The sequence below is a fragment of the Pholis gunnellus genome (assembly GCF_910591455.1).
Source record: "Pholis gunnellus genome assembly, chromosome: 13".
NCBI classification, from domain to species: Eukaryota; Metazoa; Chordata; class Actinopteri; order Perciformes; family Pholidae; genus Pholis; species Pholis gunnellus.
This window is the reverse complement of record NC_136540.1, coordinates 24,897,555-24,965,228: the sequence shown is the minus strand read 5'-3', so window position 1 is coordinate 24,965,228 and position 67,674 is coordinate 24,897,555. Positions and strand designations below refer to the sequence as shown.

General features: G+C 42.8%; 3 protein-coding genes across 3 annotated transcripts; all 3 read right to left on the bottom strand.

Annotated features, from left to right (window-relative positions):
• Window positions 1–1,947: 1,947 nt before the first annotated feature.
• LOC306705552 (serine/threonine-protein kinase PLK1-like) lies at window positions 1,948–7,991 on the bottom strand (the record flags this gene model as incomplete). The annotated part of the gene is given in 16 exon segments (XM_079172331.1): window positions 1,948–2,008; window positions 2,607–2,693; window positions 3,307–3,446; window positions 3,596–3,965; window positions 4,127–4,193; window positions 4,368–4,563; window positions 4,657–4,740; window positions 5,542–5,582; window positions 5,701–5,798; window positions 5,931–5,973; window positions 6,083–6,308; window positions 6,403–6,496; window positions 6,602–6,746; window positions 7,054–7,222; window positions 7,628–7,684; window positions 7,686–7,991. Coding segments are annotated over 16 exon segments (2,184 nt in total).
• A 4,679-nt stretch (window positions 7,992–12,670) lies between these two features.
• On the bottom strand, window positions 12,671–38,512 carry LOC306705265 (sentrin-specific protease 6-like; the record flags this gene model as incomplete). The annotated part of the gene is made up of 20 exons (XM_079171971.1): window positions 12,671–12,685; window positions 21,297–21,446; window positions 21,803–21,953; window positions 22,424–22,492; window positions 22,589–22,677; window positions 23,147–23,240; window positions 23,739–23,831; window positions 23,918–24,040; window positions 24,132–24,248; window positions 24,506–24,615; window positions 24,800–24,993; window positions 25,079–25,267; window positions 26,011–26,044; window positions 26,670–26,810; window positions 27,719–27,855; window positions 28,048–28,225; window positions 28,322–28,805; window positions 29,990–30,128; window positions 33,527–33,634; window positions 38,461–38,512. The coding sequence occupies 20 exons, from the start codon at window positions 38,510–38,512 to the stop codon at window positions 12,671–12,673; spliced, it is 2,667 nt and encodes an 888-aa protein (XP_079028097.1).
• Window positions 38,513–39,299: 787 nt separating this feature from the next.
• On the bottom strand, window positions 39,300–46,465 carry LOC306705264 (bone morphogenetic protein receptor type-1B-like; the record flags this gene model as incomplete). The annotated part of the gene is made up of 5 exons (XM_079171970.1): window positions 39,300–39,425; window positions 39,518–39,648; window positions 39,794–39,969; window positions 40,104–40,392; window positions 46,324–46,465. 5 exons carry the CDS (start codon window positions 46,463–46,465, stop codon window positions 39,300–39,302), a joined length of 864 nt encoding a protein of 287 aa, XP_079028096.1.
• Window positions 46,466–67,674: the final 21,209 nt, after the last annotated feature.

Here is a 67,674-nt window from a genome sequence, read left to right as displayed (position 1 = left end):
CTGAAAGTTTGCGCTGTTCTACCTATATTTAGTAGGGCTGTTTTTTCAAACGATAGTGTATCGATATGTCCGTGACTACTATAAAACTACTATAAGACTACTATAAAACTACCTGTTTTAAACGGATTTCAAATCGCTACATGTCGCTACCTGTTTCCTTCTAAGCTAAGGCCAGTGACCTCCTGGCCTGTCGCATGAACTGACCAACATCACAACAAGCAAGCGGCCGTATACAGTATACTACAGTGTAGAGTATACTGTAGACTGTAGTATACTCTACAGTGTAGAGTATACTGTAGAGCAGGGGTGTCAAACACCCGGCCCGGTGTTTTAAAAAAAATGTAAAAGTCGGACTTGATACAATTTACAAATATCCTCTGCTCTCTGTATCGCGCACGGCGGAGCTCCTCCCTGATCTGCGCGCGCACACCTCCACCAGCGTATGTGGCAGCAGCAGCAGCCCTATTTGTAGTTACTGAGAAAACAGCCATTTGTGTTCAATTTGCTTTGGGGAAAAAATGATGAGTCAGTCTTAGCTTCATTAGTAAACAGCTGTGGGCCTTACTAACATACTCGTCTTCTTCTTGCGTCCAGCATTCAAGAAGCAGTTTGCATTGAACATCTCCATCAAATGGCAGTCCGCTACGAACACCTTTCGTGCAGATGCACCAGACGCGGTAGATTTGAAGCTCCTGCCAAGACCGTCAGGCTCCCGGGGACCGAAAGACCGCCAAAAAAACACTTGTTTCAAAACTCCGGATCCACCATTGTCCGCGTCACCTGAGCACATGTTCTGCAGTTTCTGCAAGCACAACGGGGAGTCGGAGGTGGTGTGCAGATCCCACTGGCTGAAGAACCAGGCCGGAGATGTCTTGTGTCCCTATCTGCGGCAGTATGTGTGTCCTCTGTGCAGGGCCACGGGGGCCCAAGCTCACACCAAGCGCTTCTGTCCGAAGGTTGACAGCGCGTACAGCTCCGTGTACGCGAAGTGCAGACGCTGAACTAACAGGTGACAGGTAGCACTAAGACACAGAAGGCTGAATCCTTCTTTCCCGAGTGTGGCTTTGTTTATAGCCGTGTGTGTGTGTGTGTGTGTGTGTGTGTGGTTTGGTTTTCATTTGCATGCTTTGGCACATTTGCTGTGTAGCTGATTGGAGTTATTTTTCAGCTGGTGTTTTTGTCGGCCGAGCCTTCTCTAACCGCGTCCCTTTAGATTTTGTAGAGTACTTTCAACAACGACTGCCAGATATTTGTTTGGGAGGAGAGAGGGGGGAAAAAAAGAAAAGTTTCAAAAGAAAATGTACGTTTGTTTTACATATTTTTAAAACGTGGCCACCTGATGTCCAGTTTCATATCTCCTGTCCATGCATTGAAGGATTATACTATCAAACCTTTCTAAGACGTACATTCATCAGTAATAACTTTACTACAGCATATAGGCTAAACATCATGTGACCATGTCAGCATTTTACATTTTTTAAATGAGTGACTTGTTCTTGTTCTGAGGTGTAGAGCAAATACCTGTTCCTAAAGCATGTTATTTTATTTTGAATATTGTACGTGTGGCTTTTCTAAAATGCCATTTCATCTCGAATCACTTTGTGGGGAAAAAAAAAAGTGTGACAAATTCTGTGTGAAATGATTGTATATCTGAAGTTATATTCCCCACATCTGTGTGTGTGTGTGTGTGTGTACTTTTATCACATTACAGATACTTCTAGAAAAATACTCTGATTACTGATTTAATGAACAACAACCAGCTTTATTTGAGAACAAGAAAAACTAAACCAATAAACTGCACATTCCAGCGGTCAATAAAACAAGAACAACGACAACAGATGAATAGTAATTTGTTCAATGGCACGCGTGCCTTCATTACCCACAAACCACTGGGGAAACGGTAAGATCAGGATGGCAGGGACTTGATCCTCAACGTTTGCAGCCCCTTCAACTTTTACTGCTGCGGCGCAGGTTCTCCAGCTCTCTGTGAGTGGCCATGACCTTACGACTAGAAGAAGACGAATGCTGATTAGCAGTTTAAATAACCTCATTCAATAACTTTCTCCTCTCTATGAGGTTTGCATTTGACTAGTCAGATGGATTAAGGCGGGTTGAAGATGTTATGTAGGGGATGAGTGACAGAAAAACGTAAGACCATTGTTCATGTTCTTATTGCTACTAGAGTCAGATTGTCTGACTTTGTATTTTTCCTCAAAGATTTGAATTTTTTGTTTCTCGATTGTGGTGGAGTTATATTTTGTCTATTCAACAGCATCATTTTGATTTGTTGCCCAGAGTTTTCCATCAGTTTACCATCCACCCACATCAAAGCCTTTCTTCGGGGCTTGATGGTGGGCCTTGGATAAGGTGCCAAGCAGTCTACAGCTGTCAGAGCTGACTTCACACTCCAGCCAATTAGAGCGCAGAGGTGGGTGTGAAGAGGATGAAACTGACCAATGGTATTACGAGTCAAAAGTTCAACTGGGAAGAGAGAGAGTGACTGAACACAGAGGGAGTTTAGAGAACAGGGGTTAAGTGGCCAAAAAGGAGGAGACAAAAAGCTCAAAATGATGTTGGATAGAAAAGAATAAGCAGCGTTTACTTACTTTAGAGAGGAGAGTTCTCTGATGAGTCCACAGATCAGGTCTGTAGCATCTTCATGATCGTCCTCCCTCTCCATCACCACCTCCTCACTGAATAGAGAGAAAGTAAAAAGTTGGATAGATGAACAATAAGTGATGTATGAGCTTGTAACAAATCCTAAATTAGTTTTTTTTTTTTAAATTAGCAAGAGAACTAAAATGTGTAGATATGACAGGAAAAAAAATATTGATGTCTTCTTGAAGATAAGGCAAGGAATAAACAAAATTAAAGCTGCGAGCAGCGTTGAACTGGGCCACACATGTCGGGGCCGGTTGATGTGACCGTTGCACACTGTGCAGAGCTCGAGGCCCTGGAGATGACATATTGAAAATGTTGTATCACTTCCTGTGTCCACTATGTGGCGTTAGAGAACACGCACTAAACATGCAACAATTTTATATTGTTAAGTTAAGTTTAATATGTCAAAGTACTGTGCCTCCAAATGGCAAACAAGCCCTAAAATGGCACATTAAATAAAAAAATGGCTGACTTCCGGTTGGGTTTACACTATGCATCCAAGACATTCTTTTAATGTCTGGAGACGTTACATAAGCTTACTAAAGTTCATACATCTGTGTGAAATATAAAGATGGAGGCTCCAACTTTGAACATTTTGAGGGAGCGCTATCGTGTGGGATTCAACCCCCTTTCCTACTTCCTTACGTCAGAATGATGGTGTTCAGCTGCGAGTTTGACACGTAATCCAAGTAGCCAGATCCAAATGGCTCAGGAGTGTTCTTGGTCTGAGGGGGCTCAGCGTTCACAGTAGAAGGACCAGCACCAGGTTCACCATCAGAATCACACTGTGCTCAACAAAAATAAATCAACCGTTTCTGTAGAGTTAGACGGTAAAAAGTAATTTAAGTATGTATCAATTTGGTGTTTGTTTTTGGAAAAGACTGTCAGTGTGTCAGCAATTTAGAAAGCAACTATCTGGCTACTCTCTGCTCACCTGCAGAGGAGCAGCCTCGCTTGCATCCCGCTTCTCAGTCTCCTCACTCTGAGTTGTATTAGAGGGAAAAGTGATGGCAGGACTTTGGTCGACTGCTGCCGACCCATCTTCCCCGTCTTTAATTTGCTCCTGAGGTTTTTCAGCTACAGTCTCAGCTGTGCCTCCCTCGTGTTCCTGCTGCACCTGATTTCCCAAAAGCTCCTCCTCTTCCTCCTCTGCAGGTAGGTCTGACTTTGTGTCACCGGTTTGCTCTGGACCAGGCTCTATGTCTGCCTCAACCTCACAACTAGTTCCCTTTGAGCCGCTTGGATCAGACACAACACTGGTTCCATCTGCGGCAGTGGCAGCAATGTGGACTTCAGCTTCTGCCCTGTGTGTTAAAAACAATGTCATCAAACAAGGGGGAAGTAACACATTTCATTTAATCCTGTTAGTGTAATCAAGTATCTTTTATTTGTGTTTTCACTTATTAATCTAAATAATTCAAGATATTTCACATTACATTTGGATTCCTCACTACATTATTCTGACCTGTCTTCCCCTCCAGAGTGACTGGACTGAAGTTTCATCTCTGCTTTTTCCTGCTCTGTGACATTGCCTACTGGGACGGATAGTGAGGATGGTAAAGACGATACTATCTCTTCCTGAGCCACAGGGTCAGCTGCGTTATTACAAATCTGCTTTCCAACTCTCTCAGGTCCGTTCTGCCCGTTTTCACTCTTTTTCGTGTGTAAAAAGTGACTCCGCTCCCTCTCCGTCAGACCACACATACCCATCCTTCGCTTCTTTTTGGTCGGTAACCCCGCTGCAGCCTCCTGTGCGGTTTCCTTGAGATCAGTCATGTACACTTTGCTGGGTTCTTCTTGACTAACTTCTTGGTTTTTCTCAAAATTACATTCAGGGTTCTCCTCTGCACCCAGTTGATCCTCCAGAGCAGCATCAGCCTCTTCAGAGATCTGCAAGCAGACCTGGAGTTGATCAGTGCATGTTTGGGATGGTGATGCGTTATAATCCTCTGCCGTCATTTCCTCCTTATCCTTTCCACTATTATTAGCATGTACTTTGAAGCCCTTCAGCTGAGAAACATTGCTAGGATTGGTGACTTTAGTCTCTTCTTGCTCGTCAAATGCTTTAACAGTAGATTCCTGCAGAGGGGAGTGGTGGCATTGTAACAGTGTGGCATCCACTGTTGCATGATTTCCTTCAGTGTCCTGAAATAATAAAAATAATAAAATGACGTATCTACAATTTGGCCCGATAAGGCGATAAAATGTGATTTAATTGTGTTTCAATCACTTAAATGACCTGATGATGAGTAGCCTGGATATCATCGATCTCTGAGTTTTCATCACTTGGACATTCCCTCTTCCTTGACCTGAGTGAGCGAGGCTGAGGTGGAGCTACGCTGGCTTAACACATAAGGATCAACTGAAATGAGCCTATCAATGATAGTGAAGCAATTGTACATCAAATGTAATTTTTCTTACAAATACCAAATATAGTTTCTGTTCAACAGTAGCACATTAAAGTTAGCCCATGTAGTGGGATTATAGCAACTGCTTTACCACTGCTGTTGTTGGTCTTTGCTTTTGCTTTGGCCATCTCCTTTCCCTAAATAACAAAAATAAGTGAAACACATCAAGACACAACATAGTAGGAGATATACAGCCCATACTTAACATGACTAATTCCCATTGTTACGGTTGTATCTGGTGAGTTTATAACCAAATCTAAGTCATGTAAGTAAATATAGTAAATGCAGCTAGCTAACATCAACATAGTTACACGAGTTAACGAGAGGAAAGTTGAAGATGTGACTTGTGTAATGTTACTGAGTGTGCTTGCTGGGTTTAAAAAACAACCCATTAAGATTAAGTTCATTCTCAGTGGAAAGATAGTGACAAAATGTCACGTTATATTTTTCCCACGGTCATACAACCACCCACCTGAACCATATGGTCTTGCCTTGTAACGTCCTCCGCCTCTTCTGCAGACACAAAAACAGAACGTCTTGGTACGCAAGTCGATCCAAACCTCTAACATGTGCAACAGTTAAACAAAACCTAAAAAGGATTTCTTGACTAAACTGGAGCGTCCACGCTCACCTTGGCAGATGACCTCCTTCTCGGACGGCTTGGCGGCGTTGATGCTGTTGAGCTGCAGCAGCAAGTCTCTCAGGTGGCACTCTGCTGGCTCAGGCTCCCTATGACACAACGGTTATATTACATAAAAACATGACTCGTAACATCATAAAAGACAAAGTCATTCTGCTTCGTCACATGTGTTGTTTTTTTAAAGTTAAATTGTGAGCACTTCTATCTCAAACATCTCTCACCTTTGCAGCGGGTCGTCCTTCACGTCCACCTTCTCCGTCCCGGCTGTAGGAAAAGAGACAGAAACAAAAAAAACAGTTCAGAATTATTTGTTCCGACTACAAAGCTTCTCCGGCGCGCCGCGGTCGGCCGCGTCCTTCCAGCGAGCGTTTACCTTTGTTGTTAATGGCCGTCAGGGGGCGCCTCTGGTTGATCTCTGTGGCCGTGGAGGGGGCGATGGAGAAGCGCGGGGGCACGGTGAGGCACGTGGTGGGCAGGCGTGTGGGGATGTGGCCCGATGTGAAGTACTCGTCCGCTTGCAGCTCGGCGATGGTCGGCCTCTGGGTGGGATCCGCATGCAGCATCCGCTTGATGAGAGAGGTCGCCAGAGGGTTGATGTGCTGCAGGAGGGGGGGGGTTGGAAATTCAGGTTATGAAATAAAAAAAAAGAAGATATATTTAAGGCATATTGTGCGACACATTAGTCCTGCTTACCCAGGGGATGGTGTAGTTGTTCTTCTTGATGCGATTGTAGGTCTCCTTTAGACAGGAGGTCTCAAACGGGGGCTTACCCACCAACAGCGTGTACCTGAGAGGAGGCATGCAGAGCAGACTGAGTCAAGTGGAAGAGGTGTTTTTTTTTTTGCATACATAGCAACAAAAGCAGCTTTAAAACTTGTGTGTTCAGACTCACAATATGCACCCCAGCGACCAGATGTCCACTTCATAGCTGTGGCCTTTCTTACAAAGCACCTCGGGTGCGATGTAGTTCAGCGTTCCACACAGGGTCTTCTTCCTCTCACCGTCAAACTCGATCTTGGTGGCCACACCAAAGTCCCCTAAAGAAAGACGAGACAGTCAAGCTTTCGTAAAGCAGCAGACTTAAAAAAAAAAGAAAAGAGAACTTCAACGTTTTAAATGCCCCTGTCGAAAGCTTATCTGTGGGTAGTTTATCTTACAACCGGGACAGAAATACGAAAACTTCCTGATGCGAGGCCCGTGACCCGTGCCATAAAAGTGGACCAACAGGTTTGTTTGAATCTAGATAAATGTTACTGCTGTGCATTTACATCCTGTCTCAGGTATGACAAGAGGGAAACAAATTATAACAACAATCATCATCTGCAATCCTACAGCACAACTCACCTATCTTGACCTCCATTTCATCATTGAGGAAGATGTTGCCCAGCTTCAGGTCCCTGTGGATCACTCGGTTGCTGTGCAGGTACTGGACACCGTGGAGCAGCTGAATCATGTAGTAGCGGGCCTCGGGCTCGGTCACGGCCTTACGACGCTTGTGCAGCTCCAACAGGGACTGAAAAGAAAAGAAAAAAAAAAATTAGTAGATTCATAAATAAAAATAAATAAATTGAAGCAGTTAAAACAATGCCTGTAACTCATATTCTTGCTGTGAGACTTGGGCCACTGTGGCAATAACGCAGCTTTGAGAGGCTGTAATGGGAAATGGTTTGATTATCAGCGGATTTAATACAATGCAAATATTTGGGAGGTGGTCATCAAATAGGAAAGTAAATCAGCTACAAGTATTTTTTCCAGGTTTGATGTCATTTTAAGCGACCACGTTCAAAATCCCGTTGGCTTTTCGTGTTACGTAAGCGCTCTCCGCTGGGAGAGGCCGCCGTGATAACCGTCGCGCCCCGATAGGTTAGATCACAGGGGGGGGGGGAGAGAGAGCATGCATGACCCAATGTACACTCACCCTTCTCCTGCAGATTTCCAGCACGACGAAGACAAAGTCGTCGTCTTCGAAAAATCTATTGGAAACCGACGACATTGGCGTGGTCGAGGCTCTTGTGGATGGCGATCTCAGAAGTCATCTTCTCCCGCTGGTGCTGCTTCAGGATCAGGGACTTGGGCACGATTTTCCCGGCGAAAACCTGCTTCGTCTCCGCGTCCGTGATTTCGTAGCACTTGGCGAAGCCACCTTTTCCGAGGAACCTTCCCCTCGCGTATCGCCTCATGGTGCGTGGGTCAACCAGGACTTCTGGGATTTCTTTCAGAGGAGCCAATTTCGGGTCGACATGTGCCGACGGATTCGCCGGCTTCGCGACAGCTGCACTCATTTTGGATCAAAAGTGCTCTTCGACGTTTATAAATAAACTTTTTTTTTAAAAACTCTAAAGCAGTCGACGTATCGATAATTTCCTACAAGCTTAACCCGACGTTGGTTTAGCCCTGGAAGCTAGCCTGTATACACTTGCGAATTCAAATCAAAACTATCGTTAACCACCTTTGAACGCGAACGTCATTCAAACCTTTCGATTAGACTATAACAACTAAATGTGCGCGCGATCGTTAAGTTTAAAAAACCGTGACACAGACATGCAACTAGTCGCCGGACTCTCCCTACGGTGCATGCAGCGTTACTCCGTTGTGCCCTTTGACAACAGCCGCTGGTACAAAATTTTAAATGCTGCCTCGGTCGTTACGGTGCTCTCTGATTGGTCCGCTCGATTTGAATTCCAAGCCGCGCCGCAAAAAATCCATTGTCATGATTTCTGCAAATGCTGTTGTATGTGTGTGTGGGAGAGGGATGAAAGATGAGTATCTGGAGATGCAACACACAGAGATACATCAATAATGTTAATAAACCTTGTGATAATCAAACAATTGGGGCTTTCACATGTGCTCACACTAATACAAGAATACTCCTGACTCTCACGTCCTTTCAGTCAGCCTGTGTTTGTTAGATGTGTGTACATAACGTCTGTAAGAGAACACACATGGCAGGTGTCTTGAAGAGGAAAAAGCTAATATGGCACTCGAGTGGAGGAAGGGTGACAGGCAGAGGAGGAAGACAGGAAATGAACGAGGTGGAAGATGAAAAGAGAAGATGTGCTTATTTCCTCTCTCATTTATGCATGCGAGAGGAAAGTCCTGAGTCAGCCAGGGTTATAAGACTCTTAAAGGGGAAAATCGCCTAAATTAAGAATTCCAATATGTTATTATCAAGGCCCTTCACACTATCATGGCCATTTTATACCCAAATGGGCTTCATTCTATTGTAGTGTTCCGAAACAGAGAGTGTATTCTTATACTCAGAACATTCCGCTGGGTGCCCCTCAGTGTCATCTTTGGGGCTGCTAACACAACGTCCTCTATTCTATTGTTGTCAATGTAGACGCATGCTCAAAAGCCAGAGCGACACCGCAGCACAACACATCCTCTTGGGACCATGAATGTTTGTGTCCATTTGTTTGTGTAAAGATATGTGGTAGATTTAGAAATATTTTACTGGATAAGTCGAAACTTTTAGCTTCTGGTGGCACAAGATGAAAAGTTAGAGGATCATTGAAGTCAGAGGGCTTCATCCTCTGGGCACCAAGAATGTCCGTTGAAAATATCACGACAGTCCATCGAATAGTTTTAGAAGTTTTTCGAACGTAACTGAAATGGTGGGGGCGGCTGACCGGCCAACATTGTCTGCCCTTGAGCATTAAAGATCACGTCTTTATGTGGACTTCATCCATGGCTGGAGTTTTCTCAGAGTGTGAGTGGTTGAAAGCTCTGGAGGAAAGCTAGTAAGTGGACCTAGAGTTAAGTTAAAAGAAAACAACAATTTCAAATGTCAAGTATGAACTTTTGTGACCAAAACAGTTAATAATAATATATACTTTTACGTGGCACAAATTTATAACATGCAGCAAATACGTTGGCCTTAAATGTGTGGTTTCTCTGTTTTTGAGTCAGCAGTATTCTAGTGTATCATTTCTGAACAGGCTTAACCTGAGTGTTGGGTAATGTCCTAATGAGTCTGCTGCTGCCATCTAGTGTAGATGATTGGAAGATGATTTTGACTTGTGCTTTCTATGGCCGAAAGTATGTGGACACCTCTGCTTTTCATGGTTCAGAATGGTTCCAGTTAAAAAATGTTATTGTCAACATGGTAAAGCCAGGAAATGAATGAATTTTTCTATTAGTCTGTTGTGAGAACTTGACTGTCCTGACCTCAACCCCATCCAACACTTTTGGGATGAAATTGGACGCTGACTGTGGGCCAAACTGTATCACACGACATCCTTTGGAGTGAACTCCTTGTGCTTTAATGGAACCAAATTGCTGCAACAAGGTTCCGAAATCTTAGAAATGTTAAGAATTATAGCAGAAAATGAATGCCCATAGTTTTGGAATGAGATGATGAACAATAACATTTGGGTGTAAAGTTAAGCTGTCCCCGTAATTTTGAGCTTTTCTTTTGTAAATGTATAAGTTTATAACTACTCCTGACAGTATTGTTGAGCATTCACCGACAGAGAAACACAAGTGGTTTCTTTGCAAAAATGCAGGAAGTGCTGCTATTTATGCCAAAAGACTTAAAACTGCTTCAGACAGTGAACAGGTCCATATTGAAGGATGCCTGACGGCTGCATCCAGTGAAAGTGCTGTTGCAACCAGCGGCTCAGGTGAGTTTGTCGGCAGGTTTGTTCTTTTCTTATTTATTTTTTTATTTATTTGAATTGTTCCTGTCTTATTTGCTCTCTTACATGAAACGGGAAGTACTGACCTTCTTCAAGGGTAGAGATAAGAGACAGAACAAACTCATGCAGGCACCCAAATGCACTGCACACATTGAGAAATTATCACAGTGTATCTGTTTACCCACCGATAGCCACGTCCAGCCGAGCCAGTGCGAGTCAGAATGAGACAGGGAGGGAGAGTTGTGTCCCGTATCTTGTGATAATAATGGCACGCACCGGGAAGAAAAACAACGAGGGAGGTTATCTAAGACCCTCAAACAAATGTGACTTGCTATCCCCATCTGCTGTGCTATCAATCTGTTTGACTTTAGCACGCCCCTAAGTGCTTCTCAAGAAATCCATGTTGGTGTGGTCCACTCAGGCGGTAATCATCAGGCTGAGGAAATTATCTCTGAGTGGTTAAAAAGTCAGAGCAAAGCTGCAACATGTACAGTGTTTTTATTAACAGGATGTGTGCAGAACACCTGTGTGTGTGTGTGTGTGTGTGGAAATGAGCCAAAGTTATGGCCACCAGGTATAATCTATGGCGTTTTAGGTTAACTATACAATACAACGCAGAGCTGAAAAGGACTTGCACTAATGTATAATATTAATAGGGACATTGAACGTCGTCAGAGGAGCTTGTCTTTGTTGAAGTCGATTTAAAGGAGCTGAAAAACAGCATGTTTCATCAATATTTTAGCTTTTATTGTTTTCACTCAGTTAGTTTTGGAATCTTACCTGTTAACACATTTTTACAGGATCATACTTATATTCTTTATTAGCCTATTTATATTTGTTTCCTATATATTTATGTTCTTATGTCTTAATCTGCTAAATTACTTTGCCGATTAAGGTTAAACGTGTTCTTTAAACTGCACAATAGTACATACAGTAGAATGGTTAGCTGCACCTAGAATAGATTAAAACACTGTTTACACAGTAATGTATCAGCATTATCGCTCCCAGTGGAGGCCGTGTGAGGGGGGTTTCAAATGAAGGCTGAAATTAGATAACGATAATTATCTGAGCGGGCCTTGAATACCGCAAGACATCCCCCCTCCTGTTTGCCAGGAGGCCCCGTGCACTCTGACCAACTGTCTGTCTATTCACAGCGGCCTCGTTACGACATTTATCCGGCTAACATATAGCCGACGCTCGGCCTGAAAGTGATGGAAACGCGGGTCCTGCCAAGGCTCGAGCACAGCTGCGGACACTGATGGGATTTGACTTCCAGGTCTCAGCTTCCGTCTCTGTTGCTGACTTTCCCACCCTGTACATCAAGGAGCTATTTATAGCCCAGCTGTGACTGGACATCCCATGAGACACACGGAGAGCTCCGTCCAACAAACGCTCCCTCGGCATATGCGAGACGGAGTGAGGAGCTCTGTCTTTCTACAGTGGAGGCGGAAGCAAGTTCACAAACAAGAGGGGGGGACAAAAGTGAAACCTGCAGCGCTAAGGCTTTCAAATACAGACGTTTGATCGAATCTGCTACAACCACACTGCACACGTATCGCAGTACAACAACAAACAACTCCCATCATTTCATGGATTTCAACATAGCAGTGTGTAATGTGTTATTCTACGTTTACAGGAAATTATCTTTAATAATTAAATTGTGCTGAAGCACTCGGGAACTCTGATAAACACTGATATATGTCCCCCCCCCCTTCTGTCTTTGGCAAAATATTACCAAATAAGAAACTGTTCCATAAATACAGTCTTCAGTCCTTATTATTCACAGCAAATAATAACTCATACTGAGAGAATGTTGTTTCGGATTTACAAAAGTCACACAATAACACAAACTAACTAACCAAAGGAGGCAGCGGTAGACCAGCAACTCCTGTGTTTTGCAAGATAAAATGACTGTTTTTGTCAATGGAGTCTCGTAGCATATATAACATCAAGTAAAGCAGTGAAAACATAAATAACTGTAGCTGCTGTGCTCATCCTCAGTAGTACATTACTTTGCTCCTGTGCTGTTTCTCCCAACTGGGGGCATCTACTGTAAGTAATAAACCGATTATGGATAAGTACGTCATACGTCCCCACTTCAAACTATCTGAACTATCCCTTTAAAAGTCCTTTTGCTTGTTAGTAAGACACCATGAGATTAAACAGAAGCGTTACGGTAAATAAACCAGCCTTCGGTGGCAGGCAATCATGGAATTAAATGACAAAACTAAACTTGTGAAAATCCAGCCAGTTAGTACTACACTCAGCACAACAATTTATGAGCGTACTTAAACATTAAATCTTGTTATTTCATTATAGAACCATCACTGAACCGGGAGCTGAGAGGAAATACGGAGTCAAGTTCAAGTGGTCGAATACCATCGAAACAAAAACGGAGCGAGGCCACAGCGACGCGTAGCAAGCGCTGAGATTATTTTCTCAAATAATTCAAAAATATTGTCTTCTTTTCAACCTACATTGTGTCACCGGGGGACCAACCATTGTTGTGTGGATGCTTTTATTCTAAGCTCTAAGTATTAGTAATTAGCTACACATTGTCATGTTAATTAACTGTGGTTATACTTTCCCACGGCCTACTTCTTTTTAAAAGAATCATGTCAAAGATGTGCCTGGTTGTGCAGTTGGTACACTATATATATATATATATATATATATATATATATATATATATCTTTTTCAATTTCTGTTCACTAAAGTGTGCATGCACCAGAAAACTCCTTTTGTTCTGAGAGGTAAGATGAGAGCATAGACAATGGCTTCAGGTCCCTGTCTGGAAGGGCTGTTGTCTGAAGGTAAAGCAGTGAACATACTCTCAATATAGCGCACACTTTAACCGATTATAGGTTGTCGATGGCCAAACGTTTTGCCACAGCGGTGCGTTGCTTTGCTCCTATTTGTTCCTCTGTACTGTAGGTAATACAGCGAACATGGATAACTACCTCCTACAAACCCCTCTTCAAAAAAAATGTGAACTATCCCTTTAACGTGTCCCGTTAGATTTCCTCTCACATGTTGATGTGATTAAGCTCACATTATGTACAGACAGCTGAGGAATCAGATGATGGATATACATGCGAGCCCTAAAGCAAAAACACAGACGGTGGTCATGAGGACTGTTGTGGAATATTTCTATGTAGATGCGGGATAAGAGTTGATTAAATAGACAGAGTCTGATAAATGCTCAAAGTAGTGTCAATTTAATGCTTGCAAGCAGGAGAGTGGACACACAGACACGTATCTCAGTGAACTGTGCAAACCACTGTCAAAGAAATACAAGGCACATCATGTTTTATGCATACAAAAGGTCACGCCTCCAGTTACCTCGTGAAAAGAGGGGAGTATAGGGTCTCTGGACATGGGTTGATTTGTTTCTGCTCCTTATCTGTTATCTCCAGGTGCGATCAACTGGGGGTCAGTTCATGCAGAAACAGGAAACAATGGTTCCCTGTTTCTCCTTTTAGTGTTCATGTAAACATCAACACTGGAAAACAGGACCTAGGTTTTATGACCTGATTCACCTCTGTAGGAATGCAGTGTTTATCTGCATCTCGTACCTTCCCCTCAGTAGAACACCCATCTTCCAAAACATCCCAATATACTAGAATATATTTTACCATTACAGGTATTGATAAGAGCTCAAATCATCCATTGTGCATACCTCTAATCTCTTGATATTCTGTGATTGAATGTGGATAAATGAGACAAACGGTCAGGAATAAAAGGCTCACACTAGTTATGGATTTGGAACCAAGATATCTACAAAGCTGAACATCTTACAGCTGAAAAATAAACCTTTTAATGTTTCCTGGTGGCGAAACGGTCGTGCACTGCATTCAAAGTAAAAGAATAACTAAAGCGCATCTCTTGCTTTGTATGACTTAGTTTTCTTGCAATTATGAGGTACTATTTACAAGTTCTAATGTATTCTATGCTATAATAACCGCCTTTTTTTTTTTTTAACTTATGAATGCAATGTGCAACCGTACTACTACAGACTTGAAAGTTGATACTAAGGGTGGGCGGATACCGATACAAAGTCTTGTTTTGAGTAACAATACTAGCGTCAAAGGTTCATTCCAAAAGATCCATCATTTCACATGAACACCTTCCTCTGTGCTGCGATATTTGCACCTCTGCTGCTGTTGTGTGCAGCGATAACTTCAGTTTGTATTCAAAAGTCCTTCGTTCAAACGTGCATGTGATTAAGTCACCAACGGAGAATAGTAAAATGAAATGCCTTGCGTGTTGCACAATTATTTTGCGGTAGTAGCTCATTAATAATGCACATACCTAATAAATCATGACATTTCTCTTACATGTTAGCACATTAGCTGCTTTTAACAATAAGAAGTGTCTGATCTAAAGCAGATATTGGGTGATCTTCCACCTCTAGTTGATACTGGCATATTTGTCAGGCTGCAGATTTTCATTTTATGCCTAAAATAGGTTTGACATATGTCGACATGGCTGTAAAATCCAGTCAGAGGTTCTTGGAAACAGAAGTATGCTTAATGTGATTAAAGTAGTGAGGAAACATACTGTCCATTGGTGTAAAATGAGCAAAAACTGTACATTGGTTTGGTGAATCTGAGGCTTCGGTCTCGTTGATTCAACAGAGATCGTGCAGCTTTAATAATTTGCCCCAAACCAAAAGCATCTCAAAAGCAGCATGCTGCCCCCTCAGCTCGCGCTGATTTACAGAGAATGTGTCGTCCGCTTTGTTTTCACTCGATCTAACGGGGACTAAGTCCTGACCATGAAAGTGCCGCTGTGAGGATACACTTCTGTTGAATTGCTGTCTCTCTCACACACACACACACGCACACACACTCCCTCCGAGTCACTGGTCAACTCAGCCGGTGTGTTGGGTCAGATCCACTGGTGAGTGCTGTGTGGCGTCATCATCATGGTAACTAACATTTTCAACAAGAACTTGCCGACTAAAAAGTTGTCTTATTTGTTTCGTTCTTGCCTTTGTAAATATGATTTTATTTATTGTCTTTTTAATATCCTCAGCATTTGTTGTGTTGCCATGTTTTCATGCCTAAGCCATTAAGATTTTTAATTAAACAGTATTTTCTTTAACATCTGATGTGTGTGTGGTTTGTCCGTAATCACTGCAGGCTGTTTTAGGTCTCAGAGGAATAAAATAAATCAGTTTGTCTGCCAAATGATCTAAATGTCTTGGACACCAACGCCAACTTCAGGTCAACATGTTGATTTGGCCAATTCTTTTGGTTTATGACAAAATTGCTGTTAAACTAACGACATTTCAGCCTCAGCTGTACTTTGTTAGTGCTAATTAGCAAACGTTAGCATGCTAACACCGTCAATTTAAAGCGGTGCACGTGGAAAACAGCATTCCTGCCAAACTCCAGCAAATCAGTTTAGCTTAAAGCACCGCCGTCTGTGCCTCAGAGAGCTAGTTATGAGGCTGTGAAATATAGAGGCTGTCAAAACACAGTAGAGGTAAAGCAGGTTGGCCACTAATTGCAGGGTTGGCGGTTCGATCCCCATGCATAGGCGTGTTAGCCTAAATGTAGAGCGCTTAAAAAGTGAATAAAATAAAAGCAAGAAGCAGTTTCATCACTTTGGCTTGTTAGTGTTTGAAAGTTCTCCGCTTTACACTAAATTAATGGTGACCAGCTGATTGGTTTTGCAGCTCTGAGGCGCTTGAATTGGTTGCAGATGTGAGCTGTGAGCTGTTTTCTGTCCCTCCAGACTCCAGCTGGAAATCCGAGCTACTGTTGGGAGTCATGTCCAGCTCGCGCTGACAGCGGTTTGGAGGCGGCGCTCCTTCCCGTCTCCTCCCCGTGGGGACTGTGCAGCGCTGACGCGGAGCACACTGAACTCACTACTGTTGTGGTTCATTTTGAAAAGTACTCTTTTCATTCCTCTGGAAAAACAACGATACACAACAGAGTCTCTCTTTAAATGAAACCTTTTTATTTTTCATTATTTTCTTGCAAAAAATATAAAAAAAACAAAAAAAAACTGCAAGCATCAAAGAATCACATGTGAAAACACACACAGAGCAAACTGAAGAAACAAAACAAACTCAGTGTATGATGCATTCTCAAAAAACAGGCACAGCAGATCTCTAACCTTTGACCTTTTCACCATCAGTTACAGCCCAAGTCCACCACTAGCAGGTCTGCACACTACCACGTATTTACAAACAGTACAAGTGCTTGACAGCAGTTTGCAAAAGAAGGCTGCCAGTGTGTCTGATTGACAGTTTTTATAGATAATTATGATTATCCTGCGTTTCAAGTGACTCTGGGGGGAAACACCTCAGTGTTTGTCATGTTTTGGAGAAATACTGGTGCCAATTAAAAAAATGAAAATGAAGCAAACACACTGGCTAACCTTCTCTCAGTGTGACTGTGAACCATCAGTGAAGAGCTGCCTCAGAGGAGCAGCTGTTTGGTCTCTGACGTCATGTCCCGTCCTAAAAACTCACCTGGACGCCATGAACACGGATCAACATGAACATGACCCAGACGCTTACATGAAACGAAAATCTGAGTGCCAAAATATCTTAAATAACAAAATATATATAATATATACACTTTCATAAAAAAAAAAGAAAAAAAAAAAAAGTTGACGATGCACACGAGACACCATCGTACAGACACGCTGAACAACAGCCAAGAGCTGAACACAGTTTGAGGAAATAGTACAAAACAAATGAACGTCAGCGAACATTCATTCAAAAGAAAATACACATCTGTACATACATACCTGTGTGTGTGTGTGTGTGTAATGTGTGTAAATCTACTGAATACTGCCGAGAACAAAAGCATGATGATGGGGGGGGATGTCCGGACTGTGAGGTGGTGTTACCCTGCAGGTCTCAGATCAGTGGGAGCGTCACACACACGCACACACACACACACAGTGACTGCTGGCTTCACTTGTGCTGCCTCCTGCTGCACAACATCACCGCTGAACCGTCAGGGACTTCACTGGAGGGACAGAGGACATCAGTGTTACACACACACACACACACACACACACACACACACACACACACACACACACACATACTACTCATGACAAATGAGCTGTGATCGGCAGTTACAGGGAAATTCCTGTTTATTAAAAGGTAACATAATCCACCTACCAGCACCTCTACAGCTCGTGTTACGTTGTGTAACACGTTTTATCTGTCGAGGTGCTCGTCGGTATATTTTGTTTCTTTTTCTGACAGAGTCGGGCTAGCTGTTACCAGTCTTTGTGCTAAGCCAAGTTAGTTGGCTTTAGCTTCATATTTAACGGACAGACAAGGCCTCTCAGGGCTTTGTAAGCAATCAATAATATCTTAAAATAAATTCTAACAGCAACAGGTAGCCAGTGTAAAGAAGCCGGGATCGGTAAAATGTGGTTATGTTTCCTATTAAGAGTCAAAATCCGAGGGGTCTTTTGGGGTCTGAGAGGCTTTTTTTTAGATCTAGCGGATTAGGACATGTGTGTTGAATTTCAAGTCAATCGGACAAACTGGCCGAGGGGCGTCGCCGGCCCGCCTTCTAGGGGGCGCTAGAGAGCCATTTTCTTACACACAACTATGCAACCTATATAATATGAAAATTTTCACCAGACCGGACAAGTCTGCAAAATTTGGTGAGTTTTCATGCATGGCAAGTCCCCCCCAAATAGTCCCCAAGTGTAAAAATAATAATCAGAAAAATAATTAAAGCAGCGAGCAGCGATGAACGGGCCCTCGCCTCGCTGGCGCGTCGGGCCTGGTGGCGGGACTCCTGCCTGCGCGTCGGAGAACGTCCGCGACCGAGGGACGGCGCGTCCGTGAGCGAGACGTCGTCGATCCCGCGTGGACCGCCCGATGCTGGAAATGATGCTTTGCAAATAGTACTATGCTAAGGAAAAATGACACCGAAATCAAAATGGCCGACTTTGGTAGGTTTTAGAGCATGGTGCCAAGAGACTTATTTTTAAGTCTCCACAGGATACGTGTGCCTACCGAGTTTCGTACATGTAGCTCAAACGTAGCGCCGGGGCTGCTCTTTTGAAATATTGTAGGGGGCGCTACAGAGGCAATTTAAAATGGACAAGGCCAAAAATCATACCACATATTTCTTCCGATGCCTTTGACACATGTGCAAAGTGCCATGAATTTGTGAGCATCCTAACCTACTATGCTATGGAAAAATGACACCAAAATCAAAATGGCCGACTTCTGGTAGGTTTTACAGCATGGTGCCAAGAGACTTATGTTTAAGTCTCCATAGGATACGTGTGCCTACCGAGTTTCGTATGTGCAGCTCAAACGTAGCGCCGGGGCTGCTCTTTTGAAATATTGTAGGGGGCGCTACAGAGGCAATTTAAAACGGACAAGGCCAAAAATCATACCAAATATTTCTTCCGATGCCTGTGACACATGTGCAAATTGCCATGAATTTTTGAGCATCCTAACCTACTGAACCATATTTCCTTCAGCCAGTAGGTGGCGCTATGGGTTTTTTGAATTTTTTCAAATCAGGTATGTTCAGGCTTGAAGTGGCATCATGCACAAGAAGTAGGTTTGTGCAAATTAAATAATGTACCTTGGAGTTATAACAACTTCAATTTTGCATGGCGAACGATGCGTCGCCACGGCAACAGCGTTCAACGAAAACTCACAATACTTATGGCAAATCTTCATCAATGTCTTAAGGCCATCGTAGCACAATTTGAGACTAATCGGGTCACGTGGCTAGGAGGAATAAATGAAAGTCTAAACCGCCTTCAGCCAGTAGGTGGCGCTATGAGTTATTTAATTTTTTTCAATTTAAGTATGTTCAGGCTTGAAGTGGCATCATGCACAAGAAGTTTTGTGTGGATTGGATTATGTACCTTGGAGCTAAAACAACTTGATTTTTCAGAAAAATGATGCAAAATGGCCGCCACGCCACGTCAAGGTTCTTCGACGAAAGCGCTAGCTTTTAATAATTTTGAATCACAAAGGTCTTAAGAGCACCCTGAACAAATATGAAGTCGATCGCATAAATGCTCTAGGAGGAGTTCGTTAAAATACGAAGGCTGCAAAAAGGCCCGCATGGACCGCCTGACGCAGGAAATGATGCTTTGCAAATAGTCCACCGCTTCCTGTATCCGCTGTGAGGCACTACAGAAGACGCGCAAACATGCAACATGTAGCTCTATATCAAGTGTAAACCACATCGTGTAAAACTGCTGTTTGTCAAGTCCAGCTGAGTTACATCAGCTTTTATGATGGGGAATCACATAAAGTAGCCACCCGCTACGGCTAAGTCATTCTGTGAAACATAAAGCTTTTGATAACTTTTAATCACAAATGTCTTGACATTGTACTGACAAAATTTGAAGTGGATCTGACAAATTCCCTAGGAGGAGTTTGTTAAAGTATAGCGACTAGAAATAGACCAAATGGAAAAATGCCTACCAAGTTTCAAACATGTAGGTGAATTGTAGCGCTAGGGCTGCTCTTTTGAAATATTGTAGTGGGCGCTATGGAGGCAATTTAAAACGACCAAGCCAAAAAAACCCATATAAAATATGTCTTCTCATGACCTATAAGACTTGTACAAAGTTCCATGACTTTTTGAGCATCCCAAGCCACTGAACCATCAGCCTACTTTTTGATGGCTAATGATGCATTGCCATGGCAACAGCGTTCCTCAAAAGGTCACAATATTCATGATGATGCATCATAAATGTGTCAAAGCTGTCCTTACCACATTTGAAATTGATCAGGTCAACTGGCTAGGAGGAATAAATGTAAGTATAAAATGCGACGTTTCCTTTTGCCAGTAGGTGGCGCAATGACAATGCAAATATTTTAGCATGGAAATGTGCTCAGGCTTGAACTAGCATCATGCACAAGAAGTTTTGTGCGGATTGGATAATGTAACTTGGAGTTATAACAACTTCCTTTTTCATGCCGAATGAGGCTAAATGGCCGCCACACCACGTCAAGGTTCTTCCATGAAAACTCACGATTTTGATAACTTTTCATCCCAAAGGTCTGACGAGCATCCTGACCAAAATTGAAGTTGATCGCATAAATTCTGTAGGAGGAGTTCGTTAAAGTACAAAGGCTGAAAAATGCAAAAAGTGACAAAAAAGCACAAAATAACAGGTTTACTGTAGTGCCCCCTAGTGGTTGAATGCAATGAAAATGTGGTGATTGTAGGACAAATGGTTGAGAAGTTATGTGCATTGATATATAAGCCACGCCCCTAAAAAATGTATTGGTCCATATCTTGTAAACGCAGAGATAAAGAAAAGATTTTGATAACTTTTGATGATGTAGATTCAATAACGATTCACAGCAAATTTGGTATCAATTGGACCCAGCTTGTAGGAGGAGTTCGCAAAAATGTGTTTTTCACAAAATTCAAAATAGCAGAAAATCTAAGTAGGCGGAGCTTAAGGGTCTGGAGGCTTTTTTGTAGATCTAGCGGAGCTGGACATGTGTGTCGAATTTCAAGTAAATCGGACATATTGGCTGAGGGGCGTCGCCGGTCCAACTTCTAGGAGGCGCTAGAGAGCCATTTTTATACACACAAATACGCAACCTATATCAGACGGCTATATTCACCAGGCCTGCAACATTTGGTGAGTTTTCGAGTAAGTCCCACAAATATGCAAGTCCCACAAATATGCACCCGATGTACTATGTGTATTCGAATTTCAATAGGGCCTTCGGGGCCCTAAATAAAAATAAATGTGGTTAATAAAGATGTGAAATATAATCTGTGCTCGCATTCCTCCGTGCTCTTTATTTTTATCTCGAGGCTCATCCTGGTAAAATAGTCCCTAAACAAAATCTCAATCCTTTAAACTCCGACTCTCTCTTTACAGCGACACAGAGCAACAGATCGTCCATCCATGGAAACATAACTTAACTTCATGACGGAGGCAGAAAGAAAATAACGGTAAATTACAAACCTGGACCTGCCCCGCCCCCTTTTTGTCCACTTCCTGCTGCTCTTTGATCTTCAGGATCAGCTCCTTGATCTCCTCGCGCTTCGTCTTTATCCGCTGACCCGGAAACCACTCGGACAAGTTCACCGGAAGATGGAAGCTGGGGATCGGATTCTGTACGAAAGAAAATATTTTATTTAGTTATAAACGTTAAAAGATGAGACCGATATCAATAATAAATATATCTACATATAAGTGTGTGTCAAAGCTGGATAGATGTTCTTCCTCTGATCTTTAGAGCTCCATTAAAAACGCTCAACGATGAGGAAGAGAAGATAATAGTTTGTAAAATCTCAGAAACAATCTTTTATATCATGTTTTATATCTGGTACATAAATATTATTTCATGTTGAGCAACATTCTGAATGTATAATATTCTTTGGCTCACAAATATATTTGAAAAACCAGAAACTGGAGGAGCAGAATAAAGTCCCGCTGTGATTAAAATGTGTTGGAGTCGCTCGTCTCACCTCGAAGAAGCTCTCCACGTACTGCAGGACGTAGACGCCACAGTCGCTGAAGTTGTCCTGCTGAGGCACTCGGGGACTCGAACCCTTCATCGCGTCTTCACCGAAGCTCCTCTGGCTCTCTTTACGCACCTCCCACTCCACCTCCAGGTACCTAAAACGAGCGCACACTCGGGTCACCACCGGGGACAAACACTCGACAACAACCAACAGGAAGCGTCAGAAAACAGTCTCAGTGACGCTGGAGAGATATTAGTGTTAAAACCATTATTATTGTTCTGTGTACGATGTTCTGCTGTTGGCTACAGCTTTTAGCTTTCATTTGTTCACGAGTGAGAACATTAGAAATACACAGAATGATGTATTATGAGCCGTTGATCTACAGAGAACTTATCACTGGATCACTTTGATACCGGAGAGAAGTTAAAAAACATGAAGATTCTCAGATAAGTTCTGCAGTTTTAAAGTTTCTTTTTATGGATTTATGGACGTTTGTTCTGGATGGACATCAGACATAATGAAGAGAACTGTATGGTGTGTGTGCGCTCATAGTTCTGTGATTGAGGACTTTGAGAAGAAGAACTGCCTCCACGACATTAAATCATTCAAATAAAATCCGCTCACTCTCTGAGAGTTTTCACCACCGTCGACCTGGCCGGATCTCGCAGGGAATCCATGATGAGGATACAAGGCCTGAAGAAGAGAAACAAGGGTCAACAAACGTCTCTCTCTCTCTCTCTGAGCGGTGCTGCCACCTGCTGGTGAGAAGCCAGAAGTGCACCAACTTACTGTTTGCAGAGGTTCAGTCTGGCGGCCAGAGCGGAGGCGTCCGATCCGGGCGCGTCTTCAGCCAGCGTCCCGTCCTCACTGCACTCGTCCTGGAGACACATAGACGGGAACTCATAAAGAACTACAGTCCCCAAAAAGACTACATTCAGAGGAAGACAAACAGGAAGTGAGGACGGGCTGGACGGCTCCCAGGAGGACCCGTCCCCCGGCGTCCCCGAGGCGTCCACGGACGGTCAGACCGAGGGAGAACCCTCCGCAGACGGAGGACCGGAGGCTTCCAGGACCACGACGGGGACCGGCAACAGCCAGGCCGATCCAGAGCAGCAATACACAAGTGAGTCTCCGTCTGGACCAGAACATCATTACTTTTAACATTAAAACGTATTTTATTCACTCAAAGTTATCGTACGTCTGAGGATCCACGACGGTTAATACAGAAAATGAACCCGTCGCATTAAAACATGTTTCCTTCAGGTGAGCTGCAGAGAATCAGCGTTTGCTACAGTTCAACTAAAGACGACGACACCTTCTCAGACGACCAGAGCTCCTGTCAGGTACCTGTGACGGGGGGGCGCCGTGGTGGAGTGGGTTCTGATCGTAGACCGGACCCCTGAGGCCCGGGAAGCAGATGACGGCGAGGTACCAGTGAGCTCTGACAAAACGAGACATTCAGTTAACACTGGTTTAATATACAATCATCATATTTAACACATGTTTAACCAGGAAAGAGCCAGAGGACTCCATCTATGGTGCCTTGGTTACATATCATTCATACTATCATTTTATAATCACAAAATAAAATAAATATATATGTGCATTTAATATTTTTCAAAAAGAGAGATATATATATATATATATATATATATATATATATATATATATATATATAAAAATATATAAAATATTCTCTATTTTATTTTTTACTAATCAAAAATATTTCTTTTTTATTTAAATAATTCTAAAAATTCTAATTAATTTTTTATTGATATAAAATAAAAATGAGAAAATATTTCTTTTGTTAAAAAAAGAAAAAAAATGGAAGATAAAAGAAATAAATATAAAAAGATGAATTAATTAAATAAAAAAAAGAATATAAAATGAAATAAATACACTTCAAAGTGAAGAAGCTGAAGTTGTAGAGAAGACTCACGACATATTGATGGGAACAAAGATGAAGTCCTTCTGGAAGAGGTCGACGTGACGAGTCCACGCCTTCACCCGGTTGTGTTTCCTCTTCTGGATTCTGGAACAAATGAAAAAGCATAAGTTTAGAGTCCGAGCCTCCGGCAGCAGAACGGTGACGGCGTGTGAACGTCTCTGCAGCCTCACGGCAGGGTGGCGGTGTCGGGCGCGTTCCTCCGCTCCCTCTGGTTCAGCCTCTTGTAGAAGAACGAGCTGAACACGTGGATTCTTTGTGCGTCGTCCTTTTTCAACTTCTCCAGAACTAAATATCTAAACGCAGACAAACAAGAGGAGGACGAGTCAAACACAGATCTGGTATTTTGTTCTGTGGAACGTCGTCGTTTTAAATCCAAACACTCACTTTAAATAAAAGTCTATGATGACGTTGTTGAGGAACTCTCCGTCGTTAAGGCAGTGGAGGTCTTCGTTAGTGACCGACATTCCTCCTTTGGCCGGAGGAGGAGGATACACCATCAGTCTGGAAGAGAAACACACCGTCACACCGCTGGAGTCCACCGGAGGAGGCTGAGCATCGACGCACCGACGGATCGGGACCCACAGAGGACGACTGGGACCGCTTCATTCACAACATTAGAATCAACATTCATTGTGTTTTAAAAAAACAACATTTCCATCTGCTTTGCACACAAAGTGAGGCAGCAGCTGAGTCACCGGGGAACAAAACCACACATTCAACCTCAGCACGGCAGGAAGGAAGAAGAGCGAGCTGCTCACTTGACGATGGGTCCGTCGTCGTCTTCAAAGTACCCTCCGGTGTGCTGGCGGGTCGCCATGTGTGTGCGTGCGTGCACGGTGACCGGGCTGGCTGGGGGGGCCTGCGTCGCCTTCGTACCCGGGGATCCAAAACAAATTCAGTGATTTTGGGCTGAATTTACTCATTTATTAAGCAGAATAATTCACTTTTTCAGCTTTTAAAATACGAGCTTCTTGTGTTTTATAACATTAGAAACTGAACATGTTGGTGAACAAAGACACGACGATGAAATGGTTCGATTGAGAGCGTCTCACCTTCTCCTCCTTCTGCTTCAAGGCCTTGTTGAAGTTCACCAGGCGGATGTTGGCCTCGTCGAAGGGCAGCTTTGCGGGGAAGTTGCTGAGGTTGTTGGTCCGGGCGATCTCTCCCAGGATGTCCTCCAGGATGGCCTGCTCCTTCATCACCAGGCCGTTCTTGAAGATCAGGACGATGAACTTCTCGTCCGACTCTGACGGCACGGAGAGGCACATTGTTTGATTGTACTGTATCGTGTGTGTAGTTTGGTAGTGTAGTTTGTGTAGTGCGGTACTCACGGTCCCCGGTACAGTCGTACCAGTGAGGTTCCTTCTCCTCCGACATGTCGAGCTGCGTGCGGAGCCGGACGCACTCGGCCGGAGTCGTCTGGAAGAACAAGACCGGAAGCCTCTGGACGGTGCACCACTCGCAGCCGATCAGCTCCGACGCCCGGAGACAGATGTTCTCCACGGTGTTTCGCTCCGAGCCTGACGACAAAGACAACAAACACGATGAAAAGATTTTAAAAACACGAGGAGGAGAAGATCCAGCTCTGTGACTTCACCGCAGTATGGTTTGTATGATTGTCCCTCTGCAGATGAACGCAGTCACACAGACGAGTGAAGCTCTAGAATACCTACGAGTGGTCATGTGACTCAGAAAATGTGATTATTTATCTTTCAATGACTAAAACGATAGAAAAATAATGTTGGCTGACGTTTTTTAAAGGGCTAGTTCAGATGCTTAGTAGTGTGTTTGCATGAGGTTCTTCTCTATAGTCAGTGTTCTACTCCAGGAGATGTTTGGAGAACATATGCTCTACATAGTTGAGATGTTAAATCATGTTCTAGTGACGGCAGTCTGGAGTCTTTGTAGAGATCATATGTTCTCCTGTCTGGTTCTATAAACTCATCTCCTGCAGTAGAACACTGACTGGAGAAGAACCTCACACTAACACTCCTAAACATCACTGCTGTCCCTTTAACTCCCACATGAAGTTAAAATAACTCCAGAACGAGTCGTTGGTTCAGATGTTTCAGCGTATTTTAAAAAAGGCACGAAGCTTCCACATGTGTGGACTAATCTGTGCTGACCGGCAGTAAAGTGCAGCGCTGCGTCTTCCTGAAACATCGGAGCGCGGCGCCGTCACACTCCGCTGACCGTCCGATGCAACAGCTCTGTGTACACAGTGTTGTATTTACTGAACTCATTACTGCTGCTTCAGGCCTACCTTCAGTTTCCAGCTGGATCTGCTCGATAGAAAACTGGAAGAGAAAGAACGAGAAATGTCACAGTGGAGTCACTCGGCTGGAGTTTGAAGATATTCTTCTTCTGCTTGTTATGGCATCATAACGTCACATGATTATGTCCCTTTATAGAACAGTTTAAATCCAGGGGTTCAACACACATTACACAAGCCTGTGTCTGTATCTTTAGCCTCCCTCTTTACCGTGTTCTCTTGTTGTCGCTGATGTTCGCCGTTCATAAAAACTTTAATTAGTTTCACATTAAAAGCTCTAAATGTTCTGGGAACATAATCTCTTCACTTCCCCGCGAGGCTTTAATTGTGAAACTTCAGGAGGAAGTGCTGAGTGGTGATTATTAGAGACGTTTAAGGATTTCTGACCAAATTCCTATTTTGTTTTATTTTTTTTTTGTCGTCAGTTCTTCAGTGAAAACGTTAATATATTCTGAAGCTCCAAATCAGCTTTTATTTATTATATTTTAAAACCTGGTAGTGAAATATAGAATACATGCAGCTGTGTTTGTATAACTGGAACTTTTCTGCACACCCTGTGAGGTTTTAAAAGTGACCGAATGTTTGGTTACGTGTTGACTCAACGCGCTGAAACATCCGGCGGCCATTTTTTTAAAAACCAGAGTACTTACGACGACGGGCTTCGTCACAATCCTGCGGAGAGTTCCCACTCTGAAGCTCCGACACTCCAGAATGATGCTGTCGCACTTGTTGGACGTGAACTTGGGTTTCTTTGGCCTCGGAGAAAACTGCTCGGGGGGTTGATTCCCAAACTGAAAAGAGTAAATACAAAAAGAAGAGAAAGTGGTCTTTAGGGACCAGGAATACAGCCGCAGTCGACTAAACATTTCAGGACGTTAAAAAGAACATTTTACAGCTCGAGCTTAAAATAATCTGCCGTCTCGCCGAAGCTTTACAAATAAAAAGCTGCAACAAAGACGGTGCGTTTCCTGAAGCACAACTCAAGGTTCTCACAGTCCTCCAGACACAATAAACAGACGTAGACGGAGGTAACGAATGTAACTACGGTTCTATGAATCCTGGATGACCGCCAGAGGCAGTGTTTAACACTGGATATCTTCTGTCTCGCGCATGCGCAGGTCGAATATTTATATCAACAAAGTCACCTGTGACCTCGGATGACCCCCCCGGCGTCTATAAGTTCCGGTGTCATTCCGAGCTCAGTCCTACGGAATCTTCTCGCGAGTTCACGGGATTCCGAGTGACCAAGAACTCTGGCGGTCATCCAGGATTCATAGAACCGTAGTTACATTCGTAACTTTCGTTCTATTTCATCCTTACTGACCGCCAGAGGCAGTGTTTAACACTGGATGACTTATATCAACAGAGTCACGAGGAATCACCATAACTACCTCGTATAGCTCCGGCAGAGAAAAATTGGCCAAAGAACCCTCCCCAGTGGGTGAGGGGTGGCAACCTTGAGTCTGTAGTGTTTGGTGAATGTGCTCGGTGATGCCCATGAGGCCGCAGCACATAGATCCTCCACAGGCACACCTCTCAGTGTTGCCCCTGACGTGGAGACACCTTTGGTAGGGTGGCCCTTCACCCCGGATGGCAGAGCACGGTCGCTCGCCTTGTATGTATAGGCAATGGCCTCCACTATCTAGTGGGATAGGCGCCGTTTGTCCTTCAGAAGGAGCACAGCCCTTCTTAGGCTCACCATAACTGACAAAGAGCTGCTCCGACCGCCGTATGCAGGCGGTGGCTTCCACATAAGCTCTGAGGGCCCGCACTGGGCACAGCAGCCTTGACCTCTCCCCTCCTGACGGGAGGGCCAAACTGCGTGAGCTGGATAGGCTGGTTGATATGTGAGCGTGTCAACACCCTTAGGAGAAAACGCTGCATTAGGCCACAAAGTGACACCCAAGCCATCTGAGTTCCACCTCAGACATGATTCTTTCACCAGAGAAAAAACACTTTGACCGATAGCCATCTCTGCTCCACCTGTGCCAGGGGTTCAAAAGGAGACAAGCATAGGGTATTTAGTACCAAGGATAGGTCCCATGCAGGGGCCTTCGGGGGACGCAATTGCAGAGCCCTTTAGGAAGAGGAACGCCAGTCTGTGGCTCTCTCCTGTGTCATTGTCGACCTTAGTATGCTGCCCCGAGATAGCGGCCACGTATACCTCCAAGGGTTTAGGGGGAGACCGGCCCTTATCTAGAAGGGACTGTAGAAACTCAGTACAGCAGGCACGGGGCACTGTACTGGGACATTGTTCTGAGCCGCACACCAGTCAGAAAACAGCTTCCACCTGTTTTCGTACTGCAGATGGGTAGATCGCGCCCTGGCATTCAGAATAGTCAGTCTGACTGGTTCTATGCAGCCACTCAGCATCTGGTCGGGCCAGACCCATAGTTGAAGGCGGCAGGGATTGGGATACCAAGTCCGGCCTTCTAGTTGCGACAGGAGGTCCCTCCTGTCGGGGAAGAACTCTGAGAAGCATTGCAAGATCAGAGGGTATGGTGGAAAGGCATAAAGAAGATCCTCTGGCCACGTGTGAGCCAGGGCATCTTGATCCAGAAGGACTGGTCCTCTCCGTCAGGGAGAACCAGTGGGGGCAGTGGGTCGACATCACGTCTGGATGCAGCCGCCACTCTCTCGGTGGAGGCTTGTGACGGAACAGGAAAACCACAACCTGGTTCCGTTCTCCTGGTGGGTACATTGCCCGAAGGCTGGTCAGGCGAGGGGCCGCCCAAGTCAGAAGGGCACGGTGATCACCGTAGCAACTTCTGCAGATCTGGTGCCCCCTTGATGGTTTATGTGAAAACACAGCAGAGGTACATGCTTTCCCTTCAAATATGGGAGGAAGTGTTTGAGCACTTAGCTCTAGAACATTGACTTGACCCTGAGGTCTTTGAGCAGACAACTGCCCCCAAGCAGTCCTGTTCTGTCACACTGCACCTTGAGAGGCAGGTATCTGTTGTGACAATCTCCCGGCGGAATGGAACCGAGCCCATGGGGCCACCGTTTGCCAGATATGCACTCTCCCTCCATGGGGACAGAGTGAGTAGGCACTGTTTTGATACTACTATTGCCCTGTCTGTGCCACTTGGCATCCAAGTGAAGGCTGTTCAGCCATCAGCAAACCCAAGGGAACGACAGTCGATACAGCTGTCAGTTTACCCAATAGGCGGACTAAAGGATGTAGGGCAACCGTCTGTCCTCCGGAAGAGGTTGTGGGGGATCTTGTCCATAGACTTGGGCAACAGATAGGCCCTCATAGGGCCACACTAATAAAGGTTATGCTCTGAAGAGGGCTCAGGTAGCTCCTCTCCATGTTCACCTTGAAGCCTGACCGGGCCACGTGAGAGAAGGCGAGCAGTGTCCTGAGGTGCCTGAAGCCGGGATGGCGCCCAGGTCAGCCAGTCTAAGTACAGCAGTACTTTCACGCCCTATGATTGCAGGGGAAAAGGACAGCAGTAACACACCTTCTGAACACCCGTGGGAAGAAGGGAGAGTCCGAATGGAAGCACCCTGGACTGAAAGTGGCGGCCTCAAAAGGCGAAACGAAGAAGCTGCCTGTGGCGATGCACCATGGGAACATGGGAATAAGCGTCGACAGACGTGAACCACTCTCCCTTGGGAATCTGCTGCTGGGAGAAAAAACCCACAGCCGGCCCGGAGACATAGTCTCCTGGCCCCCCTGCCTCTGGAGGTAATGGGGGCGACTGTTAGTCCCCAAGTTCGGAGATTGCCCGGCGGGGACTTAGCTAGGGTTGTATTGGTAGCTGGCCGGCCTCTCAGCGGGACGCTGAGGCCTGTGGCGGCTACTGGGGTAAGCTGGAGGCTGACAAAACGGCCCTGGGGAACCAAGTGGGACCCCTAGGTCTGCGGGGTGCAGGCATGTCCCTGTGAAGACAAGAGAACTGCTGCCTGGTCTGGCTAGCAGTTCGCTGAAGCGCCTGTATAGCAGCTGACCCGAACAGCTCACCAGGTTCGAACCAGGCGGAGAGTCTGGACCAGGGTGGACATCATACGTCCAAGTTCCCTCGACATGAGCGCAAACGCCTGCAATGAAGCCTCACTTAGGCTGGAGGCGAAAGCGTCGAAAGTAGCCTGCTGCAGAGAAGCTGCGAGGGCAAGCATGAGGTGGGAGAGGGAGTTGCCGATACAGTCCACAGTGCTGCTGTGTCATAAGCCCTGGATAGCAGGTCATCCTTGACCCAATGTTGGGATCGAGGGCACCTGGCATCGGGCCTCAGATTCTCCTCAGGGGAAAACTATGAGGGACGCAATAGTCAGCTAAATGGCTGGCAACATGCAAGGCCAAATTTGCCAGCTCCTGCATGGCCGTCAGGTTCGGCCATCTGATGTAAGGCAGGAGAGAGCCCTGGTGTCTCTCCAGCATGCATGCAACTCCCTTAGATATTCCTCGGAGGGAGGAACAGAAAAGGTGGTGAGGGCGGGAAGGTGCCTGAAGAAGGCACTCGCAGGCGGAAGTTCCGGCTGCTGTGTATTCCACTGCAGGCGTGCCAGTGCCATGCAAAATGATCAGGGTAGGTTGAGCTGGATTCAGCTGTCCTGACAGGGGGAGGTAAACCTCAAGCATCAGGTGTTCCATTTCGGCCAGCCTAGCAGACCTTACTGCTCAAGGCATGATGCCGCAGGTGCTGCCTGGGTTCTCCGAGAGGCCTCAGATACTCGAGGCTAGGGCAAGAGGTCATGGCCGTCCTCAAGCTGAAGAGGAGCTATACAGGTCCTACAGCCGGGAGAGTTTAACATGGCCGCGATTTTGGGGGAACCCATGTCCCACTAGTTGATGCGGAATTCCAAGTCAGTCTGAGCGGGAGCGCTCTGCTGAATGTTGAGAGAACAGGCAGGGGGCAGTGAGAGGGGAGTGATCTCTTCGGACACTCTCTTCACTTGGACAGTCGCTGCAGATATTGGTGACCCACCAGTTAGCTTGAGCGAGAGCACTCTGCCACTGTGGAACAGACCAAAAAACAGTCCTTACAGTGAGAGGGGAGTGAGGACGCTCTTCACTAGGACATTCGCTGCAGATATTGGTGTCGCACCAGTTAGCTTGAGCGAGAGCACTCTGCCACTGTGGAAACAGGCCAAAAAAAAAACAGTCCTTACAGTGAGAGGGGAGCGAGGACACTCTCTTCACTAGGATATTTGCTGCAGATATTGGTGACCCACCAGTTAGCCTGAGCGAGAGCACTCTGCTACTGTGGAAACAGACCAAAAAACAGTCCTTACAGTGAGAGGGGAGTGAGGACACTCTTCACTAGGACATTGGCTGCAGATATTGGTGTCGCAACAGTTAGCTTGAGCGAGAGCACTCTGCCACTGTGGAAACAGGCCCAAAAAAAAACACAACAGTCCTTACAGTGAGAGGAGAGCGAGGACACTCTTCACTAGGATATTTGCTGCAGATATAGGTGACCCACCAGTTAGCTTGAGCGAGAGCACTCTGCCACTGTGGATACAGGCCAAAAAAACAGTCCTTAAGTGAGAGGGGAGCGAGGGCACTCTCTTCACTAGGACAGTCGCTATAACTAGTGGTGTCCCACCAGTTAGGCTGAGCGAGGACACTCAGCTAACTGCGATAGCTGTAATGTTACAAAATCAATGGACACAATCCCAGTATTAGCTTAGTGTTCTGTTCAAGAAATGTCAATGTGTATTCAATTGTATTGAGACTGCTGTGTTAGACTGCACTACACTAATTGTGGTGAAATGGCGACGCCTAGTGGCGAAACAGAGATAATGTTTTTGAATGACGTCACTGTATAAGTCGATGAGGTTTAGTTTCTACATGTTTCAAACGGAGTGCGGTACGGCTGTTCTGAATATCGGATCCTCGGAGGAATACGTCCGTAAGTTTTCCTTCGGTTATTGTAGGTAGATATCGTCATTAACAGTTGTGTGAATATGTAGGCAATTACTTAACAGTTGTCAAGATATTATGTTGTGTCAACTTAGCTATTATTTCTTTGTGTAAATTAAGCTAGCTCTAACTGCATGTGCGCAGGCTAACGTGTGTATAAAATGTGGATATTTGGCACATTAGTAATTATACTTTTGTTTGTATTCCATAGTTTTACGATAAAAGAATTGGACTTCAATAAATCTTGAGAAGATAAACCAGTTTGATTCTTTGCCGTTCGCTATCTGTCTATGGCCATTGTAGACACAACTGCTAGGACAGAATACTTAGTCTAGTTAGTGTCCCACCAGTTAGCTTGAGTGAGGACACTGCCAACTGCGACAGCCGTAATGCGTAAAAAGCATCAATGGACACAACCTCAGTGTTGATTTAGCATAACTAGCATCTCACCAAGTTAGCCTGAGCGAGGACACTCTGCTAACTGTGACAGCCGTAAGGTTACAAAGTCAGTGTACACAATGCTAATGCCGATCTAGTAGAACTAGCATCTCATCAAGTTAGCCTGAGCGGAAACACTCTGCTAACTGCGACAGCCGTAAGGTTACAAAGTCAGTGTACACAATGCTAATGCCGATCTAGTATAACTAGCATCTCACTAAGTTAGCCTGAGCGAGGACACTCTGCTAACTGTGACAGCCGTAAGGTTACAAAGTCAATGACACAGTGTCAATGTCGATCTAATGGAACTAGTCTCTCACCCAGTTTGCCTGAGCGGAAACACTCTGCTAACTGTGATAGCCATAATGTTACAAAATCAGTGTACACAATGCTAATGCCGATCTAGTAGAACTAGCATCTCATCAAGTTAGCCTGAGCGGAACCACTCGCTAACTGTGATAGCCGTAATGTTACAAAATCAGTGTACACAATGCTAATGCCGATCTAGTCGAACTAGCATCACATCAAGTTAGCCTGAGTGAGGACACTGCTAACTGTGATAGCCGTATCTGTGAAGGGCGGAATGACGGCGTAATTGTACGCTCTCGTCGGTATGCCACTCGATTAGCTAGAGCGGAAGCGCTCTGCCAACCGTGGAAAAACGGACAACTGTTATAGAAAACAATGTTAATCGATCTCACCGATTGCTGTCTTCACGACTTCGGTGGCCCTTATCAGACTGGTGATGACCGATGATAGGGGCGTCCACCAGTCCGGGGCTCAATGGTCCGAACGGCGACAAACGCCACTCCCTCCTAAGAGGGACAGCTTGTCGCAGCCTTTGGAGGGCGAAAGATCCGCAACTCCGACCGGTGGTCACAAGGCTACAGCGACAAGCTCCAATATGTCTTGATCGTAGACACATCTTTGTTTAAGCTTATGCTACCATGGTAGCCAACCTGCGTAGCGAGAAGATGAAAAAGGACTGAGCTCGGAATGACACCGGAACTTATAGACGCCGGGGGGTCATCCGAGGTCACAGGTGACTTTGTTGATATAAATATTCGACCTGCGCATGCGCGAGACAGAAGATATCCAGTGTTAAACACTGCCTCTGGCGGTCAGTAAGGATGAAATAGAACGTTACTATAAAGTACAGTTAAGATCAAGGCTACAGAGAGAACAATGAGCAGATGCCTCCAGAGAGCGCCGGCGAGGAGTGAGCGGAGTCGGCGGGTCGAGGGGAGACGCTGTCCAGCCTTTTGACGCTTCCTGTGCTGGCGTCGTCATCGCTGGACAGGACGACTGGGGAGGAAACATCACGCGTTGGGAGAATGAGTGTATGCTTGAACATCTTTGACATTTTCTTATAGAAAAAAAGATCCTTTAGGTCATTATAGTGAGAAACTATATAAATAATGACAAAATACTGAAAAAGAATGACTCTGTATGCAAATAGTTATAATAATAATGAAAAAAAACTTTCCTTGTTCATTATTTTGAGAATGTTTCTCATTGTGTTGCGATTCTTAGTCCTTATTTTAAGAAACTACGTCATTATGTAGAGATACTAAGTCATTATTATGAGATACTAAGTCATTATTATGAGATACTAACTCATTATTATGAGATACTAACTCATTATGTAGAGATACTGAAGTGCATGTAAAGTTAGCTCAAATGACATTTTGATATTCATAATTTCCCCATATTTGCCATTTTATTAAAACTAATTCTTAAGAGGTTATGTCAATATGTCACTGGATTCTTGTTTATGAAGACCATCACTATGCCCATGTATATTTTCAAGAGATATTACTGTACAGTTTTTGAGAAAAGTACATGTAAAAACACTGCTGGCCTTCTGGCCGACTGCATATGCAAACCGCAGAGAAGCAACAAATTGTAAAACAAAAGAAAAACGTTAAACCTTTTATCTTAGTCTTAGTCTTGCCTAGTTATTTATTATATTACATGGATACGCAAAGAACAAAAGAGGCATTCATTATACTCTCATAAAGCATTCAAATTATTTTTTTGTTGGGGATTGAAAATTAAAATTAAAAGAAGTCATATCCGGACCTTTACAGAACCCTGCACTTTAAGGGTCAGAGCAGACTCTATCTGCTGAGAATATTTTGAGGTCTTTTTGGAGTGCAGGGAGCTCTCCTGAGGACCTTCTTTGACTCAGTGGTGGCATCAGCCATCTTTTATGAAGTGGTCTGCTGGGGCAGCAGCATCTCGACAGCTGACAGGAACAGACTAAACAAACTTATCAAGAAGGCCAGCAGTGTGCTGGGGTGTCCACTGGATACAGTGGAGGTGGTGGGAGACAGGAGGATGATGGCTGAGCTATCATCCCTGATGGACAACACCTCCACCCCATGAGGGATTTTGCACTTTTTACTTAGTTGATACTCTTACTGTTTATTACAATGCCTTTGATCACCATCTCACTAAGGAAGTAGGTAGAGGGAGGTAGAGCTACATATGTCCAAAATGACACAAAAGAACAAGGCTTACTAATGTCAATGTCTAGATTTTCAATATAGACAATTGAAACATTAGACATGCAATAAAATTACATTACATTTTAAAGGACATAGTCGGAGTGATCATGAGCAAGAATCCAGTGAAATATTGACATAACCTCTTAAGGATTAGTTTTAATAAAATGGCAAATATAGGAAAATTATTCATATCAAAATGTCATTTGAGCTAACTTTACATGTACTTTTCTCAAAAACTGTACAGTAATATCTCTTGAAAATATACATGGGTACAGTGAGAGTCTTCATAAACAAGAATCTTGACAAATTATTGATGAATTTTGATCTATTTCTGGGCTTTTTGGGCTATCCAAGCACCCGTACCGTAACACCACGTATAGACGAGCATTTCATTTCAAACGCCGGCTGACGTGACCGAAGTTACGCAGATGACGGACCACTTGACCGCAGTGGGAACGGCGGGGTTTCTGTGCTCTCTCTTTAGGTAGCCAAAAACAGGTAGCTGCCGAAAAAACAGCGCACAGTCCCGGGAAGCACGCCGAATTGTCGGCCTGAAAGTCCTCTCAACACCCATCCAAGTTTACCCAGGATTGGACACTCATAGCCCCGGGAAAACGTAGTTGACTACAGCCAAAGATGCCCTTTTACGCAGTGGTTTTCTCCCCGGAGAAAAGACGCACAGACGCGCGAATCACGCCGAATTCATCCCCTGGAAGCCCTCTCAACACCCATCCAAGTTACTCCAGGATTGGACACCCACAGCCCCGGCAAAACCTAGTTTAAATAGAGCAAGTTTAACTTTTTACAGCGCCCAGATCTCCACCAAGACAGAACGCACAGACACGGGAACCCCCCCGGTTAGTCAGTAACAAGCCCATCTACACTCCCACACAACTTCCCCCAGGATTGGGCACTGAAATCCCGGTGAATTTAAAATTCGGGCTTTAATTCAACACTTGGAAAAATATGCCATTTCATTCGGAAACAAGCCAGCCGCGCCGAATGCTCGGCCGGGGTTCCCTCTCAACACCAGGCATATTTATACCGGGATCGGACACTCACAGCTCCGGCAAAACATAGTTGACGCGAGCGAAAATAGCTCTTTTACGCAGTCCTTTTCTCCCCGAAGAAAGAACGCACAGACGGGGCACGGGCGCCGAATGGTCGGCCTCGACGCCCTCTCGACACCCAGCAAGGTCACTCCAACGTGGGCAACTCACAGCTAAGGCACCACCTAGTTGACGCGAGCGAAAAAAGCTCGTTTTATGCCGACAGTTTCTCCCCGAAAAAAGATCGCACAGACCGCAGCACACACTGGCCTGGCCAGAAAAAGAGGCTAAAATGAGGCTAAAATGAAGAAAATACACCCCAACACCAGCACAAACCTCCCCAGCAAATACCTTTTTTACACTTTATTTTTTTTATAAACACAATAAAAACGGTCAATTTCGACGTATCTCACACTTAAACCACTCACATAAGTTAGTTAATGGATAATAAGCATAAATATACATGACTTTAGGGGAGAGAAAGAGCTTTGTACTTACTGTTGAAGAGATCACTTGAGAAATGACATGTGAAGTTAATGAAAACAGGTAAGTCGACTCCTACCCTACTGTGATTGGCTGATCCGTTCAGTGAAGATCCTTATAAGTCAAAAAGTGCCATTCCGACTACATTTGATAGGGCTCCCATAGATTTTATGGTGTGAATATCAAGTGGATGCTCCTTATACTTTTCCCAGAATGGCGTTTTTCTAGCCCATTGTCTTCTCGAATAATGTCTTACCCCAGACCAGAATCTAGGCCAAACTTGATATTCACACCATTTATTCTATGGGCAAAGGTTGAATTAATGTGAAATTTTCAGCTTCCTAGCCCATGGCCTTCTATTTTATTCAAGGTCAAATCGACAAAAACTTCGTTAACGAAACGGCTCAGCCAATCAAAAGAGGGTTTGAGCGGCCTTAAATACTTCCGCTCAGTTTACATGTGTCATTTCACGACTGATCGCTTCCAAGGTAAGAGCTAAACTCCCCTAAAGTCATGTATAATTAAAGCTGCGAGCAGCGATGAACGGGCCCTCGCCTCCTCCGCCGCGTCGGGGTGCCGGCGGGTTCGGGCCAGGGGGGGCAAGAACTTCCGCGACCATCGGACGGCGCGTCCGCGAGTGAGACGTTTTTAGTCCTGCTGGAAATGATGCTTTGCAAATAGTCCAATGCTTCCTGTATCCGCCGCCTGGTGCTACGGAACACGTGCAAACATGCGTTATGTTGCTCTATGTCAAATGTAAACCATATTTTGTAAAAGTCATGTAAATCGGATGGTGTTTGTCAGAAAACGCAGAGTATCTTTCGCCAGCAGGTGGCGCTGTGAGTTCTAGTGAAAATTAGCTTGTAAACATCCTCAGGCCATGAGTGTTATCAAGCATGTGAAGTTTGGGACCGTTTGGAACAAGTCCAGTTGAGTTATATTAGTTCTTTGCATGGGGAATCACGTAAAGTAGCCGCCCGCTACGGCTAAGCTGTTCCGTCAAAAGCAAAGCTTTTGATAATTTTTAATCACAATGGTCTTGAGATTGTACTGACAAAATTTGAAGTGGATCTGACAAAGTCCCTAGGAGGAGTTTGTTAAAGTATAGTGACTAGAAATAGGCTGAAATCGATCAAAAAATGACATAAAAATCAAAATGTCCGACTTCCGGTACAGTTTAGAGCATGTTCCCATGAGCCTTATTTTTAAGTCTCTGTGTGATACATGTTCTGACCAAGTTTCATACATGTACGTCAAGCGTAGCCCCGGGGCTGCTCTTTTGAACTGGCTAGGAGGAGTAAATAAAAGTATAAAATATTATATTTGCTTTTGCCAGTAGGTGGCGCTATGAGTTATTTAATTTCTTTCAATTGATCTATATTTAGGCTTGAAGTGGCATCATGCATAAGAAGTTTTGTAAGGATTGGACATGTAGAGTTAGATGATATTTCCTGCGCCGACCTGCAGCGTAACAGGATCATTTTTGCTAGAAGCCATACCATAAGAAGTCACCACTACAGTTATTGTGCAACAGTTTCTGATTGGTTTGGCCGTCCTGTAATTGCTGTGGTCACCTACGGGTGTAATCGTTCTGCTTCAATCACTTCATTACTGTAAAGCCCCCTCCCCTGGTAAAGGGGCCTCAATCCAGATTTTATTTGGACATATAAACTTTATTTTCACAAAGAGTCTCAAGCAGTTTGAGTTTTACATGGAAAATAAGCTTTTTCAACTTTCATATCCAGTCAAAAATACAGATGAACCTTATCTTCAGTCTCGTCAAACATTACCACCGTAAAAACACTTTTAAAGCCTCAAAAGTAGACTTTTTTTCTGTCACATAATGTCATTGTAAAAGAAGTCAATTTAAGAGTGACAAAAGTGTGTTCATAAAGGCAGTAGTGGGTTGACAGTGTTTTAATAAGTAAGTAAGCCGGTCAGTCCAGACTTGAAAAAAAGGCATCACAATTGCATTGCATCCCCCCCCCCCCCCTTCAGAGCTGTCCTCCTCCTTCTCTGAACTCTCACCTAGACAAGTTACACTGTGCACCTTGGCCAAGCCATAACAGAGGGTTTCCAGATCACCCACAGTCTCCTTCCCCACTCGTCTTCTCCTGATTTCGCCTCTGGCCACACCTCATAGTGGCCAGCGGCTGCTCTACCCCTGCATTAGAAATCTTGCCCTACTTGTTTATCTGCGTCCCCCCCACTTCTATCTTCACTCTCTCTCTATCTTCACCTGGGCACCAAGGCTTTTTTTGCTAGACTCCCCGTCTCTTCCTACTGATCTGATAGACGCACCCTGTTCCTTATGCATATACTATTGTGATGTTGTTGTGTTACAGATAGAATTTTGCATGACCTGCGTGTCAGAAATTGTTACAAAGTTGAGGCGGCCAAAACGAGCACAAATTCCTGGCCTCGTGATGTGAATATACATGACTACATTTGAAATTATGGATGTGATTTTACACAAATATATTTAAAGCACACATACATTTTTCTCCTACAGCAGTGATATAGTATTTCACTCACTGATCATTAGCTTGTTTGTATATTTTTGCAGCTACAGTGCCAAGTTAAACTCAATCTTTTTTTCCTGGGCTTTTGGAGAATGTGAACAGGAACAAGTTAGTTTGAAATGACAATGTCTCATTCTCTGACAGGGCCACACTGGGCCAGATTGTTTTCTTGACTAATGTTAGTTCTAGTTATTTAACTTGAAATATATTTTTTCAAGGGGGACTTGGATTGTAGAGTTCTGGGCATCTGGACTCAAAGTGTGTGATCCTGCGATCTTCAAGTGGTGATCTTGCTTCCTCTCCAACCCCCTGTTCCCAGGAAAAAGGATTGTGTGGCCTAGACCAGAGCCAGTGTGGTTGCTAGTGCCCTTTCTATGTGTGTAAATACACACCTGGCAGTGCCTACTCACAGCTTGATGTCCTGCGATTCTAACATATTGACAAGTTCCTCTTTGACCTGTAGGGCTGTAAGGCGGTTGGCCGGGTTGTGTCTCCAGCATTCTGTCATCAGCTTCCCCGTCCAACTCAAACACTGAGGAGTTACAGATTTATGTTAGGAAAGTCATTCCTTTTTGAATTTGTGTATGTATGTGTGTATATTTAGCCTATTTTTATGTATTTTACCTCATCACTGGTCCATCGATTAGGAAAGGATGGTCGTAGTCTCTTGATGCAGACCACCTCTGTCATTTCTTCATATGAAGGGTCTGTAGGAACTAACTCATGGTACGGCAACTGGTGCTCTTCAAGAATCCCTACAGCAAATAAAAAGGAAACACTGTTCATTTGTCAAAAGTCTATAGCCATCAAAAAAGTACATGCTTGTGTCAGCCTGGCTTTTAGAAGGTGTTAGTGTAAAAAAAGAAAAAGAAAAAACAGATACATTAAAAGTGTATCTACCTCCTGAAACACAACAGCGAGCGATCTCCCAGAGAATGAGCCCAAAGCTGTACATGTCGGCCATTACGTACGACTGTAAATTACTTCTGTTCAGAGTCTCGTCCAGAACCTCTGGAGGCATGTAGCGCTTTGTACCGACTCTAGTGTTGGGAGGGATGTCTACCTCATTGGTGTCACTGCGAAGATCAAAGTAAGAATTTTAAAATGAAAGATGAATACATAATTCTCAAGTTCAAAATACTTAAAATCAAGTAGAGGAACGTTTCATCAAATCATGTTTTGTAACCAAAAATGTGACTGATTCAATCACCTGCTCAACTTGAATGCCAGTCCTAGGTCAGCTATACAGCAGGTCCCATTTCTTTTCACCAGTATGTTCTTACTTTTCAGATCCCTGTGAGCAATGGCAGGTTTGCTCTCGGTTCCAGAGATCCTGTAGTGGAGGTGACAAAGGCCTGACACAGATGAGTAGGCCAGTAGCAGCATGGCTTTGTTGTCTAGAGTGGTTGATTTGAGGTAGTCATATAAAGAGCCATTTTCATGGTACTCCGTGATTAGGTAGAGTTGGGTCAAGGAGCCCGCTCCTTTCCTATCAGCACCTCAAAAACCTGTGAATGGAGGCAGAGTACACAAGAGTTAAACTGGCAGGGAGTTATCTTTCTTTATTTCTTTGTTTATTATCCCCATTACTTATAACCAAGGCAGTAACTATTCTGTCTGGGGTCTGTACAAAAATATCACAAATATGTAATTGTAATTGAAAGGAAAAAAGGAAAAAGAAACAACAAAAGAAAAACAAGCGACCAAAAAAACAATAAATCAACAACAATAAAACTGCTAATGAAAATGATAACAAATCAAGAACCCACACCTTTAAAACATTCAATACTCAAAAATGCTCAAAACCACCATTTAAAAAAACAGTGCATACAGTTGTCCAATCATAAATAAACCAAAACGGTTCCTATATATTATGTAGGACTGGTGTTCTTTGCAATCAGGTGTTTCCTTAAACTCTTTTTTAAAAACAGGGTCTTACTTGTTAAATGTGTAATGTTTGATGGAAAACCATTCCATATTTTCATTCCTCTAAACATAACAGTACATTGACTTGCATTAATTTATGAGAAAGGAAGTGAAGAATAACCTCCATGCTGAGCTTGCACAAATAAACACTTTTTACAAAAACATTCATATTTCTTAGTTATACAAAAAATTAAAATGCTGCCTGTAACTCAAATAACATTGGTAGGCTGTTAATTCTCAGAAACTTAACAATTTCAAAAATATATTGTTAGCAAAATAGCATTTTATTATGTCCATGACTCCGTGTCCTAACTGGTTTTGAGCTGAACTTTTGTTTCTATTTATACCGTCAAAAACGTAAATATGAGAGAACCAAAGTCTCTGACCAGGGTCACATTAAATGAACAGCAATAAATACACCTGTGCTGATGAGAGTGTGTTAGCAACAATAGCGGACTACATGCAGTTTAATATGCATTCATCCATGTACACAGCAAGAACCAACTTTTCATATTCATTGTTTAATGCAGTTCGTAATATAGTTTCATCAAAGTCATCTTTCTGTGAGCAGAGTTGTTGCTTTGTGACATTTATTTGTCCACGGGTTTGTGCCGTTGCTTGAGTGAACGCAGAGCATAGACTGTATGAGGAGACGTGTTCACCATTTCTACCAGTAGATGGCAGTATAGGTGCATTTAAACCAGAGATGTACCCGTGTCTTTGTTAATTGATACAGATGGATTTCATGTTGATGGTTCATTTGTTATACACATCATGTATTTACTTGTTATATTGTCAGTTTAGAACCAAACATACCGACATGGAAGACTGAGCATGTGTGGATCATGAGGCAATAAATAGACATTTGAAAAAAGAAAGAAAAATGATTTCCGCTCGTTAGTTTTCAAACAAAAAAGAAAATAGCTGTGTTTTTCTGTTTGAAATAAAAAAGCATGATCTTTTTGTCATATAGTTTTTCTGAATGAACGATAAAAGTAACGACCTCTCTGCCGTCAGCACGGTTGCTGTTGAATTATTCACATTACTTTTCATTTTCTCTGAATGTAAGTGATGTGTGACTCGTGTCGTGCGGTGCATTCAGTGCACGTGATGCAAACAGCTGCTGTTTCTTCTTTAACACTCAAATATTCATTTTCATATCCTGATGCAATATCTAGTGGATTTTGTAGGAAAACACTTGTCTGGATTTTTGGAAGCTGTGAATCAATTGAGGTTCTTACTAAACTGCATGTAGTCCGCTATTGTTGCTAACACACTCTCATCAGCACAGGTGTATTTATTGCTGTTCATTTAATGTGACCCTGGTCAGAGACTTTGGTTCTCTCATATTTACGTTTTTGACGGTATAAATAGAAACAAAAGTTCAGCTCAAAACCAGTTAGGACACGGAGTCATGGACATAATAAAATGCTATTTTGCTAACAATATATTTTTGAAATTGTTAAGTTTCTGAGAATTAACAGCCTACCAATGTCATTTGAGTTACAGGCAGCATTTTAATTTTTTGTATAACTAAGAAATATGAATGTTTTTGTAAAAAGTGTTTATTTGTGCAAGCTCAGCATGAGTAACTCACGCACCGACTTTGCTTTCATGCCATCATTTGCAACACCACCTTTATTGAGCACAGTGTACTGGAATAGATCCTGCAATTAGCCCCCCAATGTACTATGATGTACTGTAATATGAATCCAGAATAGTTTTAACTGTACTGAATGATTCACACCCTACTTTCCTACTAAAACAATGTACCCAGATAAATACCAAAACATGTTAGAGAACTAGAATCATCACTCTGAGTTAAATGCGTTTGTTTCACGTTAACAGAAAGAACGTCCCCTTCAAGATCACTCGTGCATCTAACGGTGATGCTTGGGTGGAGGTCAATGGGAAAATGTACTCTCCCAGCCAGGCTGGAGCCTTCGTCCTGATGAAGATGAAGGAGACTGCAGGTAGGACTGAAAGTGAATCGATATTTACATCATCCATATGTGACCGTTGGTTTTGTTCATTATCTGGTATTTGTGTTGCAGAGAACTATCTGGGAACCAAAGTGAAGAATGCTGTGGTCACTGTACCAGCTTACTTTAACGACTCTCAGAGACAGGTACACACACACTGCATGCCGCTCTCGCACCACAGTTTGATGGGCACATGTGTATCCATTGAGTAGAATCTGTGATTGACACTTCCTATGAAACTATTTACATGAGCACTACAAGAGTCAGACGAGGTGTTATGTTTCAGAAAGAAGTGTGTGTGTGTGTGTGTGTGTGTGTGTGTGTGTGTGTGTGTGTGTGTGTGTGTGTGTGTCCGTGTGTGTGTGTGTGTGTCCGTGTGTGTGTGTGTGTGTCCGTGTCCCCGTGTGTGTCCGTCCCCTCCACCATCAGATGGATTATAAGACACTCTAGTTGAGCACTCTGTACTGTTATTGGGTTTCTGATGTGCCTTATTACCAAGGAAATATCAAGTATTCCTTCCAAATAAAATAGGAGTATAACTGACATTTCCATTCAAATCATTGAGCAGGATGGTCAGAGCAGCAGCTATTTTCACACGCAGCAGCGTTTTACTCTCGTTGAGTACTTCGTACAGTGTGGAATAATGCAATGCAACCTTTCTACATCAACTTTTCAAACGTGAACCATGTCCCACTTCTGTCTCAACCCAACGCCACTTCACTTAGCTACATTATGTCATGTATGTTTTGAAAAGAAAAAAGTTTTGCTGAGCAGCAACAGCAGTGTGTGGTTTCTTTAGGCTACCAAAGATGCTGGTCAGATCTCTGGTCTGAACGTCCTGCGTGTCATCCCAACGACTCAGCCGTCACTTTGTTTATTTTGTCAACAACAGCAAACACAATTATTTGAAAAAGATGTCTAGCATAATGAAAACACGCATGAAACGAAAAAAACACAAAATATCTAACTAAATAGCCTCGAACCAGTAGCTGTGTTTGAATTGGCATCAAAAGTGGATGTGTAGTGTGGGGTGTGTAGTTGGGGTGACAGGTGGCACCTTGCATAGTAGTCCCTGCCATCTGTGCATGAATGGGTGTGAGTGGGTGAATGACATGTAGTGTAAAAGTGCTTTGAGTGGTTGGAAGACTAGAAAAGTACTATACAAGTAAAATACCAAAATCATTTACCAAAGCAGGCACGGTAAAGCAGTCTGCATCGATCGAATGAATATGAACTTCTCCGACAGTATATGCGATCCACAGCTAAGTAATACTGTATGAAAAAGTTCAGTTTCTTAAAGAAGTTCCGCACAAGAGTTCCGCGTCATTGAGCACAGCCGTACACCTCGTTTACCTTCATTAAGTCACAGTCAGATGAAACCAGGCTGCTACAAAACACCTTCACAGACATCGGGTGGGTATTTTAGAACTCAGTATTTTGACAGTTGAGGTGGGACACGTGTCTGAATATCAGAGCTCTATACAGCAAGTGCATCATGGCCTCTTTTCCTGAAAAAAAGATCACATAGCCTACAGTCATGTGCTCTCTAGTCAACTCTAGTCAATCAGAATTCAGAGTGCAGTTAATTGGTCATTATTTCATTAGTGATAAATGTAATCACAGTTGATTAAATAATGATAATAATCATGTTAGGAACAAACAGTTCCGTTGCTTCAAATCCCCATTAATCTCCCCACGCAGATTTCCAGGCATGGCTGCAACCGTGAGAAGAAGCGTGTTTGTGTGTGTGTGTGTGTGTGTGTGTGTGTGGCTGCGATCTAAGTGGATCACTGCTAACAGTTTACACAACCCAAACACACACATAGGCACATTTCTACAGAAATGCATGTGTAGGCCTCTCAGTAAGTACAACATTTTCCTCTCCAAGCCTTTCAGGAGGTTAATGTTGGCAAACGGTCAAATTCATTGGTTCCACTAATCTCATGCAGCATTTCTGTTTGGAAAAAAGACATCAGGGAAATAGTCAGAACGCAGCATGAACTCTGCAGGGGGTTTGGTTGTTTTGTTTCATTTTAACCTCGTTAAACATTCATAAGCCTGCTGTGAAAATGTCAGTGAAGACTTTCTCTTGAAGCCCAACATCGAAGGAAAATATAACACGTTTCCTGATCACCTACACCATTTAGAATTTAAAAACAATCAATTTTTTTCACAATACATCGATTATCTTACTAAAGTGGAGGGAGTCTATGTCTGCATGTCTGTCTTTTGATTTTCCCGACAACCGTTCATCCGATTGACTTCACTCTTGGCGGGTGTATTGCTGAGGACACAAGGAAGCGCAGTGTGTTGTGCGAGGTATTTGGATCTATTGGACCCCTATTATTATCGGTTACACCGCCAAACAGCATACAGGTTACCCGTACTGAGAAACAAAGTTGATGTGAAAGTGTAGAAAACTGCAGTTCCTCAAATGGCCACCTGAGGCTGGCTCCAAAAGCGAGTCAATATCCATTGACATCCATGTTAAAATGCCCAAAACTGATACAGATTCTTTTAGGAGTCTAACATACGTCCACAGTAGAACACCGACTGTGAGAAGAACATCATACAAACACTAATAACTTCTTAGGAAACATGGTGAATTAAAACGAGGCAGATAGATCGATGCATTCTAATCTAATAAGAACTTAGAATAGTTGTGTTTTCGATACCTTCGTCGTTTATATCTACATAAGGAGCGGGTCCTCTTTACAGAGTTCGCCATGTTGCACCGCCATGTTTCTACAGTAGCCCAGAACGGACAAAAACAAGAGGGCCTTTCACGTTTTTGCATTACCCGAAGGCCACCGTAGTTCTTTGGCACATAAGAGCAGAGCGGAGGCCACTAAATCCTCCGCACTGCTCCTTTAAAACGTGTCTCTTACACATCTGGGACTAATTTGAAGCTATAGACACAATTTGTCTTGCATGCTCCAAAAGTTAATTAAGAACAATTCTGGCTTCGATCCTTACAATCTCTGTGCACTCTCAAACATTTAAATGCTTTGTGTGTTCGTAAGTAGCTACTAACTAGCTCAGCTAAGCATTGTTTCCCCATGATGCTGGAGCTCATTTTACCTAAGTCATTCATCACGACCAGGCGTGCCAAATTTAGAGCACTGTTGGGCTGAGTATTTTTGACTGCATGAATAGCAAGGAAATGTGCATGCTGCTAAATCACATATAATGTGGCAATCTGAGCCGAAAGATGTCCAGAATGCGTCTTACAGGAGTCTCAAAACCTAAGTCTTCAGTCACAAATCTTTGCCGTGTCTGGCAGCTATATGGACCACAGTATTTCCCGGGTGTTTCCCTTTTCTTTGTCTTAAAAAAATGATACATCTCAAACACCAAAACATGGACTGTTCGACCAAAATTCATGTCAGGCAACTTTTCCCAGACTAATTTATTTAGAAATAATATGCATGATAACAGGACTTGAACTACAAAGTTGATTACGGTTTGAATCTGCCTTGTGCTCACTATTGTAATGAAAAAAGAGATCATTGTGCACTTTACCTGTGAGGTTCATTTCAGCCAGCTTCAGAGGCAGGTCGCCAGGGTTTACGCCTGCCGGTGAGCCCAGGATGTCAGGCAGGGCATTTCTCCTCCCCGAGCGGCCCGAGGAGGCAAAGTCCAACACTGGCTCTACTTCCGTCATCTCAGGACCCCTCTATGATAAAAAGAGGGACAGAGTACACCGTTACGTTTTTGCCTACACATGAAAACAGAACAGTACTATTTGTTTAGCTTAACATTTGTGCAATGATTTATTTAAATCTAAAGGAAAACAGGAACTGTAATGTGTTCCATTTCCTGTTGATTTTTGTTTTGTAGTGATGTGTGTTATTAAACATTGAATATAGTAGGAGGGAATTTGATAGCAGCCTGTAGTGGCTCGAAGTGTTTTAATCCAGCAAAATCAAATGTCACATAAGTAAACAGTAGATTTAAGAACATTTAAAACTCTTTGTGTTGTCTCCTGCTATTACACTAAATGTGTTTGGTCTACTGTATGTTTGTCAAACCGGAGGCTGTTGCACAGTGTATCTACATTGTAAATGTACAGTTTTTACCCCTCATTGCAGACTGTTTTGATCCTGGTGACAGCGAACAGGGATTGGATCCATTTCTTAAGGCGTCCATATGGTAGCAGAGCACGTATTTTAAACGTCAATATCGCAGACGATCATGCTCATTTAATCGTGGCAGCCAAAATCGTGATCGCGATTAAAATTCGATTAATTGTGCAGACTGAAAAAAAATCATAATGCGTCTCTGGTATTGTTCAGGGGGCCGGACCAAATGTGGAGGCAGGCCGCATCCGGCCCGCGGGCCGTAGTTTGGGGACCACTGATCTTAATAGTAGTATATGATATCAGTAATTATGTTAGGAAACATAATTACTCATATCAGCCCTCAGACATGATTCTTCGTTCCCCAAAGGTCACTGATACAAATCCCCAGGGTCTGGGTTGGAAAATTGAAAGAATAACGCTCTCAAAGATAAGGGGCAAAGTGCCTTTGAGCACAGAAGCCTCTGTTGATGCAGTTGTTACTGGAGGACCTGCGCAGTGGTCAACAAAAAACACATCATCGCGTTCGGCAGAGTCTTATCTTTCTCACGGTATCCATATTTTATTGATTAGTCTCATGGTTTTGGTATAAAGGGCATATGTTCGACAGGTAGTTTTGTTGAAAATCGCTGTTCACTCTAATCTCTCACACAGGTGCTGCAATCACCAACCAGTGCACCCAAGCACACAGGTGTTCTATGAGCTCGTTAGTGATGTTTATAAACATACAGAGGCACTGAGACACACACGCACACATGACTTGGAGATATGCGTGATGCTGCTCAGCCAATCAAATATGGGTATGAGGTGTTTCCCTGTCTGTTCTCCATGAACAGGCTGCTGGCACACAGGTGTTTCTAATTAGGGATGTTTATAAACACCAGGTACGTCCTCACCATGGCAACCAGTTACACACACGCACGCACGCTCTCTCTCTACACACACACATGACTTGGAGATATTCAGTCAAAGGCATTTTTAGACCTCCTGTCTGTCTGTCTGCCTCTCTGTCTCACTCACTCTGTCAGTACATATAACTGTCTGTCTGCCTGTCTCACTCACTCAGTCCATCTAACGGTCTGAGTCTGTCTGTCTGTCGGTCTGTCTCACTCACTCAGTACATAAAACTCTGTCTGCCTGTCTCACTTACTCAGTCAGTACATATATCTGTCTGTCTGCCTGTCTCACTCACTCACTCAGTACATATAACTGTCTGTCTGCCTGCCTGTCTCTCTCTCACACTCACTCAGTCATCTAACTGTCTGTCTGGCTGTCTGTCTCTCTCTCACACTCACTCAGTCCATCTAACTGTCTGTCTGCCTGTCTGTTCTCCATGAACAGGCTGCTGGCACACAGGTGTTCGTGATTAAGGTAATCAGCAATGTTGATAAACACACAGACTCACAGACACACGCGCACATACACTTCTCTCTCTATCTGTCTCTCATTCAGTCATTCAGGTCTTGGATACTTTTAGAGGACCCCCCACACACACACTTATTCTAATGCTACTAATACTTCTACTACTTATAATACTTCTACTAGAACTACAACTTCTACTACTACTAAAACAAATATCGCTACTGCTGACATTTTTTAAGCCACAGAAACCATTCAAATATTAAAATGTTCAGCTCTTTCAGGAGAGGAGTGATATGACTTTTCATATTTGTAAGCTTTAAACTTTGAATTATTCAGCTTTTTGCAATCTTTTTTTAATTGGATATCTGGAGAAAATCTTCAAATCCTCTTAAACTTTCAAAGCCTTCTTCTTTCTCATACTTTCAGCTACAGACACCATAGTTAAACATTTCAACTAGAAGGGTTTTCAGCAGTGCAGTTTAAATGCTTTCAGGCTACAACATTTTTCAGACAGGTAGTCTCCCATTTCTGTATTTTCAGCCATTTGTAATCTTTAAACTTTTTGAATTATTAAGCTTTTTGCAATTTTTTTTTAATTGGATATCTATTTTCAGCAATGTTTTTGCAATTAATTTCAGCTTTTAGCATTCCAACGCATTTTCAGCAGGAAATGCATTTTCTAGTTGTTGGAATGCTTTTAAGCATTCCAAGTATTGTTATCCTGTTCTTTATTCAGTGTGGCTTTGTGGCACAAAGGCAGTAGAACTGCCTGTGCCAAAGCACACTGACTGTAATCCTGCGGGCTTATTATTGTTGGAATGCTGTCAAGCATTCCAACTATTGTTATCCTGTTTTTCTCTTTATTCAGTGTGGCTTTGTGGCGCAAAGGCAGTAGAACTGCCTGTGCCAAAGCACACTGACTGTAATCCTGCGGGCTTATTATTCTTATTCTCCATCTGCCACCCCGAATTTCGGCGTGTATCTAGTCACACAGCGTTGCCAACAGCGGCGTGAAAAGTATATCCGAACGTGCGGCCCGATCGGGAATGGTGTGCTATGTCCTGTATAAGAGATTCGCCCAGCGGTTTTCCCGAAAATCCCGAAAAACGGAGCAAAATTGGCCCATAGACTTGAATGGGGTTTCGGCGTGAAGAGAGCAAAAAAAACACTGAACTTTGGACCCATATTGACAAGCCATACTTTAACATAGAAAAATGATTTAAAGTTTAAAACGTAGACAAAACGCTGGAGGTTATTGAGCCAAATGGACATTTTGATAGCTAGCACAGTTTTCATGAAGTCGCAGATTAAGTTTCAGGAACATTTTGGCTCCATTTCAGATTTTATAATGGGTGTGTATTGCGCAGCTCGTTAAGGGCTAGAGTGAGGGCATAATTGTTAGAGTGGAGCAGAGCAGGAAAATATTTTGTGATTTCTGCAAACAAATTGCTCAGAGTGCCACAATTTGCACACCTCATGCATTATTTTTTGCAAAAAGTTAGCTAATGGTGTGCTGGTCTAGAGAAATGACTGTGGAATCCAGCACATTTACACATTTTGCACTACAGACCTTAATTGACAGGAAAACCAGCTTTCTGCTCCATTAGACTCCATGTTAAATCTGACCACTCATTTCTCAAAGAAAGCAGACGGTACCACTTTTGTACATTGCTCTGGAGCTCACATTTTTAACACCACAAACATAAAAAACACATCAGCCGCGTTCGGCAGAGTCTTATCTTTCTCACGGTATCCATATTTTGGCACTCAGACTCCTACTTTTTGTTAAAAAGTTTTGTTCAAAATCACTGTTTACTGTAACGTTTATTAATAAGTCTGCCTCTAACACCAGGTGCGTCCTCACCATGGCGACCAGTTACACACGCACGCACGCTCTCTCTCTGTCTCTCTACACACACTGTCTGTCTCTCTCTGTCTGTCTTTCTCTCTCTCTGTCTGCCTGCCTGCCTGTCTCACTCACTCACTCTGTCTCTCTCTATCTTTCTGTCTCCCCCCCCCCCCCCCCCCCCCCCTCCCATTTCAAAATAAAAGCCCCACAGAGTGAATCCTAACTGGAATACTTGTGATGAAGCCTGTCATTTAATAACCTTTGTGTTTGTGTCAAACATTATGAATATGTCTCCTCTCCCCCTCTCTCACCCACCCAGTCCCATCCTTTCAAAATAAAAGCCCCATAGATTAACTGTATCTTAACATGAAGCTCAGAATGAGGTTCGTACAGAAATGATGGGAGCGTTAGCTCCCATCATTTCCAAAGGCTTCTCAAACAAATGTATTTATCTCAAATAGAGAAATGATGGGAGCGTAAGCTCCCATCATTTCCAAAGGCATTACTAGTAGGCATCACGTAATGTGAGGAGAGGCGTTTCCCTGCTTTTTCTCCATGAACAGGCTGCAGGTGCACAGGTGATTCTGATTGAGCTAATTAGTGAAGAGGCTCATAGACTCACATACACAAACTGTGAGTCTCCGTTCACTAATTAGCTCAATCAGAATCACCTGTGCGCCTGCAGCCTGTTCATGGAGAAAAAGCAGGGAAACACCTCTCAAACAAATCCTCAAACCCCCATAACCGTAGCTCCTATTGCTCCGATATGAACACATGAGAGGAATGATGAGTTGAAGAGCAGATCATGTGAAAAACTTTACTGGAGCAACGGAGCCTCTCCCAGCTGTTAGCAGACTGTTTTGCTAGCAGGCGAGTGAGCTGTACCCAGCATGCAGTTCGGCGGTGTAATTTTATAAATGTAAAATTATTAGTGTTACAAATTGTTTGTGTTACAGACTGTTGTGTCGTTGTGATTTGCTCTGTTAAAGAGCGTTAGTTGTGGGTTGTTCATTGTTATAAAGTAATGACCATGACTAGGGGTCCCTCTCAATACACATAAGAAAACTAGCTCCAATGCTGACACCATTAACGGTGGACAATATATTTAACTGCCTGTTGAAGACAGACAGCACTTGATCCGGCTTGGTGTGTGAAAAACTCACATGTACAGGAAATTGAAACAGTTATACAAGATTAATTTCAAGAGAATGGATTTTAAATGCAGAAAAGAGAGAAGCGATAACTCAATCGAACCGTAACATCGGCCTGTGTAGCTATATATTGCGACGTCTTCCGGCAGTAGAAGCCACACTGTCAAAATTTCTTGCGAAATTTTCTAGTTCAGTGTGGCTTTGTGGCACAAAGGCAGTAGAACTGCCTGTGCCAAAGCACACTGACTGTAATCCTGCGGGCTTATTCAGTGTGGCTTTGTGGCACAAAGGCAGTAGAACTGCCTGTGCCAAAGCACACTGACTGTAATCCTGCGGGCTTATTCAGTGTGGCTTTGTGGCACAAAGGCAGTAGAACTGCCTGTGCCAAAGCACACTGACTGTAATCCTGCGGGCTTATTCAGTGTGGCTTTGTGGCACAAAGGCAGTAGAACTGCCTGTGCCAAAGCACACTGACTGTAATCCTGCGGGCTTATTTTTCTTATTCTCCATCTGCCACCCCGAATTTCGGCGTGTATCTAGTCACACAGCGTTGCCAACAGCGGCGTGAAAAGTATATCCGAACGTGCGGCCCGATCGGGAATGGTGTGCTAAGACTTTTATAAGAGATTCGCCCAGCGGTTTTCCCGAAAATCCCGAAAAACGGAGCAAAATTGGCCCATAGACTTGAATGGGGTTTCGGCGTGAAGAGAGCAAAAAAAACACTGAACTTTGGACCCATATTGACAAGCCATACTTTAAGATAGAAAAATGATTTAAAGTTTAAAACGTAGACAAAACGCTGGAGGTTATTGAGCCAAATGGACATTTTGATAGCTAGCACAGTTTTCATGAAGTCGCAGATGAAGTTTCAGGAACATTTTGGCTCCATTTCAGATTTTATAATGGGTGTGTATTGCGCAGCTCGTTAAGGGCTAGAGTGAGGGCATAATTGTTAGAGTGGAGCAGAGCAAGAAAATATTTTGTGATTTCTGAAAACAAATTGCTCAGAGTGCCACAATTTGCACACCTCATGCATTATTTTTTGCAAAAAGTTAGCTAATGGTGTGCTGGTCTAGAGAAATGACTGTGGAATCCAGCACATTTACACATTTTGCACTACAGACCTTAATTGACAGGAAAACCAGCTTTCTGCTCCATAGAGACCAATGTTAAATCTGACCACTCATTTCTCAAAGAAAGCAGACGGTACCACTTTTGTACATTGCTCTGGAGCTCACATTTTTAACACCACTAACATAAAAAAGCACATCACCATGTTCGCAAGAGTCTTATCTTTCTCACGGTATCCTTATTTTGGCACTCAGACTCCTACTTTTTGTTAAAAAGTTTTGTTTCAAAATCACTGTTTACTGTAACGTTTCTTAATCAGTTTGCTTCTAACGCCAGGTGCGTCCTCACCATGGCAACCAGTTACACACACGCACGCACGCAGGCTCTCTCTGTCTGTCTCTCTACACACACTGTCTGTCTCTCTCTGTCTGTCTTTCTCTCGCTCTGTCTGTCTGCCTGTCTCACTCACTCACTCTGTTTCTCTATATCTTTCTGTCCCCCCCCCCACCCCTCCCATTTCAAAATAAAAGCCCCACAGAGTGAATCCTAACTGGAATACTTGTGATGAAGCCTGTCATTTAATAACCTTTGTGTTTGTGTCAAACATTATGAATATGTCTCCTCTCCCCCTCTCTCACCCACCCAGTCCCACCCTTTCAAAATAAAAGCCCCATAGATTAACTGTATCTTAACATGAAGCTCAGAATGAGGTTCGTACAGAAATGATGGGAGCGTTAGCTCCCATCATTTCCAAAGGCTTCTCAAACAAATGTATTTATCTCAAATAGAGAAATGATGGGAGCGTAAGCTCCCATCATTTCCAAAGGCATTACTAGTAGGCATCACGTAATGTGAGGAGAGGCGTTTCCCTGCTTTTTCTCCATGAACAGGCTGCAGGTGCACAGGTGATTCTGATTGAGCTAATTAGTGAACAGAGGCTCACAGACTCACATACACACACTGTGAGTCTCTGTTCACTAATTAGCTCAATCAGAATCACCTGTGCGCCTGCAGCCTGTTCATGGAGAAAAAGCAGGGAAACACCTCTCAAACAAATCCTCAAACCCCCATAACCGTAGCTCCTATTGCTCCGATATGACTACATAAGAGGAATGATGAGTTGAAGAGCAGATCATGTGAAAAACTTTACTGGAGCAACGGAGCCTCTCCCAGCTGTTAGCAGACTGTTTTGCTAGCAGGCGAGTGAGCTGTACCCAGCATGCAGTTCGGCGGTGTAATTTTATAAATGTAAAATGATTAGTGTTACAAATTGTTTGTGTCACAGACTGTTGTGTCGTTGTGATTTGCTCTGTTAAAGAGCGTTAGTTGTGGGTTGTTCATTGTTATAAAGTAATGACCATGACTAGGGGTCCCTCTCAATACACATAAGAAAACTAGCTCCAATGCTGACACCATTAACGGTGGACAATATATTTAACTGCCTGTTGAAGACAGACAGCACTTGATCCGGCTTGGTGTGTGAAAAACTCACATGTACAGGAAATTGAAACCGTTATACAAGATTAAATTCAAGAGTATGGATTTTAAATGCAGAAAAGAGAGAAGCGATAACTCAATCGAACCGTAACATCGGCCTGTGTAGCTATATATTGCGACGTCTTCCGGCAGTAGAAGCCACACTGTCAAAATTTCTTGCGAAATTTTCTAGTTTTTCTTATTCTCCATCTGCCACCCCGAATTTCGGCGTGTATCTAGTCACACAGCGTTGCCAACAGCGGCGTGAAAAGTATATCCGAACGTGCGGCCCGATCGGGAATGGTGTGCTAAGACTTTTATAAGAGATTCGCCCAGCGGTTTTCCCGAAAATCCCGAAAAACGGAGCAAAATTGGCCCATAGACTTGAATGGGGTTTCGGCGTGAAGAGAGCAAAAAAAACACTGAACTTTGGACCCATATTGACAAGCCATACTTTAAGATAGAAAAATGATTTAAAGTTTAAAACGTAGACAAAACGCTGGAGGTTATTGAGCCAAATGGACATTTTGATAGCTAGCACAGTTTTCATGAAGTCGCAGATGAAGTTTCAGGAACATTTTGGCTCCATTTCAGATTTTATAATGGGTGTGTATTGCGCAGCTCGTTAAGGGCTAGAGTGAGGGCATAATTGTTAGAGTGGAGCAGAGCAAGAAAATATTTTGTGATTTCTGAAAACAAATTGCTCAGAGTGCCACAATTTGCACACCTCATGCATTATTTTTTGCAAAAAGTTAGCTAATGGTGTGCTGGTCTAGAGAAATGACTGTGGAATCCAGCACATTTACACATTTTGCACTACAGACCTTAATTGACAGGAAAACCAGCTTTCTGCTCCATAGAGACCAATGTTAAATCTGACCACTCATTTCTCAAAGAAAGCAGACGGTACCACTTTTGTACATTGCTCTGGAGCTCACATTTTTAACACCACTAACATAAAAAAGCACATCACCATGTTCGCAAGAGTCTTATCTTTCTCACGGTATCCTTATTTTGGCACTCAGACTCCTACTTTTTGTTAAAAAGTTTTGTTTCAAAATCACTGTTTACTGTAACGTTTCTTAATCAGTTTGCTTCTAACGCCAGGTGCGTCCTCACCATGGCAACCAGTTACACACACGCACGCACGCAGGCTCTCTCTGTCTGTCTCTCTACACACACTGTCTGTCTCTCTCTGTCTGTCTTTCTCTCGCTCTGTCTGTCTGCCTGTCTCACTCACTCACTCTGTTTCTCTATATCTTTCTGTCCCCCCCCCACCCCTCCCATTTCAAAATAAAAGCCCCACAGAGTGAATCCTAACTGGAATACTTGTGATGAAGCCTGTCATTTAATAACCTTTGTGTTTGTGTCAAACATTATGAATATGTCTCCTCTCCCCCTCTCTCACCCACCCAGTCCCACTTTCAAAATAAAAGCCCCATAGATTAACTGTATCTTAACATGAAGCTCAGAATGAGGTTCGTACAGAAATGATGGGAGCGTTAGCTCCCATCATTTCCAAAGGCTTCTCAAACAAATGTATTTATCTCAAATAGAGAAATGATGGGAGCGTAAGCTCCCATCATTTCCAAAGGCATTACTAGTAGGCATCACGTAATGTGAGGAGGCGTTTCCCTGCTTTTTCTCCATGAACAGGCTGCAGGTGCACAGGTGATTCTGATTGAGCTAATTAGTGAACAGAGGCTCACAGACTCACATACACACACTGTGAGTCTCTGTTCACTAATCTTTCTGTCCCCCCCCCCCACCCCCCCCCCCCCTCCCATTTCAAAATAAAAGCCCCACAGAGTGAATCCTAACTGGAATACTTGTGATGAAGCCTGTCATTTAATAACCTTTGTGTTTGTGTCAAACATTATGAATATGTCTCCTCTCCCCCTCTCTCACCCACCCAGTCCCACCCTTTCAAAATAAAAGCCCCATAGATTAACTGTATCTTAACATGAAGCTCAGAATGAGGTTCGTACAGAAATGATGGGAGCGTTAGCTCCCATCATTTCCAAAGGCTTCTCAAACAAATGTATTTATCTCAAATAGAGAAATGATGGGAGCGTAAGCTCCCATCATTTCCAAAGGCATTACTAGTAGGCATCACGTAATGTGAGGAGAGGCGTTTCCCTGCTTTTTCTCCATGAACAGGCTGCAGGTGCACAGGTGATTCTGATTGAGCTAATTAGTGAACAGAGGCTCACAGACTCACATACACACACTGTGAGTCTCTGTTCACTAATTAGCTCAATCAGAATCACCTGTGCGCCTGCAGCCTGTTCATGGAGAAAAAGCAGGGAAACACCTCTCAAACAAATCCTCAAACCCCCATAACCGTAGCTCCTATTGCTCCGATATGACTACATGAGAGGAATGATGAGTTGAAGAGCAGATCATGTGAAAAACTTTACTGGAGCAACGGAGCCTCTCCCAGCTGTTAGCAGACTGTTTTGCTAGCAGGCGAGTGAGCTGTACCCAGCATGCAGTTCGGCGGTGTAATTTTATAAATGTAAAATGATTAGTGTTACAAATTGTTTGTGTCACAGACTGTTGTGTCGTTGTGATTTGCTCTGTTAAAGAGCGTTAGTTGTGGGTTGTTCATTGTTATAAAGTAATGACCATGACTAGGGGTCCCTCTCAATACACATAAGAAAACTAGCTCCAATGCTGACACCATTAACGGTGGACAATATATTTAACTGCCTGTTGAAGACAGACAGCACTTGATCCGGCTTGGTGTGTGAAAAACTCACATGTACAGGAAATTGAAACCGTTATACAAGATTAAATTCAAGAGTATGGATTTTAAATGCAGAAAAGAGAGAAGCGATAACTCAATCGAACCGTAACATCGGCCTGTGTAGCTATATATTGCGACGTCTTCCGGCAGTAGAAGCCACACTGTCAAAATTTCTTGCGAAATTTTCTAGTTGTTGGAATGCTGTCAAGCATTCCAACTATTGTTATCCTCTTCTTTATTCCTCTTTTTATATTTCTTCCGTCCCCATTCTTTGAAACGCTAAGGCTCCTTCATATTTTAAGCTACAGAAACCGTTCAACTATCAAAATGTTCAGCTCTTTCAGGAGAGGGGTGCTATGTCTCTTCATATTTCTAATCTTTAAACTTTTTGAATTATTAAGCTTTTTTCAACTTTTTTTTGAATGGGTTTCTATGGAGAATATTTTCAAATATTTCAAATAATTCAAATAATTCTTCAACTTTCAAATCCTTCAACTTCCTCATACTTTCAGCTACAGACACCATTTCAACTTTAAAATACAGAGAAAATCTTAAGCTATTATTGTATGTTATAATCTTTTTTATATATTTTATACTTTTTGAACTGTCCCATTTTAACTTTTATGATTTTTTCAGTCCTCTTCTGCCTTTATAATGGGTGTGTATTGCGCAGCTTAGAGTGCGTGATGTCACCGCTAGAGTGAAGAGCAGCTTCAGATTCTTGTGAAAAAAATATTTGTCTTTTGCCTTCGACTCCACAATTTACACTCTTCATATATATTTTTTAGTTCATACAGTAGCTAATCCTGTCTTCTCGTTAAAAAGTGATTGTGGAATCCCACAGATTTACACATTTGGCAGAAAATGACTTAATTGAGAGGAAAAACCAGCTTTCTGCTCCATAGAGACCAATGTTAAATCTTGCTGCAAAAACATCTTCCACAGAACTCGGTACCCCATTTCTACATCGCCAGTTTAGCCACATTTTTTACACTACAGACACAATTTTTACAGGATCTGTTGTTCAACTCATCCTTCCGCTCATGTAATGATATCGGAGCAATAGGAGCTACGGTTATGGGGTTTTTGAGGATTTGTTTGAGAGGTGTTTCCCTGTCTGTTCTCCATGAACAGGCTGCGGGCACACAGGTGTTTCTAATTAGGGATGTTTATAAACACACAGACTCACAGACACGTGCACTCACTCCTCTCTCTATCTATCGCTGTGTGTGTCTCTCATTCAGGTCTTGGATACTTTTAGAGGACTCCCCGCCCCCCCCACACACACACACACACACACACACCCCCCACACACACACACACACATACACACACACACCATTTTAAAATAAAAGCCCCACAGAATGAATTCTAACTGAAATGCTTGTGAGCCTGTCATTTAATAACCTGTCTGTGTTTATCTAGCATTATTATTCTGTCTCCTCTTCCCTACCCCCACACCCCCCATTTCAAAATAAAAGCCCCAGAGAGTGAATTTAAGCTGAAATGCTTGTGATGAAACCTGTCATTTAATAACCTCTGTTTATGTGTGTCAAACATTATGATTCTGTCTCCTCTCCCCCTCTCTCCCCCACCCAGTCCCACCCTTTCAAAATAAAAGCCTTATGGATTAATTGTATTTAAACATTAAGCTTAAAATTAGGCTTTTTTGTTGAAATAATTCATGCTCTTACTAATACTGCAACAACTACTACTACAGCTGCTAATATTTCTAGTATTACTACTACTACTCCTGCTACTGCTATTACTGCTACCATCAATATTATTACTACCACTACAGCTATTACTACCACTACTACTATTACTTGTACTACAACTACTACTACTACTGCTATTCATGCTACACCAGTACTAATACTACTACATATATTAGTAAGACTGCTAGTACTACTACTACTACTTCTACTACTACTACTGTTTTATTAAATACCACGACCACTACTATAGCTATTACTACAATTACTGATACTACTACTTCTACTACTTCTAATTATTAATACTTCTACTAGTAATAATACTTCTACTATAACTACAAGTTTTGCTACCCACTACAAAAATCACTACTGCTACTACGAGTACTTATTCAAATGCTACTAGTACTTCTACTTATAATACTTCTACTACTACAACTACAACTTCTACTACTACTACTACTACTACAAATATCACTACTGCTGACATTTCTTTAAGCCACAGAAACCGTTCAAATATCAAAATGTTCAGCTCTTTCAGCAGAGGGGTGCTATATCTCTTCATGTTTCTAATCTTTAAACGTTTTGAATTCAATTTTTTGCAATCTTTTTTAAATGAGATATCAATGGAGATTGATGTTTTTGGAGATATCAATGGAGATTGATGTTTTTTGAGATTGACTGGTTTTGGTATAAAGAGCATATGTTCGACAGGTAGTTTTGTTGAAAATCGCTTCTTAATAATCAGTCTGCTTCTAACACCAGGTGCGTCCTCACCATGGCAACCAGATACACACGCACGCAGGCACGCTCTCTCTCTACACACACACACGACTTAGAGATATTCAGTCAAAGGCATTTTTAGACCGTCTGTCTGTCTGTCTGTCTGTCTCACTCACTCACTCAGTCCATCTAACTGTCTGAGTCTGTCTCTTTCTCACTCTCACACTCATTCACTCAGTCTATCTCTCTCTCTCTCTCTCTGTGTCTCTCATATATTCATTTAGTCTTAGAGATTTTGAGAGGACTTTTCCCTTTTTTAAGCTACAGAAACCGTTCGACTATCAAAATGTTCAGCTCTTTCAGGAGATGGGTGATATGACTTTTCATATTTGTAATCTTTAAACTTTTTGAATTATTCAGCTTTTTGCAATCTTTTTTTGAATCTTCAAATCCTCTTAAACTTCTTCAACTTTCAAAGCCTTCTTCTTCCTCATACTTTCAGCTACAGATGCCATAGTTAAACATTTCAACTAGAAGGGTTTTCAGCAGTGCAGTTTAAATGCTTTCAGGCTACAACATTTTTCAGACAGGTAGTCTCCCATTTCTGTATTTTCAGCCATTTGTAATCTTTAAACTTTTTGAATTATTAAGCTTTTTGCAATTTTTTTTTAATTGGATATCTATTTTCAGCAATGTTTTTGCAATTAATTTCAGCTTTTAGCATTCCAACGCATTTTCAGCAGGAAATGCATTTTCTAGTTCAGTGTGGCTTTGTGGCACAAAGGCAGTAGAACTGCCTGTGCCAAAGCACACTGACTGTAATCCTGCGGGCTTATTTTTCTTATTCTCCATCTGCCACCCCGAATTTCGGCGTGTATCTAGTCACACAGCGTTGCCAACAGCGGCGTGAAAAGTATATCCGAACGTGCGGCCCGATCGGGAATGGTGTGCTAAGACTTTTATAAGAGATTCGCCCAGCGGTTTTCCCGAAAATCCCGAAAAACGGAGCAAAATTGGCCCATAGACTTGAACGGGGTTTCGGCGTGAAGAGAGCAAAAAAAACACTGAACTTTGGACCCATATTGACAAGCCATACTTTAAGATAGAAAAATGATTTAAAGTTTAAAACGTAGACAAAACGCTGGAGGTTATTGAGCCAAATGGACATTTTGATAGCTAGCACAGTTTTCATGAAGTCGCAGATGAAGTTTCAGGAACATTTTGGCTCCATTTCAGATTTTATAATGGGTGTGTATTGCGCAGCTCGTTAAGGGCTAGAGTGAGGGCATAATTGTTAGAGTGGAGCAGAGCAGGAAAATATTTTGTGATTTCTGAAAACAAATTGCTCAGAGTGCCACAATTTGCACACCTCATGCATTATTTTTTGCAAAAAGTTAGCTAATGGTGTGCTGGTCTAGAGAAATGACTGTGGAATCCAGCACATTTACACATTTTGCACTACAGACCTTAATTGACAGGAAAACCAGCTTTCTGCTCCATAGAGACCAATGTTAAATCTGACCACTCATTTCTCAAAGAAAGCAGACGGTACCACTTTTGTACATTGCTCTGGAGCTCACATTTTTAACACCACTAACATAAAAAAGCACATCACCATGTTCGCAAGAGTCTTATCTTTCTCACGGTATCCTTATTTTGGCACTCAGACTCCTACTTTTTGTTAAAAAGTTTTGTTTCAAAATCACTGTTTACTGTAACGTTTCTTAATCAGTTTGCTTCTAACGCCAGGTGCGTCCTCACCATGGCAACCAGTTACACACACGCACGCACGCAGGCTCTCTCTGTCTGTCTCTCTACACACACTGTCTGTCTCTCTCTGTCTGTCTTTCTCTCGCTCTGTCTGTCTGCCTGTCTCACTCACTCACTCTGTTTCTCTATATCTTTCTGTCCCCCCCCCACCCCTCCCATTTCAAAATAAAAGCCCCACAGAGTGAATCCTAACTGGAATACTTGTGATGAAGCCTGTCATTTAATAACCTTTGTGTTTGTGTCAAACATTATGAATATGTCTCCTCTCCCCCTCTCTCACCCACCCAGTCCCACTTTCAAAATAAAAGCCCCATAGATTAACTGTATCTTAACATGAAGCTCAGAATGAGGTTCGTACAGAAATGATGGGAGCGTTAGCTCCCATCATTTCCAAAGGCTTCTCAAACAAATGTATTTATCTCAAATAGAGAAATGATGGGAGCGTAAGCTCCCATCATTTCCAAAGGCATTACTAGTAGGCATCACGTAATGTGAGGAGGCGTTTCCCTGCTTTTTGTCCATGAACAGGCTGCAGGTGCACAGGTGATTCTGATTGAGCTAATTAGTGAACAGAGGCTCACAGACTCACATACACACACTGTGAGTCTCCGTTCACTAATTAGCTCAATCAGAATCACCTGTGCGCCTGCAGCCTGTTCATGGAGAAAAAGCAGGGAAACACCTCTCAAACAAATCCTCAAACCCCCATAACCGTAGCTCCTATTGCTCCGATATGACTACATGAGAGGAATGATGAGTTGAAGAGCAGATCATGTGAAAAACTTTACTGGAGCAACGGAGCCTCTCCCAGCTGTTAGCAGACTGTTTTGCTAGCAGGCGAGTGAGCTGTACCCAGCATGCAGTTCGGCGGTGTAATTTTATAAATGTAAAATGATTAGTGTTACAAATTGTTTGTGTCACAGACTGTTGTGTCGTTGTGATTTGCTCTGTTAAAGAGCGTTAGTTGTGGGTTGTTCATTGTTATAAAGTAATGACCATGACTAGGGGTCCCTCTCAATACACATAAGAAAACTAGCTCCAATGCTGACACCATTAACGGTGGACAATATATTTAACTGCCTGTTGAAGACAGACAGCACTTGATCCGGCTTGGTGTGTGAAAAACTCACATGTACAGGAAATTGAAACCGTTATACAAGATTAAATTCAAGAGTATGGATTTTAAATGCAGAAAAGAGAGAAGCGATAACTCAATCGAACCGTAACATCGGCCTGTGTAGCTATATATTGCGACGTCTTCCGGCAGTAGAAGCCACACTGTCAAAATTTCTTGCGAAATTTTCTAGTTCATCTTTTTATATTTCTTCCGTACGTTTTTTGACACGCTAAGGCTCCTTCATATTTTAAGCTACAGAAACCGTTCAACTATCAAAATGTTCAGCTCTTTCAGGAGAGGGGTGCTATGTCTCTTCATATTTCTAATCTTTAAACTTTTTGAATTATTAAGCTTTTTGCAACTTTTTTTTTGAATGGGTTTCTATGGAGAATATTTTCAAATAATTCAAATAATTCTTCAACTTTCAAATCCTTCAACTTCCTCATACTTTCAGCTACAGACACCATTTCAACTTTAAAATACAGAGAAAATCTTAAGCTATTATTGTACGTTATAATCTTTTTAATATCTTTTATACTTTTTGAACTGTCCCATTTTAACTTTTATGATTTTTTCAGTCCTCTTCTGCCTTTATAATGGGTGTGTATTGCGCAGCTTAGAGTGTGTGATGTCACCGCTAGAGTGAAGAGCAGCTTCAGATTCTTGTGAAAAAAATATTTGTCTTTTGCCTTCGACTCCACAATTTACACTCTTCATATATATTTTTTAGTTCATACAGTAGCTAATCCTGTCTTCTCGTTAAAAAGTGATTGTGGAATCCCACAGATTTACACATTTGGCAGAAAATGACTTAATTGAGAGGAAAAACCAACTTTCTGCTCCATAGAGACCAATGTTAAATCTTGCTGCAAAAACATCTTCCACAGAACTCGGTACCCCATTTCTACATCGCCAGTTTAGCCACATTTTTTACACTACAGACACAATTTTTACAGGATCTGTTGTTCAACTCATCCTTCCGCTCATGTAATGATATCGGAGCAATAGGAGGTACGGTTATGGGGTTTTTGAGGATTTGTTTGAGAGGTGTTTCACAGTTTTATCTCCATTAAAATGCTGCGGGCACACAGGTGTTTCTAATTAGGGATGTTTATAAACACACAGACTCACAGACACGTGCACTCACTCCTCTCTCTATCTATCTCTGTGTGTGTCTCTCATTCAGGTCTTGGATACTTTTAGAGGACTCCCCCGCCCCCCCCCCACACACACACACACACACACACACACCCCCCCACACACACACACACACACACACACATACACACACACACCATTTTAAAATAAAAGCCCCACAGAATGAATTCTAACTGAAATGCTTGTGATGAAGCCTGTCATTTAATAACCTGTCTGTGTTTATCTAGCATTATTATTCTGTCTCCTCTTCCCTACCCCCACACCCCACATTTCAAAATAAAAGCCCCAGAGAGTGAATTTAAGCTGAAATGCTTGTGATGAAATTTAATTTTCAGGTCATTTAATAACCTCTGTTTATGTGTGTCAAACATTATGATTCTGTCTCCTCTCCCCCTCTCTCCCCCACCCAGTCCCACCCTTTCAAAATAAAAGCCTTATGGATTAATTGTATTTAAACATTAAGCTTAAAATTAGGCTTTTTTGTTGAAATAATTCATGCTCTTACTAATACTGCAACAACTACTACTACAGCTGCTAATATTTCTAGTATTACTACTACTACTCCTGCTACTGCTATTACTGCTACCATCAATATTATTACTACCACTACTGCTATTACTACCACTACTACTATTACTTGTACTACAACTACTACTACTACTGCTATTCATGCTACTACCAGTACTAATACTACTACATATATTAGTAAGACTGCTACTACTACTACTACTTCTACTACTACTACTGTTATATTAAATACCACGACCACTACTATAGCTATTACTACAATTACTGATACTACTACTTCTACTACTTCTAATTATTAATACTTCTACTAGTAATAATACTTCTACTATAACTACAACTTTTGCTACCCACTACAAAAATCACTACTGCTACTACGAGTACTTATTCAAATGCTACTAGTACTTCTACTACTTATAATACTTCTACTACAACTACAACTTCTACTACTACTACTACTACTACTACAAATATCACTACTGCTGACATTTCTTTAAGCCACAGAAACCGTTCAAATATCAAAATGTTCAGCTCTTTCAGCAGAGGGGTGCTATATCTCTTCATGTTTCTAATCTTTAAACGTTTTGAATTATTCCATTTTTTGCAATCTTTTTTGAATGAGATATCAATGGAGATTGATGTTTTTTGAGATATCAATGGAGATTGATGTTTTTTGAGATTGACTGGTTTTGGTATAAAGAGCATATGTTCGACAGGTAGTTTTGTTGAAAATCGCTTCTTAATCAGTCTGCTTCTAACACCAGGTGCGTCCTCACCATGGCAACCAGATACACACGCACGCAGGCACGCTCTCTCTCTACACACACACACGACTTGGAGATATTCAGTCAAAGGCATTTTTAGACCGTCTGTCTGTCTGTCTGTCTGCCTGTCTCACTCACTCACTCAGTACATAAAACTGTCTGTCTGCCTGTCTCATTCACTCACTCAGTCCATATATCTGTCTTTCTGTCGGTCTTTCTCTCTATCTATCTATCTATCTATCTATCTATCTATCTATCTATCTATCTATCTATCTATCTATCTATCTATCTATCTATCTATGGACCTTGAACGCACCACAATTGAACTGAATGGAACCTGGTTCATTCGCTCATTTATAAACAGGACTATGCCATGGAACTATAGAGTCAGCAGAAGAGATGGTCACTGTCATTCATCTGAACAGCATGCATGACAATGATTACAATATAATAGGCATAAGTCTCTGAAAAAGTTAGTTGTTCCAAATGTTGTTATGCTGTTAGATGCGTTATTTATTCAAGCAGGACGGTGGTCCTCACTCAGTCCATATATCTGTCTTTCTTTCGGTCTCTCTCTCTCTCTCTCTCTCTCTCTCTCTCTCTCTCTCTCTCTCTCTCTCTCTCTCTCTCTCTCTCTCTCTCTCTCTATCTATCTATCTATCTATCTATGGACCTTGAACGTACCACAATTGAACTGAATGGAACCTGGTTCATTCGCTCATTTATAAACAGGACTATGCCATGGAACTATAGAGTCAGCAGAAGAGATGGTCACTGTCAACCGGCTGCTGACGTTAACAGTTGACGTTGTCGATTTCAACGGAGGGAGAGGCAACTACAGCGCATTGATGCCTATCTCTTGATTTATTTTTACTGAATGGCGGCCCCTAATAACCATCACATTAATTTGTCACGTACCGGACAACTGCATGAGTCGGCAAACCTGGTATTGATGTTATAACGATGATGTTACAATGTTATTGTTGCTGCACTAACACTTAATTAATCAGCATAATTTCATGTCTGGAAGAATAGCCTGTGCTGATCAATCGCATACATATTTATTTATTTATTTTTGCAAAATAACTGGGGGTCGAGGTGCGATGACCTCGTCCTCAGCGCTGGGTGATGTCTGGCTACTCACTCCTGTTTCTCATTGTGTCATGGTTCTGAGTCTTCTGTGCCCTACCTTACATGCTTTAAAGTAGCGGATTCCGGAAAATCATTAGTGTGTAGCGGGAACAAGTTGTATACAAAAATAGAATATAACCTACAATGAATACTTTACTTTTGCGGTAAATGACTTCACCCAAATTAATATTAAAATGCGTAGAGTATACTAATCTGTATGTATACAAGCCCATATCAATAATTAACATGTACAGCAGTGGCGGCTGCTCAAGGTGGGGCCAGGCCCATGGCCCCAAAATCATGTGCTTTTATTTTGAAGGGGATTTTTTATGCAGCCTGGCTGCTCATCGTCTCCGCTTGTGTGCACGTTCTGAGAACGCGCAGCTGGTGGGGCTGGCCCCAACGAGGCGGGTCTATGAAGCAGTTTAGCCAATCGCTGATTAAAGATATAAATGAGTGACATACAATTTAGCCAATCAGCGTCCTCAAATAGATTCAGAGTGGGGCCAAATCGTTTTGGCCCCACTAGCTGCGCGTTCTCGTCAGGAGAAGTCTCTACAGGCGAGCGTGAGCGCCAGCGCGAGCACTACTCCTCCAAGATCAGTCTGAGAGGAGAAGTTTGAGGAGAAAGTACAGTGAAAGAGCTGATCCCAGATCAGCCTGACCTCACAATCAGACAGCAGACTAGCGGGAAAGAGAAGCAGTACATGAAGCTTCTCTACTAGCTGTACCAGACAGGTTTGGCTAGCTGGATGCAGTCATGCTAATAACGTACTTAGCTTTTTAAAACACCGGGGACAGATCCAGCACGGACAGTTAGGGAGTGAGGGATGAGGAGGTAAGGAAACATGAGAACACCAGGGCACACATGAGAACTCTGTCCAGCTACATATTAAGCAAAGTGAACATCCTTTCTTCTCCATAGTTTCATGACAACTTGGTCATGGAGGCATCAACATTTAATTGAGATGGTAAATTAACAGTGAAAACTCATCATAGCTTATATCTATAAACGTGTGTTTTATAGTATACTGAATATTATTATATGATATATATAATACTGAATTCCCTGTGAGGGTGACTAAAATAAGATGTCCTGACTTGTTTATCAAAGTGTTATTTACTGCTTTTTCTTGTGTTGGAATAAATGTTGAATATTTAACTGCAAAGTAGTAATGCGTGTTTGATACCTTAATTTGTTTACATTAAATCATACTGGGGTGTTTGCTGAAATTGATTGGATGGCCCCACCTAGAAAATTTTCCACCAGCCGCCACTGATGTACAGCAATCTAATAATAGCCTTATTCGTAGCTAATGAGTATTCAACAGACATTTAAAACAAAGCTGACAATTTTAACAAAAACATTTATTAATAAGCTAACAGATTATTTACAGAATATTTACAGAAATAATAGTTGACATTGTATTATAAAATTAAAACATTTGATTATAATAAAACAGAGCCTAAATTTGATAGTAAAAAAATGCATTTAAATACTTGAACACAGAACTAATATATAAACACATGAAGTCATTAGAAATAATTAAATACAATAGCTATAAAATGTGAACATTTGAATGATTTACATGAACGAAATGAACAACAACAACAACAAGTGGAACAATAAACAGAATTGTTTATTCTTCTATGGCTATCAGATCGATAGAGTCGCCAACCACCGTAATCCGCACAGTAATCGGCGGAGTCCTCATCGCCGCTTCGATCGGGCCCCACTTTTCCTCCCGAATAAACAAGGTGGAGTCGTCCTCCAGGAGCAGCTGAAGGAGTCCTGGAGTCCCGGCCACATCTACGACCCCCATGGCCCCGACCACCCGAACAGCCGTGGAGGTTAGCACCTGACGAAGGACAGGTACCACATTGTCAAAAGAAGGATTCAATATAACTGCATACGTATATGCCCACGATATAATCTCTGGTGCAGCCACTTGCTTCTGTAAATTAACAACAGAAGAAAAAAGCAGCAAAAGCCAAGTAAGCATACCTCAATCCTTGTCGGAATTGTCGATTGCAGTCGGAAGCCATAAGCGGAATCGGACCCTCTCAGGTGTGAGATCTGGACTCAAGTCCCAATGGCGATGTCCGTCAGGGCAGCCTCCCTCCATAGACACACCGGCACATTTGTTTCCTCCTGTAAATATATTAGTATTTTACTGTGCTGACAATATGCAAGGTAACCCACGGACCGTTACTTAATAGCTTACCTGCTTTAGTG